General features: G+C 48.8%; 5 protein-coding genes and 1 long non-coding RNA gene across 7 annotated transcripts; 1 reads left to right on the top strand and 5 right to left on the bottom strand.

The window, feature by feature from the left end:
- Positions 1 to 19,239: 19,239 nt before the first annotated feature.
- On the top strand, positions 19,240 to 24,340 carry LOC143173385 (uncharacterized). Of its 2 annotated transcripts, XM_076363609.1 has the most exons (6): positions 19,240 to 19,353; positions 21,767 to 21,844; positions 22,013 to 22,309; positions 22,869 to 23,168; positions 23,514 to 23,615; positions 23,998 to 24,340. In XM_076363609.1, the coding sequence occupies exons 1-6, from the start codon at positions 19,323 to 19,325 to the stop codon at positions 24,009 to 24,011; spliced, it is 822 nt and encodes a 273-aa protein (XP_076219724.1). In that variant the 5' UTR covers positions 19,240 to 19,322; the 3' UTR covers positions 24,012 to 24,340. The 2 variants fall into 2 exon arrangements, with proteins under 2 accessions (XP_076219724.1, XP_076219725.1); XM_076363610.1 differs by lacking the exon at positions 21,767 to 21,844.
- Positions 24,341 to 30,275: 5,935 nt separating this feature from the next.
- Positions 30,276 to 34,251, bottom strand: LOC143173384 (uncharacterized). Its single transcript, XM_076363608.1, has 8 exons — positions 34,230 to 34,251; positions 33,948 to 34,054; positions 33,340 to 33,493; positions 32,859 to 33,115; positions 32,565 to 32,650; positions 32,041 to 32,165; positions 31,406 to 31,514; positions 30,276 to 30,869 (listed from the first exon to the last, which is right to left on the bottom strand). The coding sequence occupies exons 1-8, from the start codon at positions 34,249 to 34,251 to the stop codon at positions 30,512 to 30,514; spliced, it is 1,218 nt and encodes a 405-aa protein (XP_076219723.1). The 3' UTR covers positions 30,276 to 30,511.
- On the bottom strand, positions 34,249 to 35,466 carry LOC143173399 (uncharacterized). The gene is made up of 4 exons (XR_012997547.1): positions 35,335 to 35,466; positions 35,113 to 35,254; positions 34,854 to 35,024; positions 34,249 to 34,732 (listed from the first exon to the last, which is right to left on the bottom strand). It is a non-coding gene; the product is annotated as an uncharacterized LOC143173399 (long non-coding RNA).
- Positions 35,467 to 35,482: 16 nt separating this feature from the next.
- On the bottom strand, positions 35,483 to 44,405 carry LOC143173398 (sucrase-isomaltase, intestinal-like). Its single transcript, XM_076363620.1, has 8 exons — positions 44,250 to 44,405; positions 40,973 to 41,121; positions 39,887 to 39,971; positions 39,686 to 39,742; positions 38,947 to 39,071; positions 38,437 to 38,525; positions 37,684 to 37,733; positions 35,483 to 35,533 (listed from the first exon to the last, which is right to left on the bottom strand). Exons 2-8 carry the CDS (start codon positions 41,023 to 41,025, stop codon positions 35,483 to 35,485), a joined length of 510 nt encoding a protein of 169 aa, XP_076219735.1. The 5' UTR covers positions 41,026 to 41,121; positions 44,250 to 44,405.
- A 2,178-nt stretch (positions 44,406 to 46,583) lies between these two features.
- LOC143173383 (uncharacterized) lies at positions 46,584 to 49,680 on the bottom strand. The gene is made up of 6 exons (XM_076363607.1): positions 49,575 to 49,680; positions 49,293 to 49,354; positions 48,678 to 48,838; positions 48,351 to 48,475; positions 47,716 to 47,824; positions 46,584 to 47,169 (listed from the first exon to the last, which is right to left on the bottom strand). Exons 1-6 carry the CDS (start codon positions 49,678 to 49,680, stop codon positions 46,818 to 46,820), a joined length of 915 nt encoding a protein of 304 aa, XP_076219722.1. The 3' UTR covers positions 46,584 to 46,817.
- Positions 49,681 to 50,896: 1,216 nt separating this feature from the next.
- LOC143173391 (sucrase-isomaltase, intestinal-like) lies at positions 50,897 to 61,229 on the bottom strand. Its single transcript, XM_076363615.1, has 8 exons — positions 61,043 to 61,229; positions 56,493 to 56,641; positions 55,228 to 55,312; positions 55,028 to 55,084; positions 54,288 to 54,412; positions 53,778 to 53,866; positions 53,026 to 53,075; positions 50,897 to 51,271 (listed from the first exon to the last, which is right to left on the bottom strand). The coding sequence occupies exons 2-8, from the start codon at positions 56,543 to 56,545 to the stop codon at positions 51,251 to 51,253; spliced, it is 480 nt and encodes a 159-aa protein (XP_076219730.1). The 5' UTR covers positions 56,546 to 56,641; positions 61,043 to 61,229; the 3' UTR covers positions 50,897 to 51,250.
- Positions 61,230 to 62,666: the final 1,437 nt, after the last annotated feature.

Raw genomic sequence — 62,666 nt, 5'->3', positions numbered from 1 at the left:
CTGAATCAAAAGGAAGCAAAGGAGAATGGAAGACACGCCAGGGCTGCCAAGCAAAGAAACTGAGGAAGTTTCTCAGCACACAGAAGCACAGCTGGAGACATAATTCCTGCTGACAGGCAGTCAGGAGGACCGAACTTCATTCATTTGGGTCCCTTGGAGAATACAAAGCACCCCCATTGTTCTGGGGGATGCATTTTACACAGGGGACCCTCTGAAAGAATTGGACGTGTGCAGTTCTACTCCCTGGGAAAGTGGTCTGACACTTACCTGCTTCTCAGATAGCGTAGGACAATTAAAGTACAGTAACTCATTACTAAGTACGGGCTAATTTCTGGCCCATCGTGATTCTAACAACCACCAACAAATCCCTCAACTAGCCTTGTTCAGACCATATTTATGACAGTTATTTTGCTCGACATCTGGGGGGGAAGCAGATTACACAGCTTGCCTCTTTGATGCGGAGGGCCGGGATTCAAAAGAATACTGCAAGCCCAAAAGAGCACAGCATAGTACAGCTTATACATAAAGTAAATATTACATCACAAGCCACACTGCATGATTCCATCAGAGAAAATGGGGTTTATGTAGGCACATGGGAAGTGGGTCTTTTGCTCAAAAAAAAGAAAATGCTGATTAAAAAAAGTTCATATCCTAAAACAATCACATGACATCCTCTTTGATTTGTCTCTAAATCCACACGTAGATGTCATTCCGTCACTGCCATCTGAAATGGTACTACTTGAGGTGCTTTTCATGTAAAACCAAGAAAGCTCAGCTCAGAAGGCAAAGACCCTTCTTAATGGAACTGAGCATCTGTGACTACAATACACCCTCCCTCTCATTTAAACATAACAGCATAGCAAAAACAGTTTTTAAATTCCAAGCTGAGAGAGTCAAAATTTGAAAACTAGAGGACATTCTCGTTTTAGCACAAAATCATCAATTTCTTTTCACTTCTCTGCCAACCTTATCCGAGTGTTTCTTACTTTTCACGCTGCAGCACAGAGAGCCAGTACCCACATCTGCACAAAAACTTCCACTGCTCAAACCAGTGTGCAAAGCGTCGAGGAGTCTTGGCTCAGTCTTGGCAGTACAGGAGCAATCCATCTCAAATGCAGTACACATTTTGCATTTGGGGGTATCACGTATAGATAGCTAATGATTGCTTTTTCTCCCAATAACAACAAAAAAAGAAAAAAGAAACCCTCCTCATTTCCATGGCTCTTCTTTCCAGGCTACAGATTTATGGCAGTGACTACCTCTTTTACCCAACATACAAACCATCTTTTGAAGAATTTTCAAAGCTGGCCCAAAAAATAGATCGTAAATAATAATTAGTCTAAAGAAAGGCCAGAGGTCTCTACACTACTGGAGATATGCAGGAGCATTTTTATTTACTAGACTCCTTCGTAAAAACAAAATGTTTGTGATGGCAACTGAACTACAAACTTCTTTTTTAGACATAAAGACTTAGTGACTAGGAATATCCTGCAATACTTGGATTGCTTGTTAGCACCTGCATGGTTTCAGAATGCATATATAATGACACTGACTGTCTGGAAATTATCAGGTATTTATTCTGCTATCAGTGCCAAGGCCACCGTTGTGTGAGGCATTACACAAGCATACGAAATCCTTGCCCAAAAGAGTTTGCAAACCACCTGTTTGTTAACACAGTCACTGCATTTCAACCCTTCCACCTGTGACAATAGCCCCCCTCAGGGGGCAGACTTGCCTGGTCTGATCAAATATTCAGTCAGCAGAGTTAATATTGAACTGATAGAGAAACTGGGCCCAACCTCTACGTTCACGGTTGGGATACAAGACTCGTACCACAGGGCTCACGCGGCAGTCCCACCTGTCATTAAATGTCTTAATGTCATTTCCCACTGGTCAAATATTCCTCTTCAGCGCTCTCTTTAAACTGAGGGCTTGTGGTAAGGGAGAGAAGAGCGTTCCTTACCTCTTGAGCAGTCAGGGCATGTTCCCCTGCTAGAAGCAGCACACTCAGGCCTCCCATTTGTGTAGGATCTGTTAAAAGAGTAACACCACGGCTTAAGTTTATTCATTTGCTTGTTTAAAGAACCTACCATTTGCAGCATTAAACCCCCAAGAGACTACTTGCCACAGACACTCTAAGCAAGCTGCCAGAAAAGGCAGTTCAAGAGAATCACAAATAGCCGTTTCTGTACCCACTGGGAGAGGCTTTCAAAGTGGTTTGAAGGATTTAATTGGATTTGTGGGCTTAACACCCCACTGCGTGGATTTACAATTTTACTGCCAAAGGTTGTATGTGCTACAGAGATGGATATCTTTAAAACAGCAACGGCAATGATCTCATGCATAAATATAGACAAAGATGCTCTAATATCACACATGTTTGTAACTCAATGGATGCTCCTACCAAGGGAGTGGTTCCCTTCCGTAGCTACTGAACAAATAAAAGGATGGAACAAAACGACATGATGAAGCTCTGAAGTAAAGTTTCTATTTTCATTTACCTTCAATTCAGAACTGCATTTAGTGGTGAAAAGTGCCAGTCTGACAGCTCTGAAGCATGAAGCGCTTGATCCTCTGTGCCAGAACAGCGCAGGCACTGGCCAGGCAAGCCGCCTGCCTATTTGTTGCCCTGCCAATACAATACATAATTGAGGAAAGTAAAATGGAGATATAAATGTTCTTTCTCCAAGTATTTGATGCTGAGAGCTTCTCGCCTCCAGCCTTCCTGCACCTCAGGAGCTCAGAAAACGACAAGAAGCGAAAGCAATGAACGCTGGCACTGCATTGCTCGTGGAGTGACTTTTCCACTCAGAACAGTGGTTGCTCTTCATCATCATGAAGACTAATTGCCTGGTTTTGGGGGAGTGCCTTGGAAGCAATGCAGGGGCCCAATTTAACAGAGTGTCATCTAGAGAGAGGGAGACAGCCTGTGGCCCAAATGTCTCGCACAACAGCCACAGTGGGAGAGAAAGGGAAGCATTATCCTTGCTGTATTGCTGAGACACCAGCTTCAGGAATGATGAGACACCGACGAGAAGTAACTTTCCCCAGGTCTCACTAAGCGTGCACTCAACGTTTTCCAATTTCCTTTCACTAAACTATACAAAACCTCTCCCGATAACAATAAATTACACGTGCCCATTCCCTGCAACAATTACCCTTTCCATTTGGCTGCAATTTGTTGTGCAAAATTTGGATGCAGAATAACTGCATCCAAAATGCCCACTGGGAAATCCCCCGGGGCCATTCCCACTCGTGAGCGGTGACAAGGAGTTTGTTGAGCTTTTCAGCTGACACGGGCCAAACCTGTACCTGTAAACCTCCAAACGATTTAGCGCTACAGATGATCAAGGTCCAGTTCACAGGAACACTCACTGGTGCTGTTTAATTCAATACCACAGATGCTGCCAAAAGTTCTCCCTCAGACAGCACCTCACGCTAACATACACAGCGTAGGGTTTTTCAATGCTCCCTTAGAACAGCAGTAAAGAGAAGCAGAGGAAAGCAATGTGAATAAGCCAAGCTCATCCACTATCTCAAGGACAGAAGAGTGACTCATTATCTTAACAAGACAGCCTAAAGAGCATCTGCCTTCAAACCCAGTGTTCAACTGGAATTAATTTTTTCCGTTACTGTGATGAACAGGTAGAAGGGGTGTGTGTGGTTTGTTTGTTTTTAAAATTCTTACTTTGCAATGAAAAAGGGAACAAAAGGTATTAAGTGCCTACAAAGAGACAAGGCACTATCAGAAGTGCAGGATCTAGTAACAAGAAGTGACTGAAGAAGTGGAGACAGAAAATGGGAGGGGTCAGCAGGTACCTAAGCACAATTCACAAGCAAAGCGATCCTGTCAGCATAGCACTATTTGCCATCAAAATACTTGGTCAGCAACAGTTCAGTCCTTCACACAAGAGGACATCAGAGCAATTCAAAAGTGAAAAGGGAACACCTATCTTGAAAGACAATGCCTGACGAGGCAGTTCATTTGGAGGAAGGAGAGATGGGAAGAGATCTCCAGGCCCATCATAAACTTAATGAACTCCATATGAAGCAAGAAGGGGTTGGCTGGTTGCTTTCTACTTTCTTTATTTCCATTGGAAGGCTGTGGCAGAACCCAAATCTTCTCAGCATTAAGAGTTTGCTTCCAGTTTTCAGCTTAAATTTACTCAGGGCCAGGTGCTACACAATTATTCTGGTGCCCACACCTTCAAGCTCAGTAACTGTTCTCCCTAAAAGCTATTTCCCTCTTCCGCATTTACAGGACTCTCTCCACTCTTCTTCCACTTGCTTTTCTAGCCTAAACAAATCAAGAACTCCTGATGTCGTCACGCATGTCCATCTCCCATGTCCCCGCAATCCCTGCAGCTCTCCTCTCCAGTTATTGCAGGGGGAGTTCCTCTTTCTTGTACGTGAATGACCAGCAGGACAACCACATCAGATGAGCTGTGCCCTGTTAAGCACCTGTAATTTGGTGCTTAAACAACCTGAACACTTATGCTGCAGCTGTAGCAGAGGGCTGGCGCAATGCAATGCAAAGCAATGCTTACAAGCTTCTTAAAATGGGTTAATTCCAGTGTCAGTTATGATACTTCTGTGGCAATAATTCAACATCCATCTTCCAGTATTTCTAAGATGCTTTTGCATACTTCAGCTGTGAGTTATACTGTCAGTTGAGCAATGTAATACTTTGTATAGTTCCCCTTGGTAACGGTCTGTTTCTTGAATTTCATTGCCACATCCTTTAAAAAGTAAGACAAATACCAGCTCCCTGAATGGTTTCCATTCATTTTACAGTGCCCAAGAGGAAAGTGCCAGAGCCATGTGGTAGTAGGCAAGAGCCATGTGTTGTGTGCTGCAAGATACACTCTTGCTAAGGGCTTGTGACCGCTGGCTTTTCCCTACCCATCGAAGAAGAACTTCCGTGGGTGCCAGGAAACAAGCTCTTGTGCACCGCTGAAACATGCTGTTTAGAAGCAGCTCACTGATGATCAGTAATTAGAAATGCACATTAGCTAGTCTTATTTTTCAAGGGTGTTAAACAGCCTGTAGTGAGGCTGCACCTAAACAGTGCGTGGCAGATCTGTGTGTCAATGGCAAAATAATTGGTACCGTACCTAGGTCTAACATTAATCAGAGGTGTCATTTGCAACAAAAATAACTGACACAAGTTAAGGAGTACAAAATGCAGTTCCTTTGGTGTCTGGGGTGGATCCAGTATCTCTTCTTAAAGTACCTGCACATGTTGTGTCCCTGTCCACACTTCTCTTCCATGCTAAGGAGCAATTTGTGCTCTGTCAGCACCACTGTTCTGCAGTCTCAGGTCTTTCACTGAACTGTGAAATCCAATATAGTGTTAAGTTTTGTTGCTAACCCTCTTTTGACATACCAGTGGGCAAATAAAAGCCCTTCAAAAAAGTCTTAGCCTGTTCTGTTGATCCTAGGAAAGACATTCCTTGTGAAAAATTATTCACGATCACTATTTCACAGATCACCCATTTACATGTCTCCTGGGAAGGCAGCTACTGTTCATTGTACAGGCGTGCTGGGACTCATCTGCATGTTCTTAGGTACCAGGAGTCTTTCTGCATGATGGATCAGAAATTAGCATGCTGAAGTTAGGTATTGAAACTGAAGAGTTAGGTAATACAAATGTAATTGTTTTCCTGACAGATCTCTTCAAGTGCGTCACAGCCAGGAGTCCCAGGAGCTGTAAAACAAACCGAGGAGTCTGCATTGTTTCAGTTTGCTGAGGTATAATGGCTGAAATACGGTGGGGGAGGATGGGAGGAAGCAAGGAGCCAGTAAGAGTGGTCACTGGATGGCTAAGCACCCTGTCTTATAAGGGATTCCCATCAGTAGATGTTGACCTTCATGGCAGCATTGTGTTAAGAAAAATCGGGGAGGGAGGGGCAATAACCAGTAGTTGGACGAGATGTTGGCCAGTTCTACCAGCTGTAGCATACACACAAGATACGGGGCTTGTGAACATGACCTGGCCTTCCATACCAAAGGACCACTGCAGACTTTTTTTCCAAATGGCCTGTTAATTTACATCTAGGAAAACAACAAATAAAAGACATTCCGAAATGACACTATGCACTGCCTGTGGAAGAGGCTGCAGCAGTGCAAAATGGCAACTGCCCTAGAGGCAGGAATCCTTTGAAAAAGAAACTTGCGGGTCAAAGGAAGCTTATCACAACAGCTATGAGGATATGTAGCAGCATCATTAGGTGGTGACTTACAAAGCCTGTAAATTACCCTTAAGTATGTAAGTTCTCCTGCTTTCTCCATGTCTTCAAAATCTGGAGTTCTTAAAGATTGTTTTTAAGAATTTCTTCTCCCATGTGTTTAATGTGCCTCTATGAATTGATTTTCCACACCTATACTATTCTTGCCCATTTGGAGGAGTCTGGTACTGCTTACAGAATCCATTCTGCTAAATGTATATTCAAGGTGTGTCTGAGAAGACGGGGATTGGAGCTGGTGCTATCGTGGAGGAGCATAACGAGATGGGAAGATACGCAGTTCGTCATTCCATGTACTTACAGAGGTTTGACTACATACAACACGCTTCCTTCTGTTAAATGTTAAGCTGATTGTGTACTGTGTGTTTTTAGCTTGGCCAGGATGGGCCTTGATGTATTTCTTAGGAGGTTCAATTAAGAACAAAACAATTTACTGATTCAGGTGCCATAGAACACCTGAATACAAACATCCCTATAAAAAAGGCAATAGAGTTAGTATCTCTAATCCTGAAGATGTTTGTATATGTGCCAACTTTTTTTAAAGTTACAAGTTAAATTGGAAGGTTCTTCTGAGAAAATCAGTGGAATTGAGCAGGATGAAGCCGTGTGCTGAATGTCGCGGATGGAGTGAGACTGCACTTCACTCGTAAGAGAGAAGCAACAATATTTTATTGATAGAAAGCAGTGAGTTAAAGCGTGAATTAACAAAGTTCAATGGTAAATGCGACAGTGAACAAGATCCGATGGCAAGGTACACTTGATTATTTACTGCATAGAGGACAGGGTCAGACAAAACTGTCAGGGAGACCCTCCCGTTGAGTCATGAGGTTCAGAAAGGACCCCCTTGCTTTCTAAACTCCTTCTCAGAGAGGAGTTTAGGTACGGCTGGATCCAAACCTAGTCCCAGACTTGGTCAACGGTTTATGTCTAAAGGATTATATATGCACAGTCAATCCTTTATATCACTTAGCTAAGATTTCAAAGTTTAGCATGCTATTAGTCACTTACCGAGGATGTGTCGCAGCAAGGAATCTCTCAACCTCAAGGAGTAACCTTGAGAAAGGGGAGATCCCACCGTGCAGCCCGCTGCCGTGCAGGAGAGCTCAAAGGGCTCTTGGACTGCTCACTATTTATAGGGGTAAGATGATTGACTCATAGTCATAGTTGCATACTGATAACTGTGGTTAGGTGGGCGTATTTCTCACAATAACCAAGGGCTATTGTGTTGTTATCTGGCTCCCGAATCCACTTCGTTAATGGATGAAGTATCACCATCAGCATCCATTAACGACTGCCTGTGGTAGTTCTCACTTAGGTAGGGTTACAGGAGATAAAGGTCAGGTTGGGCGGGGGAGCACACCGTCACACTGAAGCAGTTACTTTTAAACCCAGTAAAAGACATAAGCTGGAGAACATTCCCTGTGAATTTTATTGCAAAGTCTTGCACGCGTCAATCTGCTAACTTAGCTTCAAAGATCTTGGCCATCTTACATTTTAATTAAAATGCAATTGTGGATATTTGCAGAGTTGAACAGGTTACAAATTGCTTTTACTACAGCATGTTCAAATTGTCTTTTAAAACCTGGCTTAGCCATAGTTTCAAAATTTCACAGAACCTAAAATCAATTCCTCTCCAAGAAAACGACAAACCTGAAAATTGTCATACGGCTGTGGCAGTGCATTGCGTTGCATACCACTACGCTGAGCCAGCTCATCTGGCACACTGGAGTGCATGTATGAATTCTCAAATGTTAGGTAGAAGAGGTGCTTAGGAAGTTAATTAGAAACTGGAGAGGACAGTTTTAAAGCCAGGGTTAATGCGATTTCTTCTTGTAAAAAATATTAACAGGTGTGTGCAGTCTGGAGAGGGTTGCATTTTTTGGTTGTTTTTTTCAGTGTCTGGAAATGAGGGACAGAAATCAGGAAGACTGCACCTTGATTTCATTTAGGTTGTTCCAGGGAAAAGTACTGAGAATGCTACAGAGCCTCTTTAAGCTTTCTCCCCCCTGCCCCTGCTCTTAAAGCTGCTTGTGCTCTTTCAAATATAAGGGCTTTCATTTGCACAGGGTGTCTTTGTCGAGTTTGGCAAAAAACCCGTTCCTCACTGTGCCTCTTCTTACTGGGTCCTGTCTCTATGAATGCATTACTGCATTTAGTAAGCTAAATTATGGTAAGCAATTTGCAGTAGGCTGCTGTCAGCCATGGACAGGGCTACAAAAGAAAAGAGGGAGGAAGGCAAAGTAGTTATTTAGCCAGTAGCCAAGTAGACCTGTGAAGAAATGTGGGGTGTGCTGTGGTCTGATGTGCCTGGAGACTTTTGGCAGCCGTCCCAGCTCAGTTTTGGGTGTTCTTCATACGCTCCCTTTCTCTTCGCCGCCTTTGCGGCAGGGTGAGTAAGAGTGCCTCTTTGTGAAGACAGCGATCCCATTGAGTAGATTTGTCATAGTTAAATCACAACAATGACAGCAGGCAGCTAATCACCACACAGCTGTTCGCTCACCCCCCCCAGTGGGATGGGGGAGAGATTCAGGAAAAAAAGTAAAATTTGTGTGGTTGAGATAAAGTTTAATAGGACAGAAAAGGAAGGGAAAGTAATGATGATAGAATAATATACAAAGCAAATGATGCACAATGCAATTACTCACCACCCACCAACCAATGCCCAGCCAGTCCCCGAGCAGCTGTCACCTCTGCCCCCCGTTAAGCCCCCCCACAGTTTATATACTGAGCATGACGTCACATGGTATGGAATATCCCTTTGGCCGGTTTGGGTCAGCTGTCCTGGCTGTGCCCCCTCCCAGCTTCTTGTGCACCTCCAGCCTTCTCAGTCGGTAGAGCATGGGAAGCTGAAAAGTCCTTGACTAGTGTAAGCACTGCTCAGCAACAACTAAAACATTGGTGTGTTATCAACATTATTCTCATCCTAAATGCAAAACATAGCACTGTAGCAGCTACTAAAAAGAAAATTAACTCTATCCCATCCAAAACCAGTACAGTTATTTAAATGGACACCTTTACCCCAGGAGTACAAGTCCCCTGTCACTCAGAAAGAGCTCGTTATGTGTAGACGTAGCATGGGATTCTTGCTTCCTTACAGCCTCGGTTAGCCTTTCATCTGTTTGTCTGTCCCAAGTGCTATAGTCGTCAATTAAAGCTGTTGAGGATATGGCTAATGAGGCCTGCCCAGTGGCCTGCCACAACAGATGATGAAAACTGCAGGAGTAAGACTTTGTTGGGTCCTGCCTGCCTGTACACAGGCAAGCGCACTGCTCTTCCAAGATGATGTGACATCCTCATAAGAGGTTGGTTTGTTTTTTTTTAATTTGGGAGTCTTGCCAAGTTACGCTCTTGGCTTTCTCATTCTGCTTGGATCTTGCAGGGACTTGGTCCTCCTTGTGTCCTTCTCATTTTTACCTTTATAGAAAACCATTATACAGGCCAGTGATTTCTGAGCAGTGGGCTGTGTTCCTTAGCGCGGTGGCTGTTTGCAAGCTGTCTGCTCACATGGGCTGGTTGCTGTCATCCTCCTTGCCATGTGAGGGAAACAGAGCAGATGGGACCCCTTGCTCTCTTGGGCTTATTGGATGTGTGTTTGGCAAATGCAAACAGATGGTGATGGCTGCTTCGTTAAGAAAAAACAAGAGCACCTCTTAGATTGACTTAGCTAACCTCTCATCCATTATTAAACAAAGAAAATGCTTCTGGAGAGTGGAAGCAATAGAATTGCCAGTTTAACTATCTTAAAAACAAAAGTAAGCCAGAAAACCCAAACTTTTCACTTTCATCTGCTTTTCTGAGGTTTTTCCTCTAAGTGATTTAATCAAAAAGTACTCAGATGCAGCATGCAATGAGGTAGAATTTTCCTTGCTAGTCCAGCAGGTTATTTGCATTTAAGAAAAATGCACGCTTGAGAATGGTTTTGCTGTGTTCTCACATACGCACTTGCAGCAGGCTTACGGGCAACCCTTTCTATTTATTTCTGTGCTGAATAGAAGGTTTGAATGCAAAACTTTTGGTCAGAATGCCTTGAAATTGGGAGTGTGAGAGCTAGTCAGTATCTTATCTTCTAGCCTTGCCTTCGGTAAAGCTGTCATCTTCCCAGGTAAAGCCTTTACATAAAATAGATAAATATATTTGATATTTGCCTACATACTGAAATTATTAAACATCTGTGTTGAAGTTAAATGCCTGTTCGGGGGGGGCGGGGGCGGGGGAATGGAAAAGTACCATGGCACATGCTTCTTATGCAAACTAGAATGTAATATAGCAGATAAAATGCTGACCTGCATCGTAAAAAAGGTAGTAACTTGAGCCTAATGATCTCCAACTTAAACTTCTAGATAAGAAGGGGCTATTTGTGGTTGTGGTACTGCAGGTTCTGGTTATTCTGATTAAAACTAGAAGACGGCGTTAAGACAGGGAATGAGATCTGTAATCTCACTGAGAGCTGATTGATGAGCCATCCTCTTACTTCGGACGTTTGGCCAGTAACATTGGCAGAATGAATTCTAAGTTGATATCTCTTGCTGTTTGGATTTTTTTTTTTAGTATGAATAGTTTTTTGCTGAAATGAAATGTTGGCTTCCTCTCTTTCTATTAGTAGTACATGGATATCTCTTGCATGTTATTAGGATCGCCCATTCTCTCGTCAAAACTAAATTATTTTCTCTGCTCTCATGCATATTTAGGCAAGATATGCCTTCTTGTTCTCAGGTTATGCTTCAATATGTGGGTGTTTTTCTCTCTCTTTTCTGCCATTCCGATTGCACTGAAGAAATGCTTAAGAGCTGAGAATGTATTATGGTAGAAAAATGTGAGGCCCTCTTTCTGCAAAGTGCCATGTGCAAGATCACTTAACTGCAGTGGGTCGTGAGTAAGTTCACTGAACTCTCTCAAAGCAAAACTAGGATTTTGAATTACTTTAGTTCAATATTAAAAATTATTATTAATGCATATTCAAGTATTATTCACCATATTTTAAAGAGCTTGCAGTAAAATGGATGTTCTGGATTTGGGGATTTTTTGTAATGAATATTCTTGAGTATTGAAAAGTAAGCTGTTCAAGTGATCTAGTTCAAAGGAAAAATACTAAATATAAGGAGAAAGGCTAAGCTGATAACTTTTGCATCTGAAAGATCAAGGTCGTAAGCGTGACTTTTGTGATGCAGCAGATGCCACGGAAACACTGGTGGTCTTGTCCCTAATCGCAGGGCTTGTCAAGGCTTCCAGGTCAAAAAATGTCATGTAATGCCTTGCCAAAATATATCAAATATGGGAAATAATGATTAATTCTTGTGTTGATGAACTCCTAATGCTGCACTTGGAAGCAGGTCAAAAAAATTTGGCTGCCAAAGCAATTCCCTGAAGTACAGTGGTAGTAATTTACTCAGGGCTGGTGCTGGCACAACAGCATCTATTTAGTAGGCTAGATTTGATCTCCAGACATAAGGTCTTATTTCTTTTTTCTACCTAAAGAAAGGGAAAAAAAGCAGTGGCTGTGAAGGGAAATGGTAGTCTTCTATAGCTAACCAAATGGGAAATATTGCCAGGCTTTCTGGGAGAACTTTTTTAACATTGACCACGAGAGTTCCTGTTTTTAAGCAACAGGTATGTGTTCACTTTGTCACAGTAAACACACGCAAGCCAGACGGCATCATAGAATATTAGCTGTGGACAATAGAAATGTAGAAGAGAATCCATGAGCGTAATCTCAGGAAGAAATTCTATATTTGCTTGTATCCTGCTGACTTCTAAATGCCAGTGTTTTTTGGATGGGATTGCTTATCTGAAGTACGGCCTTCTGCCAGAAAGATCTAAAAGTAATTTATTTATCGAATTCATTTTTTCATTCTTTTCCTCCCTTCCTTTCTGCCTTTCCTGTGTGCTGTTTTCTGCTCTGTTCATATTTAAATGAACAGATCTCATCGGATCTCAAACCTAGATCTCATCAGATAGTTGCCAGTCGTCAAGTAAAGCACTGTGGGAAGTTGGCACTCTTCCAGTTGGCAGAGGTAAAGTTATACCCATTAGCATCACAATGGGAAGATGCGTTTAGCTTTTCCCCCAAAGACGATGAATTGTGTAAGATCTGCTCTAGTATCAAATTTACTATTTCCAGCAGCATAAAATAGTAAATAATGGAACAGTAGGACAATTAGGTAGTGGCAATGGCCCCAGGGACATAGCTTTTCTTTATACACTTGTTCATGTGCATAGTTTCCGGAAGACCACAGAGAAAAAGTTAAGCTTCTTTTTAGAAAATTTAACCTTATAACTCTAATTAAAAAAATACTCAGGACAGTAGCAAAAACAAGAGACAACGGCAGACAAACCACAGAACAGCTTCTGGAGAGTCACTTGTGTCTCTCTTTTCTGTGCCCTTCTTGAAGCGTGGGCAGATGAAGGAAAGACCCACGATTCTCAATAAGAATTCGAGGTAGCTTAAGCAGTTTCTCTGTATTCACTGAAGTGCAGAAAAGAAGTATTTTTACGTGCCCAACACAGGAAGGCATGTAATGCACCCCAAGCCCTAATGAAAGGCTTGGGGAGGCTCACTGCTGTAAGACCTCTTGGAGGTGACACAGCTGTTAGGCCAACTTAGTCCTGCTTTCTCAAGAGAAATCCAGGAGCACACAAGGAGCTTGTGAGAAGCCAGAGCAACTTCATCTGTCCATTGGCAACCAAAGGATAGGGTCATCGGACAAGATCATGCTTTAAAGGGAGGTGTGCGCTGTCCGGGCTGATCGTTCTCAAGCCATATAAACGAGACCAACTTACCCTGTACCTTAACTGAAAGAGGGAGGCTCCTACTGGAAGGCCTTTCTTGTCTAGAGTCCTCCTCAAAGTACATGCACGTGTATTCCCCAGCAGATGCTTTTGTAGCTGTGAGCTGGAACCTGGCAATCAGGAGGGAGTAAGAGAAGAGAGCAATGAAAACACATGAGAGACTATAGCTCCAATAAGGAATAAATAATGCCGCAGATGCCCAGTTTATTAATAGATCAGCTCTGAGGCTATACAGACATCTTGTGCTGCTGGTGATGCATCGTTCAATAACATATCTTTGCAAGACACATGTTCCAAACTAAAAGTCTTCATATGCAGCCAGGTATAAACCTAGCTCCTCTTACAAGATTTTCCCCCCCCATTGAGAACTGACAGCTAATGACAAATGTTTCTCTTGTATCCAAAATCACGCCAATGACCGCATGTTATTAGAAATTTTGATCATATTTTTAACTGGTTTTAGCATGAAATGATGTTTTTAAACAAAAATTAACTTCAAGCGGCATTTTTATGAAGTTAGCTAACTCTTCTGTTTGTCTACAGATAATTCTATGCATTTAACTCTTTCTAGGGAGCTGTTTCTTATGCTGGGATAAGTCCTATGCATAATGGGTCAAGAACATATTTGTATTACGTTGACATGCAAATGGTTTGAATTGGTACGAGCACCCTGAGACTAATTCATCATGCAAGAAGCAATAGGAATTGTAGTCCCAAAGTCTGAGAATCTTCTTGCTGAGCAGATCAACGAGGACATGGCTGTCCTGCCTGGTAGACATGGTCTTCCCTTTTTTAGTAAAAGATACATCTGCAACATGGTTTCTCTGGCCACAAGTCTTCAGATGAGATGAGCAACATCCCAGGAGCAATTCAGGCACATAAATACAAACATCTAGTAACATCCAAGGAGTGTGGAGCATCAGAGACATTTTCAACAGGTGAGCAAATGGGACGCATAAACTTTGAATATATATTTCTATGTGGTCAGATGACTTGTGCCCTAAAGCCCACAGATGACGTTTCTACTGATAGCAGTGGGAGCTGAGTTAACTAGGATGCAGCAACCCTTGTTTCTGAGGGAAAACTAAAGAAGGCCGTGATGTCTCTGTTGTACTTACAGAAAATTCAGATGTACTGAACACTCTGCATGCAGGTTCTCCTTCTTGAATATGGAGAGAAATCAACACTTCCTAAAGGTTGTTCGTCACATCTGTCTCAGTCCCTGATTTTAGCCATGGATAATAGTTCTCCAGACAGTCTGACTTGTGTCCACATTGTACATTGAGATGACTACCTAAAAAGCAGACAACTAATTTCTAGAAGAATAGTACCAGAAAAGATGAATCACTATTGAAGATAGAATAAAGCCAGGGTAGATCTGCGTGAAGCCTTGACTGTGAAGGGGAAGTTTCAGTGAATGAATGAAGTTCCTCAGGTTTAGGACTGCGAAGTAAAAATCTATTTAATCCAGCTGTGTCAGAAAACTCAGCAGTCAGCAGACAGCACTAAGGGGAAGCGGTTATTTTTAGTGTTCACCGATGCACTGAATTCACTTGTGCATTTGGACATGTAAACATCCACAGAACATTTGAAAGTGCATAGATGGACCAAGCTGAACAAAATGGGAAGGCAGTTTTGTTCACCCAAAGTGGGACTGTCGCCAGCACTGACTGAGATTAGTACAAGTTGCAAAGATAGGGAGGACAAATTGCAAAGGTATATCTTTCTCTTCTTTGACTGCAAAAAGCTCGTGGGGAATTTAGTGATGTGAGCCCTCCTTTGGGAAGTAAATGGGTTTGCCAGGGTCTTTCCTGTGTATAGCAGAGACAGATAAATATGAAGGTTATGAAAAGAGCTTGTATTTCTTTCTTCCCGCCCCCCCCGCCATGGATCAGTGAGGCTATGCAATAGTTCCAGCTGGGAACTGGGCAAGCACAGTAATTTCAGTGCACCCACTCCCCGCCAGGAGAACCAAAGCAGTGTCCATGGTATTCTTTTCATGAATCACTTCCCATTGTCCTGCACAAAATTTAAGAGCTAAAGCAATATGTTTTCTCATTTTAACTGGCCCAGGAAGATGAAAGTGGTGAAGTGTGCTATCTCAGTGGCCAAAGGCAACATCAGTGAAATTGCTGGAATGTTGAAGCTGACCATGAGTGTGAAGAAGATAGTATAATTATTTTTTTCCTTTTTTCTTTTGCTGTTTCCTAGCAGCAAGGTGGCAGGATGAAATGTCTTTTCCCAAGCAATAATGAGGAGGGCACACTTTTCTCTTCTCTTCTCTTCTCTTCTCTTCTCTTCTCTTCTCTTCTCTTCTCTTCTCTTCTCTTCTCTTCTCTTCTCTTCTCTTCTCTTCTCTTCTCTTCTCTTCTCTTCTCTTCTCTTCTCTTCTCTTCTCTTCTCTTCTCTTCTCTTCTCTTCTCTTCTCTTCTCTTCTCTTTTCTCTCTTCTCTTCTCTTCCCTCTCCTCTCCTCTCCTCTCCTCTCCTCTCCTCTCCTCTCCTCTCCTCTCCTCTCCTCTCCTCTCCTCTCCTCTCCTCTCCTCTCCTCTCCTCTCCTCTCCTGCCCTCGCCTCGCCTCTCAACTGACAGCCCTCTCAACAGTTTCTGCAGCACTGCCTATATCCACCACAGATCTCTCACTTTTCTCTTTTCTGTCTTTCATCTTCTGTACAGGTATTTTTCACATGTGGGTTGTCTGCAGGTAACAATCCTGGGTGTAGGGAGAGTGTGCGGGGTGGCTCATTTCCTTCTTGTCTTGGGAGACGTGAACATCTGGGCTCATGAGAACCTATCTCACATCTGTTGCCCCAAGGACTCAAGCATCTCAGGTGCTCCACCTGGGGACATACCAGCCTGATTCACCTAACAATCATTGCAGGTGGGTTGCATGAGTTAACACAATGGTGGGCAAGAGCCCTGTTGCTGTACAAACAGAACTGCCTGAACTTCAGCGAGAAGCTGAGCTATCTGTAAATGCCTTCCATACACCAGAAGACGGTGTGTAGATATGGACTTTTAGGAGAGCTGGTTGGTATTTTCTCAGTACAATTGTTTCGTTGGTGAGCATGTATTTGCTCTTTTCCATAGGCATTGAATTTTTCTTATCTATAAATTGAAGGTCTAGCTTCATTGGTATTCCCATTGAGAATAAACAAGAAATAAACTCTGGGTTCAAGGAGGAAGTGGGTGGGTGCTGCTTATGCAGAACAAGTTTCTGGCTTTTACTGTAAAGAGGAAGTTTTTTTTCTCAGGGTCTACAGCAAGGTCTAGGAGCATAGGTGGACACAGTTACAGACTCATGAAATTCAGGTCTGGTTTTGGAGGTAAATTCCCATAATGTGCTTCCCATCATCCCTCTAGGGCAAAACCGAGGTTCATTTTCTTTGCTTGCAATGGATGGAAGCTTTACTTCTATAAAGATGGTGCAGAGCAATTCTCAGAGACTTGCACAAGGAACTGATCTCTCGGGCATGCTGGCAGCCAAACACACCACAATGGGCTAAATCATGTGCAGGTACAAGGACAGTGTCAGTGGCAAGTGGTTCCTGTCACTCCTGAGCCAGGCTATGGTGGTCACCATGCAAAATGAGCCCCTGCAGCCACCCAAGCCTTTTCCGGTCAAGACCATTCCCAGGAAAACTAGACGGACCTTTGTGTTGCATTTGAGACGGATTCACATCCTCACATGTCTACACTGCTTTATATATGATCTCTTTCACCTCTAGACCACCATAGTCCTGAAACATAAAGACTAGAGCAACAAGTCAACTAGGCCAGAGAATGGCTTCTGCTCGTATGGCCAGGGTGGTCATACCTGATACCGCTGTGGAATGGTCCCTGGCTTATCTGAGCAATTGGCCAAAACCCCCAAAGCACCAGGGACTGTGTTACTTGCCCCATGGCACGGACAGCAAGAGTAATTGAACAACTAACCCCCCCCCCACCTGGGCTGTGTCTGGGATTGCAGCATGGTTGCAGGAGAGAATGTTAGCTGGAGAATCCTTCTGATGGCATGGTTGAGCCCCAGGACTGCAGAAGTAATGGAGTTTTCAGGACGGGATGAGGTGGGGCAGGGTGTCGAGAAACATAGACAAACTGGCTTCATCGTCACTCTGTAGATAACAGGGAGCAAAGATGAAGGAAAATAAACTCATTCCCCAACATTGCATTTCCTCTCACAGGAAACCAGGACAGAAAGAAGAAACACTTGGCTTAGTAGACGTATGGCTTGAGGTTCTCTTACTGATGGGTTGCTTTTGCTCATTTTCCTTCAAGACTCTAACTAAAAAAAGCCCGTCTCCATTCATCCCATTGGCACCTGCATGTACATCTGCGGCTGCTGTGCCCATCCTGTTGCTGCTGACAGCCTGTATCTGTCAGAGGAGGAGAGGTAAGCCACGAGGACAAAGGAGGATCAGATCAGAGCATACATATCGAGGCTGGAAAGGCAACATGACATTAGTGAGCAGAACTAGGGAGGCGTGCTTCTGCTCCAAAGATACCCTTCCACTGGGGAGTCCTTCAATGCCTGGATGTCCTGGTTTCAGCTGGGATAGAGTTAATTTTCTTCCTAGTAGCTGGCATAGTGCTGTGTCTTGGATTTAGCATGAGAATAATGTGATAACACGTGTTTTAGTTGTTGCTAAGGAGTGGTCTTACTAAGTCAAGGACTTTTCATCTTCCCATGCTCTGCCAGCGAGAAGGTGCGCAAGAAGCTGGGAGGGGGCACAGCCAGGACAGCTGACCCAAACTGCCCAAAGGGATATTCCATACAATATGCCGTCATGCTCAGCATATAAACTTGGGGAAAGCTAGCAGGAGGGCAGCGATCGCTGCTCAGGGACTATCTGGGCGTTGGTCGGCAGATGGCGAGTGGTTGCATCAATTTTTTTTCTTGCCCTAGGTTTTTTGGTTTCTCTCTTTGTTTTACTTTCCATTACAATTTTTTTTAAGTTATTGTTCTACTATTTCAAGAATTAAACTGTTCTTATCTCAACATATGAGTTTTCCCGCTTTTGCTCTTCCGATTCTCTCCCCTGTTCAGAGGCGGGTGGTGGTGAGCGAGCGGCTGTGTGGTGCTTAGTTGCCAACTGGGGTTAAACCATGACAGTGGACCACACCCAAGTCCCCAAAATATTGAGCAATGCGGAGCAGCCTCCTCCAAAACCATGCCATGCAGGTGCGATGGTGGCAGCTCAGATCAGCAATATCTCCTCATCCCAACCTCCGATCCTCTGAGTGCAAGATGGGCACTAACACCGCATTGACTGCCAAGATCTAGGACATTTTGAGGGCCTCCTACAAGCCTTTTCAGCTAGCAACAGCACGCTTGTTGCAAGTCAGGTGGCTTACCAATAAACGCCACAACAAAGTTGACACGAGGGCTTATGCTATGGCCCTGATTAGTTAAAGTGGTATTTGATCTCGGGATTACCTGGATCGTGTCTTTGCTGAAAAGGTGCCTCACTTGCGGCCCCTTCTCTGTCTCAGTGGAGGAGGAAAGAAAGAAGGAGGAAAGGACTTTTTTTTTCTCTAGTCTACTTTGCTTTGAACAGCCAAACCAGCGTTTTAAATGGATGTTGACGTATCTTAAGACGGGTCCCTGAGTCCTCTACAGCTTCCAAATCATCCAAAAGTGTCCCCTGTACACCTGCTGATGCTATGCCAGTTCTGGTGCAATACAAGAGAAAGTTGTGGAAAGCATCTTCGTGGGACCTGTTTGCAGATGTCACTTCCCAGCCATTTGTCTGCAGGTTGCTGGACTACAGACACCTCTAGTCTTGGGACTCTTGGGTTAGACACAGGCATGATGGGAGCGAAGGAAAAAATAGAAGGGGAAGGTTGGATTCTGTGGTCTGGGAAATGGAAACAAGAATAAAAGACCTTGCTACAACTGAGCCTCTTTGTCACTCGTAGTGAGGAAGATGCTTAAGGCAAGACAGAATAGATAATGGCCACCTTCTGTCCACCAGTTCAGGGGAGGTATGAGGCGGACAATGGTTCATGGGGCAAAGAGACAGCCCAAAGCTGATCTAGAGCTGTGGGAGGAAAAGATCTCTGAAAACACAGTATCAAGCCCAAAACATGCAACATCCAGGGTGTAGCTTCCCCCAAGCTCCCAGCTATGGTTGGCGGCTTAACTTCATTATGCATCACTTCCTCTCCCTGCCCCTCTGACAACTTAACTTGAGTCAGACAGATCAAGAAGGCAAGATAGAGCAATCAGGCAGCACAATCCTCTCCTGGACAGGCTGGCACAGAGCCCTGAGCACCCCCTGGGTCACGGTGCCATGATCGTCTACTGCCTCGTGATATTCCTCAGTGAGTCACTCATCCCCACATTGCTCTCTCCTCTCCTCTCCTCTCCTCTCCTCTCCTCTCCTCTCCTCTCCTCTCCTCTCCTCTCCTCTCCTCTCCTCTCCTCTCCTCTCCTCTCCTCTCCTCTCCTCTCCTCTCCTCTCCCTCCCCTCCCCCTCCCCTCCTCTCCTCTTGTCTTCTCCATGCCTATGCTTTTTCTCCTTTTTCCTCTTCTCTCGTTTCTTCCCCTCTCCCTTCTCCAGTCTTTTCCTTTCTTTTATCTCTAGGCCGCCTTCTGCCTTATAGCTCTCTCGAGTCCTTTCTTTTGCAGCCATCATCTCTTCTTTCTCTCTCTCCATTCTGGCTTTCAATCCAATCTTCCCTCCTGTCTTTCATCCTCCTCTCTATAACCCTGTTCCTCTTTCTCCTCTCCTCCCCTCTTTCCACTCCCCTTCCCTTAGACCCTCAATAATCAAACACTGGAACCAGATTTCCTGGAGAGGTGGTCGATGCCCCGAAACCTGTCAGTGTTTAAGAAGCATTTGGACAATGGGCTTAATAACATGCTTTAACTTTTGGTCAGCCCTGAAATGGTCACGCATTTGGAGTAGATTATGGCTGTAGTTCCCGTCTAACTGAAAAATATTCTGTTCTAGTCTAGTCTAGTCTATTCTGGCCTAGCCTATCCTAATAATATATTTCTCTGGTGGGTTGATGCAGTTAGTGCTGTCCTGTCACCTGGCTATCCGTATTCTCAGGAGATGAAGAACATTTGGCTGAAAACTCGGTACTGTGGTGCTGGAGAGGATCCCAACAAGTGATCTTCTTTGTGGTAAAGGGGTCTGGCTGTTAAATATCGCTTCCACCATTGTGTGCCTTTCTGGTGTAGATGCTTGTGAAATCCTATCTGATCAGTTGTTCTGCTTTCTTTTTTCGGTCTGGTTCCTCGCTTGAGAACCAGACTAGGACTACTTCATTCCAGACAAGGGGTGAAACAAAGATATGATCTGTCTAAGAACAATCTCTCAGGTCAAAACTGTGCTCCAGGACTTTAAATGCTCAAGGCTGCCTCTCTCCCACCTCTGTTCAGCACTAATTTTTCAGCATCATCAGTGGGGGGTTGAAAAGAAGGGACGTGCACCTGCACACATCCTCTTCCTGTGTGCACCTCACCCCATTACAAAGGACACTACGTTCAGTTGCTCTGTGTGGGGGAGACACTTTTCAGCATAAAGCATCTGATTAGATCTGCTGCCACACACTTGGAACAGCAAAACCCAACTACACCCACCATCGCTAGTCCAGTGAGATGGATCCAGGGTCCTCTCCCCGCTGCTGCCCGTTCCCAGCCTCCCCACTCCGTGGACTCCCAAAATTATTTCCAGACAGTCCTAAGGTTCTGGGAGAACTTGAGGTTAGCTGAGACCTTATCCTGGGTTGCCACATTGGCAACACTTGCACGGCACTTAATGTCTTGACTGAATCAGCCAAACATAGGCAAGATGAGTCTCTATGGCATCACCAACAGAAGTCAAGACAAAAATACAGGTGCTTGGATTACTCTCAAGTTGCCCAAGTCTAAACTGTTTTTTCAAGGAAGCAGAAAGGAAGAGGCCAACAGGTTTGGGATGTGCTGCCCTCTCTCCATGGGGAGAAAAAATTTTGATGGATGGAGATAGTTTTTCTCCTTTCTTCCTCTTTCCATTACTTATTTAACTTTTTTTGTCTCAACCCGCTGAGTTCTCTTGTTTTTGTTCTTCCTAGTCTCTTCTCCCATCCTGCTGCATGCAGGGAGAAAGGTGTCTGTGTGGGGCTGCTCTGCCAGCCAGGGCCAGCCCACCACAGCTCACAGGCCCTCCTCATCTGTAATCCAAGCAACAACTCCCACCTCATAGCTGGCAAGAGACCCTCAAAGATTCCTTTCTGCAACCTGGTATTTGATGCAACTAGACCTTGAGCTCATCCTGTCCTGCACCCCGGCTCAATGCCTCTTTCTCCCTTGGTAGAACCCATGAGATCGCCCATCCTTCCTAACGCCGTAAGGACTCCAGCAGCCCCATTTCTTTAAGTTTCAGGATATCATTTCCCAGTGCTGATTCAATCAATTGCTCGGCAATCACCAAATTGCTTCTAACAGGAGACATAATCTCATCCAACATGTGTTCCATGTAGCTAAAAGATAAGTTCAGGGGCATGTTGAGGTTTGTAGATTTTTTTTTTCCCCCCCATGGGTGGCGTCATTGGCACATGAAATTGTTTTCACAGGTTTTCTCCATGGTCTAGGCTTTCCATGCCACGGTGGCACAAAAAGGAACCATGACCTGTGTGAATCCATATGATGTTGTGGAGGGGCTGCCCTCTTGATTGGTAGCCAAAAGGGGCAGGACTTCATAGGGCAGTTGCTGCCTAAGTCACTTCTTTTCTCTCCTTTTTGCAGCCTCCTCTCTCTTGTCATCTCAATGCCCCTCTCTCGCGGCTTTCCTCCAGCTGCTACCGTTGGCTGTGTCTTCTGCAGGTAAGCACTGCTGGAGCTCTCACAAGATGCTCTCCAGGTGAACTGAGCCTTTGACAACAAGGTGGGGTTGAGCTGTGCTTTGTAAAATGGAGGGAAAAGGGGTGTCTCTCTTTCCTTTCCTCTCTGAAAGTTCCCTCCCATCCTCCAAAGCCTTTCTTTCTTCCCCAGACCCTCTGCCAGCCCCTACGCTCTCCGCAGACCCCAGATATGATGTCTATTATGAAGGAGAAGTTGTCACTTTGAAGTGCTTGGCTGCGAAAAACAGGAAAATTGGTGGATTTCGGTTTTTCAACCAAAGTGGGGAGCAAATACACCTGCAAGCACCTTACTCCCTCCTGATTGCCAGGTTCCAGCTCACAGCTACAAAAGCATCTGCTGGGGAATACACGTGCATGTACTTTGAGGAGGACTCTGGACAAGAAAGGCCTTCCAGTAGGAGCCTCCCTCTTTCAGTTAAGGTACAGGGTAAGTTGGTCTCGTTTATATGCCTTGAGAACGATCAGCCCGGACAGCGCACACCTCCCTTTAAAGCATGATCTTGTCCGATGACCCTATCCTTTGGTTGCCAATGGACAGATGAAGTTGCTCTGGCTTCTCACAAGCTCCTTGTGTGCTCCTGGATTTCTCTTGAGAAAGCAGGACTAAGTTGGCCTAACAGCTGTGTCACCTCCAAGAGGTCTTACAGCAGTGAGCCTCCCCAAGCCTTTCATTAGGGCTTGGGGTGCATTACATGCCTTCCTGCGTTGGGCACGTAAAAATACTTCTTTTCTGCACTTCAGTGAATACAGAGAAACTGCTTAAGCTACCTCGAATTCTTATTGAGAATCGTGGGTCTTTCCTTCATCTGCCCACGCTTCAAGAAGGGCACAGAAAAGAGAGACACAAGTGACTCCCCAGAAGCTGTTCTGTGGTTCATTTTGTCGAGGCTGAGTCGTGACATTGGGAAAAATCATGGGGTTTACGCACAGGTCCTGATGTCAATAGATGGCGGATTGCTTGGGGTTTTGTTGTTTTTTTCCTCCAGCTGCTCCCATGGCCCCAACTTTGTCCCTGGATCCTCAGCAGCAGGTCTATAGACCTGGGAACTGTGTCAAGCTAGTCTGCTCCTTCCACTCATCTCCAGCCTATGTTAGAGAAGTCCAGTACTATGCAGACTTTGGACTTCAGATCTCCATCCTAGTATCGAATGTGAACAACTACAGCTACAATCTCAGGATCAAGGGAGAGAATGACTCTGGGTCTTACAGTTGTGCCTATTATGTAATTAAGTCTGGACGTCCCGTTCTCTCAGAAACGAGCTGTGGTGTCAATGTCAATGTGAAAAGTGAGTTTTCAAACCCCTCCTCACTAGAGCATCTAGTAGCTACTGACCCATCATTAGCTAATTCATTCCCTGTGTGCTTGCCTATGGATTCATCCATGAGTTTCATCTCCACCCCTCCCTGTCCTATGACCATCCATCTCTTTGCCTCAGTCTCTCTTTCCATCACTAAATGAGGTCATTGCCATACCTGCCCATGTTTTTAAGGGGAGATACTGGAGAAAAAGATCTCAATGAAAAGTCTGTAACATCACTTTATCTGGTTTTAGCATGTGTGTGGGGTTTTTTTGGGGGTGGGGGGGCAAGGAATGTCGTGTCATGCTAAAATCACCATTGAATCTTTCCCAGGCCATAAAATCAGCTGGATTCCAGACATCATTGTTGGGGGTTCATTCTTTACCATCAATGGCCTCATCTTTTTCTTCTCCCACTGCCTGATGAAGAGAAGAGGTAAATATTTTACTTTCATTAGGCCACACTAATTCTTAGACTCCTGGGAATTCATTTTCTTTGCCAAATAATTACCTGGTTTGACTGTTATTCCACCTTTTTTCCCAAAGAAAAAATGGAACCTAACAAACATTTTGTTCAAAGGTGTTTTGGGAGGATGTTCTGGACAGAGAATTTGAAAAGTATTGCTCCTCAGTCGTAGTTGACTCACTATCCCTGGAGTTATTTAAAAGACTTGTAGATGTGGCACTTAGGGACATGGTTTAATGGTAGTGTTAAGTTTACGGTTGGACTCAATGATCATAAAGGTATTTTCCAACTTAAATTATTCTATGATTCTCACCCTCCTCCCTCCTTTGATCCCCTCATCTGTCTCCCTTAGAGGTCCAAGACTGAAGAGAAGCCATTTCCGATGCTGCTGCTTCCTTCATTTGCAGATGTGGAAGAGGGATTCCGGATGGAATAAGAATTCCCTAAAGGTTTTGCTCCATTTAGCTAAGGCAATCTGTTCCCTCGGGTCCTGCCTCGTTCCTCGTTGTCTGCCTCAGACTTCCCAAGAGGCAAAAGTGCTGCATGTTTGACTGACATTGATTTGGCTGCTCCTTTCTTCTGTGCAGACCCCCGTGCCTTCCAACCTGCCTCGGCTCTCTCCGAATAAAGCTGGATGTGTGTTTGGGTCTTGTGGGTTTCACTGAAAGATGCACATGTCCATGTGCCTTCCCAAAGCGTGTGCTTGTATTTGTGTATATGTGCATGCCTCTGCTCCATCTCACCCATAATCCCACAATGTTCCCATTATCCCTGGTTCTTATTTGCATCTGAAAGAGGTTGGCGAAGCAATGGAGGCAGACAGAGGAAGGCTGAGAAGAAAGAAGTTGTAGAGAGAGTCCCCAAAGCAGAACAGGTCCTTTGGTAACTCATCAACCCAGCAGCCACTGCTGTCATTCTGTCTCCTCGCCCGGGGTTGTCCCTGTCCCTGATGTTAGGGCAAAGGCATCCAAGGGGGGGAGGGGGGGGGGGTGCAGTGGGTGCTGGGAGAGCCACCACAGAGGGGGCAGGTGACTGGGCGGGGGGGGGAGCTCTGGGACAGCAGTGAAGGGGCACTGAGAAAATGGTGCAATCTGGGGGAAAGTGGGGATTTGCCAGGCACTGCAGGAGTATGGGGTATATCAAGGACTGTAGGAGGAGCATATGGGGCTTTGTAGCGATATAGTGTTGGTGGGGGTGGCTGATGGGGGCATTGTGATATTAAGGGATATGTGAAGAAGGGATATTGCATTTTTGAGGGCTGTATGTATGATATATGGGAGCTGTGGGTCTAGAATACGAGGGGAGATTTAGGTTGGACATAAGGAAGACTTTTTTTTATGATGAGGGTGGTAAGACACTGGAACAGGTTGCCCAGAGTTGTGGATTCCTCATCATTGGATTTGTTCAAGGTCAAGTTGGACGGGCCTTTGAACCACCTGATCTAGTAAAAGACGTCCCTGCTGATGGCGGGGGGGTTGTCCCTTCCAACCCAAGCCATTCTGTGATACTTTGGTTCTATGATTCTATGACCATGGAAAAATGAGGGGCTGTGGGGGAGCTGGAGTTGCAGGGATGAAATATTGAGGCAGTAGAAGTATAGGGGGTACTGTGGGCATATGGCATCTGTGGGGACGAGATCAGGGTCGGCTTTGGGTTTGCCAAACCATTTTGGCTGTAGAGATGGGCTATAGGGACAGTGAGGAGGGAATATGAGGTTTGTAGGGGTAGATGGATGGATGAATGGATGTTTGCAGTTTGTGTTGCTCTATGAGATTGTCCTTGTGTGACTTGCGGGATGGGAGAAGGGAAACAGGGTGGGAGAAAGGAACCAGACTTCATGTTGGATTACCAGGTTGGAATGGGATGTGGGGGTGTAGGGTGGCTGTCAGGCTATAGTGTGGGAGTGGGGATGGAGTGGACGATGGATTATAAGATAGCAGTAGAGGAGTACAGCAAGTATTCTTTGGGCTATGGGGTGAGAATGCGGCTTTGAGGTAGGCGGTGGGAGGGAAGCTATAGGGTGATTACTTGCCCATGGTGTAGAATTGGGCTACATGGTGCGAGTGGGTCTATGCAGCAAGATTCGTGTTACGGAGCAGGCATTACGCTCTGGGATAGAAGTGAGGCTACAGGACTGGAGTGGTGCTATAGGTAAGGTTTTATGCTATGGAGAAAGAGTGGACCAAGAAACAGGAAGCCAGATGGTGGAAACAGCACTTGGGCGTAGGATTTTGTTTATGCGGAGACAGTGCAGATGTGGGGTGAGAGGGGGCTATGGGGTGTGAGGGGGCTGTGGTTTACTAGGGAGTGAGTTGGTGGTGTTGTGGCAGTGGGAGTGGGCCTGTGTGGTCAATGTTGGTCTTTGGGGGGGGGGGGGAGGGTTGGTATATGGAGTGGGAGTGGCATGATGGGATGGCACAATGGGATGGGTGTTTGGGCAGGAGGTGGGAGTGGGGCTGTGGGATCGAGGGGGCACAGGCACAGGTTATGGGGTGGGAGCGCAGGATGGAGTAGGAGTGGGGCTATGGCTTAGGCACTGGGCTATGGGCTTGCAATGCATGTCATGCTGCATAACAGGACCCCATACGGATTGGTGCCATGAGGTAGCCCGCATGCTGCCACAAGAACTTCTGGTAGCAGGTCTCTGGGCTGCCCATAGGGCAGGAGCAGCATTGCGATCAACCACAGAGCCTTCATGGCCCTGGTTACCTGGGAAGGGAATTGTAAGGGCAACCCCCATTGTACGGGCAACCACTGTGGTATCCGGGTGCCCCTGCTGCACCCAACTGCTCCCCAGGAGAGACCCAGATGTCCCGGCTCCCTCTGCCCCCCCGCAACCCCTTAGGGGACCCAGGCATGCTGTCTCCCCCATTCAACCCCACAAGCAGCCCTGCCCTCCATGGGTCCTGGGCAACTGGATGCGCCAACCTACCTCATTGTCCCTTGTCGTCGTGTCCCCCCCCCCGCCCCATTCCTACCCACCCAGGACCCAGATGTCCATGCTCCACCCCACACACCCAAGTACACCCAGATCCCTCCTGGCCCCCAGCCACAGGCTCTCCCCTAATTACCCAGTGCTATCCACAATTAATTAGGAGGGAGCAGCCTTCCCCTTAACCCCATAGCATGTCAGGGCACTGTTAGGGTGTTGTTCGCAGAATGCGGGCCCTTCCCCCATCCCCTACTTTCTTCCACCCCTTCCCAGTGTCCTCCAAACCCTCCCAGTTGCCCTGTACACCCTTCCATTGCACCACAGCTCTTCTTCTCACCTCATAAAGACCCTATTTTTTTCCCAGGTCCCCAGCACTCCCAGGACTTGTGTCTTCTCTCCTGGGGGACCTGCACCAATCTCCTCTGTAGGTTGTCCCCCGGTCCCTCTCCCTCTGCAATTGCTCAAACCACAGGGGTGTGACTTCCCTTCAGCACAAATCAACAGGAAACACTTAACACAGGAGGAGACAGCAAAACCACAGCACGGAGAGGAACCAGGCAAGGGTTGAAGGACCTGAGACAGCACTTGGGGATGTAAGGAGTACATGGACTGGGGTAACTTGGGCCCTGCTACTCTAAAATGAGCCATTATCCCCTAGTAGGTGTCCCCATCCCTACCTGGGCAATTGTCCCTGGAGAAACCAGTCTCTTCCCTGTGTTGGTAGCTTGGAAACATGCCCAACATCTTCCAGCCATCCTGGGGCTCCAGGTGCTCTTCGTCTGAGCAACCTTCCATCTACCTCCTTGCTTGCTCCACCACTGTTAAGGTGCCCCTGCAACCTGCCATGTCCATGCAAAAGGAAACTTTCGTTTTTTCCCCTTTTTCTGCCACAGAGAGATTATGAAATTTCTTCTTTTTGTTTGGAGGGGGGTTTTTTCAGCATTTTCCGGTTATTTGTGCATCAGACATTGAGAATTTCCCCACTGACTCAAGGCTGCAAATGGGCAAGTCCTTCCCGTATGAAAACTAGCAGGAAACGCTGTGGTCTGAAACAGAAACACAAACTGATGAGCTCATCATCCTACATCAGATTAAACAAAAAGACCTGCATGAAGATGCAGGTTTTCACACTGCAGGTGCCCAGGAGCTGGCAGAAAAAGTGCACGGGCCTGGGACCCCCGTGGCATGCTAAGAAATGTAGTCCCCGTCATGGCGGCCACGCCGGAGCCCACAGCACCAGTGGGCATGCACAAGGTGCTGCAGCACGCTGGGAGATGTCGTACCGGGGCAAAGAAAGGCAGTGCATCCGCACCGGCTTCGTCTCTCCTCCCTGTCAGGCACTGGCGGGACCGTCCCCTCTGCCGTGCCCAAATGGCCTCCAAGGCCCGGAAAGGCCTGAGGGAAGGGCCGGACCTGCCTTAGTTTAGTAAAACGAAACCAGTAAACTAAAACTGAGGCTTTCGACCCTACAAATGAGGATTAAAACACTACAAATGAGGCTTTGGATTCTAAAAATGAAGATTTGGATCTGAAACTGATTCTTAAAAAGGAGGCTTTCAGCCCTGAAAAAGATGTTTGGATGCTAAAAAAGAGGCTTTGAGGCCTCAAATGAGGTTTTGTTCCCTAAAGTGAGGGCTTGGACCATAATAAAATGAGTCTTCATGCCCTAGAATTGGTGCTTTGGACTCTAAGACTCTGGAAACTAAAAATGACGTTTTGGGCCTGAAAATGAGACTTCAGACTCTATAAATGTAGCTTTGGACCTTAAAAAAAAAAAAGTGGCTTTTGATCCTAAAAATGAGGAAGCACAGAAGGGCAAATCCTGCCAAAGGGCCCAGGGAAACCACCCCTCTGTCAGCCATCTGGTTTGAGCCCGGTCTCTGTGCCTGGGCAGCCTTTGGGCACTCCCAAGCCTGGCATTCCCTGTCTTCCGCACAAGCAAAAGCCAGAGGAGGAAAAGGCGGAGATGGGGCCAGGGGGGCAAGAGAAACGTCCGTCCCGAGAGACGGAAGCCCACAGGAAGGTCCTGAAGCAAAGAGACACCCCCCACCCCCAAGCTCCACGGGCACCAAATCCCATTACTGACATGCTGAAGGAGGCTGACAGGATTTCCCTGTACCTAAACTGAGCCCGTTTCAGGTGTCCTCAGCACTGGGACAATGTTTCACCTGTTGGAAAAGAGGTGCCAGCGACTACCAGCCATGCTGCTGCATTGCCCGTCTGCTGCCCAGGAATTAAACCATGTTTCCTTCTTGGTGGGAAACTTTGGGGATCAGTATGAAAGGAAGCACCCACACAGGTTCCACAGGCACAAGGTGGGACACGCACAACTCCAATCACATGTCAGAACAAACATGTTTTACCCAAAGGGTGGGTAGATCTGGTGGAATCGCTAACCTCAGGGGTGTCAAGCTTCCACTAAGAACAACAAATGAGACTTGGGACACTCAAAAGGAGGGTTTGGGCCTTAAAAATGGGGCTTTGGAAATGAAGATGAGGTTTTGAACCCTGAAATTAGGTTTTGGCCCTAAAATGAGGCAGTGGGAATCTAACCGCGGGAGTGACAAGCTTCCACTATGAACAACCCGGACCAGCCGGGTGAGGCCTGCTCCGGGCATGGGGTTGGGCTGGAGACCTCTTGATGTCCCTCTGACCTGATTGAGTACGTTGGCTTAATGATTTCCCTCTGTAGAAAGGCCTAGCTTGTAAAGCTCAGCTCAATGGGGTGACACTACAGACGCCCCAGTGAGACACATCTCACCCCCACACTGAGCTCCTGGTTCTGGGTAGGTCTCTCCATTTTGGTCCTTCAACAAGGTCTTCCAATTCCCAGCCTGGCACCCTCGGATCGCTTGCAAACCGGTGCAGAAAGATCTGCCCCTGCAAAGTGAAATTCAGCTTTGCAGACCCTCATCACTCGCTCGCGCCAGTGTCCTCAGGAACAACCTTTGCTCAAGGTCAGGGACTGCATCTTTAGGGCGGCATCAGGGTGGCCCCTTCCCCCCGGGATGCTGGAGGGGGTCCTAAGCAGAAGCTTCCCGTAAGGACGGTTTGGTTCCTGGGTTGCATAGGATGGATTTGGGCAAGGAGGAAAATGCCAGGAAACAGCAGGGGACGCGAGTGCCACCGTGCTGGGACTGGAGGTGGACCTTCTGTCAGCGTGGGTGGCCCACGGGATGGCCAAACAGGGCACCTACCTGGAGGATTTCATAAGTAGAGGTAGAAACTGGATATAAATTGGGTCATCTGGGAGATAAATAGGATAGTAGAGAGCCCTGGCTCTACCCCAGGTGGAAATAGAAAGTCCAGGCCAGCGGAGCTGGGCTCAGCCTTGCTCTCTTTCCTTCCCCGGTCCCTTATGGCCCTGGGCGTAAGCTTAGGTGGCCTCCGCTGCCCCTGCACGTACGCGCCCTCCATGCCTCCCCAGCTGCACTTGCATCCTCTCCTTTCCCCTCCAGGGATCTTCAGTTCTTCACAACATTGCTCCAAGTGCCTGGTTGCCCTCTCTTGCCCCCAAAACCACCTTCCTTTCCATAGCGGCCATGGAAAAGGTCCTTTGGATGGAAGAGGTCCCGAGGGAAGGTCCCTCAGATGGCCCCGCTTCCAGGGCCCCGCTCGGCTGATCTCGGAGCCAACCGTAAAAAACCCTTCTCCCCCGTTCCGGTTGCGAACAATTCAAAAAAAGTCAACGCCCTTTTGCAACTTCTCTGTGTTTTTATTCATCTCTTTTTCCCCGATCCCTCCAGGTGGGGCCTCTCCAGCCGAGGGAGCGCTGAGCTCGTCTTCAGCGCAAGGCATCGCCTCGAGCCACTTGCACCAAAACAGAGGTGTTCGTCGAGGGGTGCCTCGAACGTGCGGGCCTCAGCGCTCCGCATCCAGAATACAGACTTCTGAGGTTATTCCAGTACTGGCCAGAAGCTCTCAGGACTGAAGTTCACAGTTTTCTCCATCTTGGTCTCGGCAGCGGCTGCCTGAGAACCTCGTAGGCGGGCTCCTCGCGCAGGCTGGCCTCAGAGCTCGTTACCGATAAGACGGCGATTACGGGTGTTACGAAGGTCGCCACTTCCTGAGCGTGGGAGGGCTTGGCTTTCGCCGTCTGCGTCGTGGCAATTTCAGCGAGGATTTTCTCCACTAGTCCTCCTCCTCCTCCTCCTCCTCCGTAGCTCTGAAGTTCTGCTGCCTGCGCTCGGCTCTGCCTTGGTGCTTGGCCGGTGGGCGCGGGTTTGCCCTTGGGTTGGCCGGTCGCAGGCTGCTTTTTTCCAGAGGAACCGCCTGGGATGACCCGCCGCTGCCTGGAAGGACACAATGGGAGAGGTCTAACCTGAGGAGGTCGATGGGTTTGTCGCCACATCCCGCCCTCGCGAGCCACGCGCCTCTTTGTGCAGCCGCCGGCGGCTCGGCTGAGGAAACCCCCTGAGCCAGGACCCTCGGCTGCCGCACGGCTGTCCCCGTGCACAGCTCAGGAGGCCACGCTGGGGCTCTCCTGAAGGGTCCGAGAGGAAGCAGCTCTGTAAAACGGGGGGCTCCCGGCAGCCCCATCCCGCCCCTCCGGGCGCTGCCGTCACCACTGTTGGGCGGCGAGTGTTTGGGGCTGGGCAACGGGCTCTTGCCGGGTCAGGAAATCACAGAATCACAGAAGGCTTTGGGTTGGAAGGGGCTTCTGAAGGTCGTCTAGTCCAAGCCTCCCTGCGAGGAGCAGGGCCGTCTTCGACTAGATCAGGTCGCTCAGAGGCCCCCTCCAACCTGACCTTGAACGTTTCCCGGGATGGGGCAGTGACCGCCTCTCTGGGCAAAAGGAGCCCGTGCAGACGCCAGCCCTGAGCCTCACCTGACCCGAGAGCTTCTCCTCCTCCTCTTCCCCCTGATTTCCCAGAACGGTGGTATCTCATCATTTCTCGAGCTTGGACTAGCTGGAAAGGGAAAACCAGGGAATCCCACTGGAAACAGGAAGGAGAGACCTCGTCAGAAGAGCGTCGCCGGGACGCTGCCGGCCCCGGTGACAGGCAGCGCTGCTCAGGCCTCTTTCCAAAGCATCCGAGAGGGCCGTTCTGCTCCCCCTCCCATCCGCTGTCTCCAGAGGCCCGGCACCCTCCCCAGCACCGGCGCTTGCCCCGGTTCCCCACTTCCAACGTGCTTTTGCAATCGCCTCATCAGCGCCCGGGTTGGGACTGAGGGGGCTGGGTGATGCCGGGGAGGTGACAGGGACACTTTTGGTGGGGTCACTTCTGAGGGGGGAGGAGAGGGCCTTGGATCACCATCCTCCCACCGTACCCTTGGGCACGTCCCACCCCAGGGCTCCGTTTCGGTGAAGCCGACGAGTCGTCGGGAGAAAAGGCTGGGCCGAGCTGGCATGAAGCTTTGGCCCAAGTCGGAGCCTTTTGACCCGCAACGCCGGTGCTTTTCCCCACCCGACGACAGAACTTGGTTGCCCGTGCCGTGGAAAGGAGCCGGGAGCTGCTTTACCTTTTGTGCCTTGCCCGAGGTGTGGCAAACCCTCCCTTCTCATCTGCTTGTCCCCGCCGGGGACTCGCCTCGAGGTCTTGAGAAGAGGCCTGGGCAGCGGCTCGGCCACAAGCTCCGTTTCAAACCTGGCAACAAGGAGAAGACGCCGACGTGACCCAGAGCACCACCAGCACTCGCTCGCCGCAATCACCTGCTGACGGGCAGACTTTGGAAGGGCCGTAAAGGCCGTTCTTTTCCCCAAGTCTACCGTGTTTTTCCAACGTCTACCGTGCCCCACCCGCAAGGACAGCCCTGGGAAATGGAGTCCCCTGGCAAAGAAGCCCTGGCCGCCACGGGAAGAAAATGTTGCCTAAATTCCTCTGTCTTTCCCATCAGATCTGCCTCGTGGGACCGACTACAGCCTGGGGACGCCAACAAGAGCCGCTGCCTGGTTGTCCCCATGGGAGGACATCCGTGGTCACAAGGAGCAAATGCTACCTTGAGCGTCTGCACCAACCAGCGGCTGCAGCCGCCAACGTACTCACTCGGGAAAGAGGATGACGCGGCCGGAAACACTCAGCGAGGCCACGGGTGCCACCCGGGACACCAGCATGTCCAGCAGCCAGGGGACCTGCAAGGGAGGACCACAAAGATGGCAGGATGCCCTCTGCACGGCCGAGGCGCTCCGAATCGGAGGAGCCCGAGGCAGGGGGAGTTGTTAGGACCGTAGCTCTCGCCTCGCTCAAGTGGGATGACCGCATCCCAGCCGGGCCACGCGTGGGCAGCGCCACGACACCGCCGTGGGAGTGCCCGCGCCACAGCAAAACTGAAACGCTCACCTTGAAAACAGCTTTTGCCAGGTTCTTCTTCCCGGACAAGGTCTCCAGGAAGTCGTAGTAGAATTTCATTTCCACTCTCCTGCCTTCGATGAGGAGCACCCCAACGTTCCTCAGGACGAGGGCAACATTCGCCCCCTTCCCCAGGCAGTGAGAGAGGAGGGACGTGACGCCTAGGATGCAGCCCTCCACTTTTCGCCGGGACACAGAGGCGTCCGTGGCCACCTTGGCGTATTTCAGAGGCTCCAGCTCCTTATCGCCTGGAAAAGCACAAGAAGGGGATGGAGGCGCTCGCCCACTGGCCTTTCCACAGGCGTTTCCCAAGGGCTGCTTACTGCAGTCATCGCATCGCCCCCCCCAGGAAAAAAAAAAAACATTTTTGGGCCTGCTCTGCAGAGAGGGAGTTGCTTTAGCAGAGCATCTCAGACCCAGGGCAGGGATGAAACGACCCTGCAGCCAGCCAGGGTTTAATCCGACGTCTTACCGGGCAGGTAGTCCTTGTCGTCCATCAGGTTGTGGACAACCGCCAGGTTCCTGGCCAGGCGAAAGACAGGCCTCTGGATAATCACCGCCTCGTTCCCAGCCTGGATCCACTGGGGGACAGCGTCGAAGGAGCCGAGGGTTGGAATTCGGACTCCCTGGAGCAGGAGAGAAGGCAAGGGCTGCAGAGTGAGGGACTGGCTGGAGGGAAGAGCTGGGAGTGGCCCTGTCCAGGGACGGTGCTTTGGACCAGACCCTGCCCGCTCCTGCTGTTCAGAGACGCGAGCCAGGGCAGTGGGGAGAGCTTTAAGGAGGAGCTGCCGAGCCCTCTCCTTCCCTTTCCCCTGCCCCAAAAAAGCAGTGCTGGAGTCAGGGCAGAAGCAGCCCGAGGGCATCCAGGGGTCTCCAGCGACCGGGATCAGCCCTGCGGTACAATACCACCTGCCGGAGGTGATACCACCCTTGCACGAGCCCTGCTTGTCCCCCAGCGGGGACTTTTGGGGTGAGTTTCCTGCTTTCTGAGGAGGGAAAAGTAACTGCAGGCCATGCCCCAGGCCCGTGGGGACTCCCCACTCCCCTGGGTGGACTAAGAGGATGCGGGTGTCGCCCCACCTTGTGCAGCAGGAGCTGTTCTTGAACGTAGCCAGCCACTGCGTCCCAGACGGCGGTTCGCTCTGGAAAGCAAAGGAAAACCAGGTTGCGCTCTGCGTCTGCCAGCTCTCAACCCTCCAACACCCCCTGAGCTCTGGCACATTGCCAGATGTAAAGTGACATTGATGTCCCCGGCCCCAGATGGAAACACCCCTGCGATGGCTGCACTGCCGAGTCTCACCCACACAGCGCTACAACCGTTGGTCCTGTAAGCACTCCCGCGGTGGCTGTGGATGCCTGTACCTTTGGTGGTGATGCTGGGCATCATGAAGGCGTGCTCCATCCCGTCCCAGAAGTCCATCTTGATCCGCCTCACGCTCAAGGGTTGCTCCTCAGCAGCGACAGCCCTGTGGGAGCTCATCCCTGCCTTCGTCCTACGGACGCTCCTCCAGGGTGCGGGACCCACCGTCCCGGCGGCCCCTTTTGTAGCCCTGCGCGGCCGTGTCACAGAACCAGTGTGACACCACGGTGACGTGGCCGCCGCTGGCTCTGCCGCCCACTGTGACACGCCAGTGACCTGCCGCTCGCTGTGACCAGGGCTGCCGTCGGCTCCTTCCTCCGTGCACACCGTCCAGCCGACGTACGGCCGCGCTGGCCCAGCCCCGTAATCCTGCGCATTCTCCTCGAACCGGCAGAGAGCGCAGATGGAAACTGCGTGCTCTTGTCGATCAGCCCCGGCGGGATACGCTTGGCCGTCCCACGCTGGGCAAAAATCCTTATTTTACCCCAGCTGCCACAAACAGACCCTTCACAGAACCAAAGAATCGTAGATACAAGTTATATTACAGCCAAGAGGTGAACCCCCAAGCGGTTAAGAGCACGGAACTAACGGCAACGACAGGATTTGCCCGTAAACCGTCGACTTACCCGGTTTTGGCCCTCGTGGGACGCAGCGCGAGGGGATCGGATCGCTTCACCATTCTGCGATACTGACACCGCCCGGACGGTTGAGGTCACCCCCAAAATTTTAATTCAGGTAAACTTCACGTTATTCGGCTCAGCCTAACCACGGCGCAAAACCTTTCTCTCTCAAATATTCTGAAGGAAGAGGAAAAAGAAAATTAGCGATTTATCCTTGGGCAGTTTCTTGTCCGAATACGCTTTTTTCAGCCCACTTGAGGCTTACCATTTTTCCCTCCTCTTCAATTTAAAAATAAATAAACGAATCTCTCTATCATTCTTCATTTTCCAAACGTTGGAGGCTTTGATCTTCCTCGTTCCTCCGCCTTCGCAGATCTCTTGCAGACTCCTCCGCTACCAATGAGGTGCTGAATATTAAAGAAATTTGTCCTGATGTGAATTCTGCAGCATAAGAAACGATTAAAACAATGGTTTTCATAATTCAGACCTTTTTTCCCTCGTTTTCCTGTAATCCCCTGAAGTTTCCCAAACTACTGAATTCAGTGGCAAGATCTCTGTGCGTCCCCTGGTTATCGCTCCGGTCCTGCAGGCGTTTTGCTCCTTTTGCTCCTTTTTTTTCTTTTTTAAATTGCCTTTTACAGCGGCAAAAATGCTTCCGATGGATTGCGAAACTCGTCGTTCCAGACCTAGCAAAATAGGAGTGTGAATCGGGGCACATTTCTTGGACCAGCTGACTTGAGTTTAGGCAGATAGCGGATTCACAACTTCTTTAGGTTGTGCCCAATTCCACCAGGTCTCCGGGCAGAGAATATCCTTTAAGTTGCCCAGAGATGGCACTTGCTGGGTCAGATCCCAGCGCCGCTCCCACGCAGCTCCGCTGTGATAGAATTATACAGATATAATGTAATTATACAGTTATTTTATTGCGTTCTTCATTATCGGTCGATTTAAGACCGCTCTAATTACGCTTTTCCTTACCAGCTTTCTGTAAGAGCAGGACAATGGGCGATTACTATGTAATCTTACAACTGCAAATAGCAGAAAAACCCTTTTCTCCCTTAGCAGTTTACGTCCAATTCCTTGAGAAAGTCAAAAGAAATGAGAAATCGGAGCACTGAGGACAAAACAACAACATTTTGGCCACCTGGAAAACTAATGAAACAACACACCTTTTTTTTTATTGCCATATAAAAAGCATTTCTTTTAAACCCATAGTCCGTATAATCACCGTCTAATTTAATTCCAGCTATTCAACGGCTTAAAACAAAAAGTTTAAAGCTGACACGCTGGAAATGCCAATCATTATAACAAGCACCACTAATCGCTGACTTTCTTACACAGCAACTGCTCCACGGTCGAGCTTCTGTGTTGAAGAATAATGATAAAAATTAAGAACAACGATAAAAAAGAGTCACAAACGGAGTCAATAACTCCACACCAGCCTCTGTTCAAAGGTTCTGCTGCAACCTTTAAACAATTAACAGCTCTTAACGAAAACTAAACCATTTTTGCCCAACTAGATTTTCTCTGCTTTTCCCTCGGGCTCCTAACGTGGAGATTTGATAATGGCAGCGGAAAATACCATCCTCTAGTGCAGTGGAGCGCAAAACAAATCCACTGGGGTGTGGGAAGAAAATGGTTTATTACTATTAATAAATAAAAGTTAAAATATTTTTATCGTAGTATCTATTTCACCTTTACCCACCTTTTTAAATTTCTGTCTCTGTGTATGCTTTGTGATGCACATAACAGTAGGTAGCACAATTGTTTTCTATACCTAGATATGTATATAATTTATAAATAAAGATGCGTATGTTGGGGGGAGGCGCTCAAAAACTCTTACTGCTGGGGATGCGTAGTCAAAATCTTTGGCGATCGCTGCCCCTACCTTTCTAAACCATTTGAAAGCACTTTCCTGGCTCTAACTGTGACTGTATTCCAGATGGGGTAGATTTTGTGTACAGTCACTTCTTTCTAGTCTGTCCAAGTACATTTGTGTCCTACGTGGATATCTACGCTTAACTGCAAGGCTGTAAAATACGCACGGGCTGCTTGCCTGAAATGTATTCATTTACATGGGAATGATGAGCAAAAATGATGCGGAACACACCGCTGGCAAAATATTGGCCTTATTGCCTTTCTGCGTTGATACGCGCTTTCGTTTTCTACAAATCCTTTTTGAAAAAAACTGGCGTTTTTCAGAACGACGAGAAATTATAACGGCAGGAATATACAAGAAACGCAGCGATAAGCTAAACTAGATACCCTCTGAAGCCAGCTTAAATTCGTTCTCAATACAACTTAACTATATTCACGGCATTATAGCGCAGCCCGGACACAAAACACTCCTAAATTCCTTCATATATAGAAGGAGAAGTTGTGAACGGGTATGTCTGGGATTTTTTGCTTAACGTTAATTTTTGAAGTTAATGTTAAAACCTCCTCCTCACTTACTGAAAACCGACGTGCAGGGACCAAATCTGAACCAACGCCTGTCTTGAAGGTCTCAGGCTGGGCCAGCCACTGAATATAAATACACGTGCGGGGAGGTGCCCTGCTGAAGTAAATTTACTTGCCCCCATTTATTGCAAAATTCGTTTATCCATCTGGGGTGTGATGTTGCCTGTATTAATTAAAAAAAAAAAAAAAAAAAAGTAACACGGAGAGACCTGCAACGGTTTTCACAACGCTGGCTAAGAGCTGGTCCATCACAAAGGGTTAGTAGCGTGTGGGGATATCGAAACATTAAAAAAAAAATGCCAAATTAAAATACCTTAGTTAACATACAACAATAATCACCCCGGGTACTCAAAACCAGCGAGGTACCGTGACATACCCGATTAGCAGTAAATGAGGTCAGCAGATATACACGCTCTTCATACGCATCTGTTAAAAAGAAAGAATGAAGTAAAATGTATTTGCTGGTCACCTTTTCTTTTTTTAAGTTAAATAGAAGAATTGTGCTGCGTGTAGTATAGCTCGTGCGGACTTCCTGCAATGTGTTGGTATGTTAAAAAAAAAGATAAATCACAATTTTGTGCATTCCTTGCGATGATCTCAGGGGACAGCTTAGCGTTATTACAAGGATAATACACTGCAGGCGTAAAGGATAAGAGACTGCTAGATACGTCTTATCTGAAGACCATTTGAATTTATTAATATCGAGGAAATTAGTTAAAGCTTCCCACTTCACCTGTGGTTAGGTTCCCCACAGGTTTGAGAACAAATCCTTATTCTATACCTTGTCCTAGGCCCAGGGCACAGCTGAATTCATGCAAAATATATATTCTCTAAATAACAACATTAGGTTACTACTGTGCCAGCATTCTACATTTTAGCGGTGTTACTGTTTTACATTTTACTGTAATTTTAGTTTAATTAGTTAAGTGTAACCGGTTTACTGTAATTTTTTTTCTCTCTGGTTTGTGCTCCTGCTTCCTACGCCGTGTTGCACAATTACGGACTAATCCTGAAATACAACATTAACTGTTCGTGTCAGCGATGCGCTGAGCTAGAGAGAGGCGACGTTTATGCATTGTAGACTCTGAATTAGTTAATTTAGCGTGGAAACAAGAAACTTTGTACTTACCAATGCGCACCCCGTCATCCCAGTAAAGCTGACCTGCTGCAAGCTGACTGTCATTCAAAGCAACGGTGAGCGCCAACGGGTTTCTTCGGCTATGGAAGAAAAGAATATTTGTCTGGGGTAATTGCATTTTATCTTTCTCAACATAGGTAATACAATATCACTTCTATTACGGACATTGTACACAACTTAACTGAGCTCTGTTACCAGCCTTCCCCGATCCATAGCGTTACCATTAAAGGAGGAAACCAAAAAAGGAGAAAAACCTGCCATGAAGTTGACGTGCTGCCATACTTCCTGATTCTCTCAGGACTGCTCATGTTTATACCAAATGGGAAATGCTTCCGAGCACAGTGTACATTAAACCAGAAAATTGGGCTTTTCCCAGGTTGAAAATAAGGAGTCCAGACAAATGCAGGCGCCGTGTCACTAATAGGCGATTTATTTGCCAGGCCACTAATTAAATATCGCCCCCAAAAAGCAAAAAAATGTTACATTAAATTGTAGTCATACCTGTAAAATGTAGTATTAGCAGGGCTTTGCTGAGGGAGGATGTAGCCGCCTCGGATATGGAGGTTGATATGTTCCAAAGGAGATGGTAAATTTCGGAATTGTCCCCTAAAGCCAAGGTACTCACCCTATTCATGATTAAAAAAAAAACAAACCAAACCCAAATAAAACTTGGTCTCTTTGTTGAATTTTCCATTTTAAGCTTTTTTTTAGAATGAAAGTTTATAAATACATAAATACTAAGAAAGTTGTCAGTGCCAATCCTTCTTTAGTGCAGAACTATGTGTTTTCAAGATTACAATCTGAAATTCTGCATATATAAACCCATTACACAACACTTGATAAACGGAGTGACTTTTAAAGCCTGAGGCCGTAAAAATTGTTTAAAACTTTTGTCTTCCTCCACACCATCATTCCTAGAAAAGAAGTTCTATGCATCCTTGAAGGGGTTCAAAAAAAGCAAACATGGAAGCGCTTCAGTTACAGCTGTTATTCCACCTTTTTACTGGTCATGTTGAACAGGATTACATTACCACAAAGTGATTAGCAAACAAATTAGCCAAGATGTAATTTTTTACATCGCTAAAAACTCCTACTGGACACGTGTTGGTAAAACAGAGGTGGTGGAGTCACACTCCACCCCAGCACGCCGTACACCTGTGACGGTGGATACTATGGAAATTTTCCTAATCATTTCCATAGTAGGAAAAATAAATATACTAGAGTTTTTAAAATTACTCACTGTGTGGTAATCATACCAGCGGGCATTCGGCAGGTAAGCCTTCACCGCTACAGCACCCTGGAACGACACACTTTTGGTTTAGGTCTATTAAAGCCAGAAAGTACAGTTTAGTTCAAATCTCTTCCAATATTTTCATCCGTTTCTAGTATTTTCTCATTTCTTCCCCCAACTTTTCTGATACTTCTATTCCTGCTATTTCACCTGGTCCAGCGCGGGGCTGACGAGCAGTGCCGGTCCCCACAGAAATTGCCTGTGTATTTCCCATGTCGTTTTGTCTCTCACAAACCTGCAAAGTAACAAAAGAGCGGCCGAACCCTCGGGGTCAACCTTTCCCAAAGTGTTTCCTTGTTGAAGCCTTTTTTTCTCAGTAAAACTACCATTTCCTCAGCCGCGAGCATGCTACCACTAGTAACAGGCAACATTATTACCTATCTATTCATAATAGATAATAAGGGTCAAAAATTAATCCCTTTTTTTTACAAATGTATCACTTAGTCCTTGTCAAGAGTGTATTAAGATCCTAAAGTGAAAATCTTCAGGGCAATGCCACCTATTACTTAATTTTCACGTCTGCTGTTGCTTCACGTTTGCTGGCCTATACCTACGCACGCACTAGAATTTTTATTTAGGATATTTAGATCACAAAACTTAAAAAAAAAACAAAACAAAAAAACACTTTTGCTTGCTATCAGCAACAGCAAAATTAAGTAGTGGCCCAATTACTTTCTGATTTGCGCTGCTTATTTTTTGACAGGCGCTTTGTCAGGATCAAGTCTCAGATTACTCAAAATGAGGCCGGGATGACACGCTGACAAGTCAGTGGGGTTTAGTGGAAGACAAGCATTTTTAGATATTAGGCTTCACCTTTAACATTAAGGCATTGATCAGCCTTTGGCACGTATCGCCCCTTCTGACCAGGTACCAATGAAGGCTCACGTCTCTAAAAACGTCTTTTTTTAAAAACAAAAATATATCCAGCGTATATCCAGCGTATATCCAGCACCAGGCAGAAGGTATTTGCTGAATACCACTAGGGATGATGAGAATGAGCTTCAAAATTGATATATGAATTATGTTTCTAGATAAGACAAAAAAGTCGGCACCATGGGGAACGGAGCCCTTGAGGCATCACAGCGAGCCGATGCTCAATGTGCGTATTCTCCATCCCTCGCCGGTTTTAAGAGAAAAATTGCTGTAACAGGGAAAAACCTTTCTAGGAGGCCGACGGAAACCCCAGGGACTTCAGTAGGAATTCATTATGAACGGGGAAGGAAGGACCCCACTTACTCGTGGAGCAGAGGGCGGACGACGGTGCTGCCGTGAGCGTTGGCTTCGTGCATTAACGTGTACAAATAAGGTAAGAGGGTGTATCTTATATTTAGCACTTTCCTGGAAATGTCTTCAAATGTGGAATTCCAGGCAACAGGATCTTGCCTCTAAACAAGAGAGAAGAGTCTTTTGTTATTCAGATGGGATTGTTTTGTTTGGAAGAGACGGGGAATAAAACAGAATTTGCTCATATTTACAACGGACCTCACCTTCAGCATCTTTTCTTTCATCTTATTGCCCCTAAGACCGTGTAATGTAGTGGCAGTAACTGTCAAACATGCCTCAAAATCGACATAGCGAAGCATAGCTGAGGAGATCTGGGTGGAGCCTTGCAAGTTCCTTGCTCTCCTCTAATTTAGAGTACCTTTATTTAGTTCTCTGTTCTTTAAGGGAGGACAAATAGCTCTGCTCCGCTCGACCTAAAGCTCTCACGAGGAGAAACATGCTGTTTCCCTTATTGCCATTTTTCCAGTTCTCTCGTTTTACAGCTCCCTATAGTACAGTCTCCTGCATTTAGACAGTTCTTTTCATTTATTCTGAAAAGAAAGACAGTATTCTATGGAAGCGGGCAAAGTACAGGAATTTCAGACACTCGGGAATCTCATTCCACTGGTCCCTTTTCTGATTTGCTGGGAAATGCGTGTAAAAAAATACTAACTATTTTAGTCTTGTAGAGTTGGTATGTTTAAGTAGAATTGGACCACATGAAAAATAATGATTTTCTTCTTGCAGATGTGGTGCGTTTACGTAAAAATGGCATAGAGGGCGCACAGCAAGCTCACTACCCGGGACTTCAGCAGAGCAGACTTTGGCCTCTTCAGGGATCTGCTTGGTAGAGTGCCATGGGACAAAGCCCTGGAGGGAAGAGGGGCCCAAGAAAGCTGGGCGATATTCAAGGATCGCCTCCTTCAAGCTCAGGAGCAATGCATCCCAGCAAAGAGGAAGCCAGGCAAAAACGCCAGGAGGCCTGCGTGGATGAACAAGGAGCTCCTGGACAAACTCAAACACAAAAAGGAAGCCTGCAGAGGGTGGAAGCAAGGACAGGGAGCCTGGGAGGAATACGGCAAAATTGTCCAAGCAGCCAGGGACCAGGTTAGGAAAGCTAAAGCCCTGAGAGAATTAAATCTGGCCGGGGACGGCAAGGGCCACAAGAAAAGGTTCTATAGATATGTCAGGGACAGAAGGAAGACGAGGGAAAATGTGGGCCCTCTCCGGAAGGAAACGGGAGACCTGGTTACCCAGGATACGGAGAAGGCGGAGGTACTCAATGACTTTTTTGCCTCGGTCTCCACCGGCAAGTGCTCGAGCCTCACCGCCCAAGCCACAGAAGGCAAAGGCAGGGACTGGGAGAATGAAGAGCTGCCCACTGTGGGAGAACATCAGGTTCGAGACCATCTAAGGACCTGAAGGTGCACAAGTCCATGGGACCCGATGAGATCCATCTGCGGGTCCTGAAGGAACTGGCGGATGAAGTTGCTAAGCCACTATCCATCGTATTTGAGAAGTCGGGGCAGTCCGGGGAAGTTCCCGCTGACTGGATAACGGGAAACATCACCCCCATTTTTAAGAAGGGGAAAAAGGAAGGCCCGGGGAACTACAGGCCAGTCAGCCTCACCTCTGTGCCTGGGAAGATCATGGAACAGATCCTCCTGGAAGCTATGCTAAGGCACATGGAGGGCAGGGAGGTGATTCGAGACAGCCAGCATCGTTCAGCCTAGAGAAGAGAAGGCTTCGGGGAAACCTTATTGCAGCCTGTCAGTACTTCAAGGGGGCTTATGAAAAAGATGGCGGCAAACTTTTCAGCAGGGCCTGTTGCGACAGGACAAGGGGGAACGGCTTGAAACTAAAGGGGGGGAGATACAGACTAGAGAGAAGGAAGACATTTTTTACGCTGAGGGTGGTGAAACACCGGCACAGGTTGCCCAGAGAGGTGGTGGATGCCCCATCCCTGGAAACATTCCAGGTCAGGTTGGACGGGGCTCTGAGCGACCTGATCTAGTTGAAGATGTCCCTGCCCGCGGCAGGGGGGTTGGACTAGACGACCTTTAGAGGTCCCTTCCAACCCAAACCATTCGGTGATTCTATGGGCCTGACTGCAGCATACACAAAACTCCACCGGTAGCTACCTTGGAGGAATCTAGAACCCAAGAGTTCTACTCCCTCCTGAGGTGGCCAAAAAGACAATGCGAGTCCTGGCAGGAAGCCTGAGCCACTACTAACCATGGTCCTTCTTGCAACAGGAGAGAAACTTTTCAGGTAGGTACCTTCTAGGAGTCCCAGGCTGCTACCTGGGAACGCAGTTTCTGTGTAAATTTTAAAATAGCTCCAGCAACTGCCTGGCAAGTCAAGTGGGCTGTCACCTGGGATGAGATTTTCACTCCGGGGGGACAGCCGCACTGGGGATCTACCAGGGAGAAATCCTCAGCTGCTTCCCAGGAGCGAGGCGACTCGCACGCAGACGCAAATCTACTTGGGTCCCCCTTTGCGCAGAGTCCCTCTGAAACGGAGCTAACTATACGCCACCGAAAACCAACTTGGGCAGCGGGCCCTGCAGCCCCCCAGTCAGCGACCTGCCATCAGAGCTTCCACAATCACAGCCTGCCAGTGGAGGCAACGACAACTGGGCAGCGACTCTGCACCGGGGGTAGGTCTCTGCGCAGAGAAACCAGGCCGGGCACCACTAGAAATACTTTGCGGCCGCGGAGGCTGAGCGCTTCGCCCACGAGGACACAAAACCACCGGAGGAACCACCGCGGACGAGCTCCCTCCCGGTGCACAGGCGGGATGTCAGCTCCTTCCCGGATGAGGCAAACCGACCTGCGCTGCTGCTACCTCGCAGCGGTCCCAGACAGCCGCCTGGCCCGGGGGGGTCCTTCCACCAGATGCAAACCACCTTCGCTTTCCGCCCAGCCGGAGTCCCAGGTGGCTGCATGCAGTTGGAGCTTCCTCCTGGAGGAGGCACGCTACCTGGGGTCTCGACAGGGCAGGGCTCCCGGGCTGCCACCCCGGACACGTGCGCCTTTCAGATGAGGGCCGCCAAAGCCGCCCCGTACCTGGGGGGAGTCCCAGGCGGGTCCCAGAGCAGACACCTCCCGCCCCAAACGGGCGAACTAGCTCAGGCAGGTACCTGGCAGCTGCCTCGGGCGGCTCCCAGCAGCGGAAGAGCCCCTCGGCTCCCGTCGCGGCCTGAGGCTGAGCCGAGGGCGCCGAGCCCGGACGCGCTTTGCTTCCTCACCTCCCCCCGCCGCAGACATCGTGAGGGCACCGGGCGCCTCCCTCGCTGCTCCGCGTGGCGGGAGGTCCCGCGCTCCTTGGGGTGACACCGGCCGGGAAGCGCCAGGGCCTTCCTCCCCCCGGCTGCCCCGGGGACGCGGAGGGGCCCGGCAGAAGCCGCGGGGGCCGCACGGGCCGCAGCCGGGGGCGGGTCCCTCCCCTCAGGGCTTTCCCGCCTCTCTGCCGGCCTCCCGAGAGCGGCGCTGGGATTGGGCAGGGCACGCCCGGCTCCGATTGGCGGCGCTTCCCGCGGCGGCAGCCGATTGGCTGTCGCCGTGCCGGCCGGGGAAGGCTCTGGGCTGAAGTGGGGGAGCGTTCCAGGGGGAGGGGGCGGTTGTCATGGCGGCGGCCCGGCCCAGCCCCTGCCGCAGCCTGCGCTGTCAGGCGCTGAGGGCCCGCCCTCCGAGGCTGTCTTCAGTTTTGGGCCCCTCGCTACAAGAAGGACGTCGAGGTGCTGGAGCGCGTCCAGAGAAGGGCAGGAGAGCGCGTCAACGGTGTGACTGTCCATGTTAGTTCACAGCAGGGGCTGAGGTGCGATGAGGTACTGGAGCGTGGCCGCAGACTCTGGTAGTGTTTGTGCTGAAGTAAAACGAACGAAAGGGCAGCCCGGCCCTGGAAAGAAGGGCTGTGCTTTGTGGAAGCTTAGAGCTGTCCGAGAAGGATAAAGGGCAGCCCTGGATGATGCCACCAGTGACACTGAGACCCTTAAAATGAGGGGAGGGATCCTGAAAATGAGGCTTTGGGCGCTAAAAGTGAAAATTGTGGCTTCAAATGAAATATGAGGCTTTGGGCCCTAAAAATTGAGAATTGGACTCTAAAAGAAAAGAGGCGCAGAACCCTAAAAAGGAGGCCTTGGGCCCTAAAAATGAGACTTTGGACCCTCAGAATTTGGCGTCAGAAACAAAAAACAAGGATTTGGACAATCAAATGAGATTTTGGACTCTAAAAACAAAGACCTGGGTCTTACAAATGAGGCGCTGGAGCCTCCAACTAAAGCTTTGGTCCCTAAACCCGAGCCTTTGTTCCCCAGAAAGAGGGTTTAGACCCTACAAATCAGTATTTGGCCCCTCAAAATGAGGGTTTGGGCCTTCAAGATGGGGCTTTGGACCACATAAATGAGACTTTGGTAACTTAATATGAGAGTCTGGATCTAAAACCGAGGACTTGGGACTTTGAAAATAAGAGTTGGGATTGTATAAATGAGGCTTTGCACAGCCAGTTGTGGCTTTGTAGCCTAAAAATGAGGCTTTGGACCGGGAAATTAGGTTTTGTGTCCTGTAGTAAGGATTTGAACCCTACATGTAGGGTGTGTGTATATATATATATATATACACACACACCCTAGAGACACATCTCACCCCCACACTGAGCTCCTGGTTCTGGGTAGGTCTCTCCATTTTGGCCCTTCAACAAGGTCTTCCAATTCCCAGCCCGGCACCCTCGGATCGCTTGCAAACCGGTGCAGAAAGATCTGCCCCTGCAAAGTGAAATTCAGCTTTGCAGACCCTCATCACTCGCTCGCGCCAGTGTCCTCAGGAACAACCTTTGCTCAAGGTCAGGGACTGCATCTTTAGGGCGGCATCAGGGTGGCCCCTTCCCCCCCGATGCTGGAGGGGGTCCTAAGCAGAAGCTTCCCGTAAGGACGGTTTGGTTCCTGGGTTGCATAGGATGGATTTGGGCAAGGAGGAAAATGCCAGGAAACAGCAGGGGACGCGAGTGCCACCGTGCTGGGACTGGAGGTGGACCTTCTGTCAGCGTGGGTGGCCCACGGGATGGCCAAACAGGGCACCTACCTGGAGGATTTCATAAGTAGAGGTAGAAACTGGATATAAATTGGGTCATCTGGGAGATAAATAGGATAGTAGAGAGCCCTGGCTCTACCCCAGGTGGAAATAGAAAGTCCAGGCCAGCGGAGCTGGGCTCAGCCTTGCTCTCTTTCCTTCCCCGGTCCCTTATGGCCCTGGGCGTAAGCTTAGGTGGCCTCCGCTGCCCCTGCACGTACGTGCCCTCCATGCCTCCCCAGCTGCACTTGCATCCTCTCCTTTCCCCTCCAGGGATCTTCAGTTCTTCACAACATTGCTCCAAGTGCCTGGTTGCCCTCTCTTGCCCCCAAAACCACCTTCCTTTCCATAGCGGCCATGGAGAAGGTCCTTTGGATGGAAGAGGTCCCGAGGGAAGGTCCCTCAGATGGCCCCGCTTCCAGGGCCGTGCTCGGCTGATCTCAGAGCCAACCGTAAAAAACCCTTCTCCCCCGTTCCGGTTGCAAACAATTCAAAAAAAGTCAAGGCCCTTTTGCAACTTCTCTGTGTTTTTATTCATCTCTTTTTCCCCGATCCCTCCAGGTGGGGCCTCTCCAGCCGAGGGAGCGCTGAGCTCGTCTTCAGCGCAAGGCATCGCCTCGAGCCGCTTGCACCAAAACAGAGGTGTTCGTCGAGGGGTGCCTCGAGCGTGCGGGCCTCAGCGCTCCGCGTCCAGAATACAGACTTCTGAGGTTATTCCAGCACCGGCCAGAAGCTCTCAGGACTGAAGTTCACAGTTTTCTCCATCTTGGTCTTGGCAGCGGCTGCCTGAGAACCTCGTAGGCGGGCTCCTCGCGCAGGCTGGCCTCAGAGCTCGTTACCGATAAGACGGCGATTACGGGTGTTACGAAGGTCGCCGCTTCCCGAGCGTGGGAGGGCTTGGCTTTCGCCGTCTGCGTCGTGGCGATTTCAGCGAGGATTTTCTCCACTAGTCCTCCTCCTCCTCCTCCGTAGCTCTGAAGTTCTGCTGCCTGCGCTCGGCTCTGCCTTGGTGCTTGGCCGGTGGGCGCGGGTTTGCCCTTGGGTTGGCTGGTCGCAGGCTGCTTTTTTCCAGGGGAACCGCCTGGGATGACCCGCCGCTGCCTGGAAGGACACAATGGGAGAGGTCTAACCTGAGGAGGTCGATGGGTTTGTCGCCACATCCCGCCCTCGCGAGCCACGCGCCTCTTTGTGCAGCCGCCGGCGGCTCGGCTGAGGAAACCCCCTGAGCCAGGACCCTCGGCTGCCGCACGGCTGTCCCCGTGCACAGCTCAGGAGGCCACGCTGGGGCTCTCCTGAAGGGTCCGAGAGGAAGCAGCCCTGTGAAACAGGGGGCTCCCGGCAGCCCCATCCCGCCCCTCCGGGCGCTGCCGTCACCACTGTTGGGCAGCGATGGGCGGCGAGTGTTTGGGGCTGGGCAACGGGCTCTTGCCGGGTCAGGAAATCACAGAATCACAGAAGGCTTTGGGTTGGAAGGGGCTTCTGAAGGTCGTCTAGTCCAAGCCTCCCTGCGAGGAGCAGGGCCGTCTTCGACTAGATCAGGTCGCTCAGAGGCCCCCTCCAACCTGACCTTGAACGTTTCCCGGGATGGGGCAGTGACCGCCTCTCTGGGCAAAAGGAGCCCGTGCAGACGCCAGCCCTGAGCCTCACCTGACCCGAGAGCTTCTCCTCCTCCTCTTCCCCCTGATTTCCCAGAACGGTGGTATCTCATCATTTCTCGAGCTTGGACTAGCTGGAAAGGGAAAACCAGGGAATCCCACTGGAAACAGGAAGGAGAGACCTCGTCAGAAGAGCGTCGCCGGGACGCTGCCGGCCCCGGTGACAGGCAGCGCTGCTCAGGCCTCTTTCCAAAGCATCCGAGAGGGCCGTTCTGCTCCCCCTCCCATCCGCTGTCTCCAGAGGCCCGGCACCCTCCCCAGCACCGGCGCTTGCCCCGGTTCCCCACTTCCAACGTGCTTTTGCAATCGCCTCATCAGCGCCCGGGTTGGGACTGAGGGGGCTGGGTGATGCCGGGGAGGTGACAGGGACACTTTTGGTGGGGTCACTTCTGAGGGGGGAGGAGAGGGCCTTGGATCACCATCCTCCCACCGTACCCTTGGGCACGTCCCACCCCAGGGCTCCGTTTCGGTGAAGCCGACGAGTCGTCGGGAGAAAAGGCTGGGCCGAGCTGGCATGAAGCTTTGGCCCAAGTCGGAGCCTTTTGACCCGCAACGCCGGTGCTTTTCCCCACCCGACGACAGAACTTGGTTGCCCGTGCCGTGGAAAGGAGCCGGGAGCTGCTTTACCTTTCGTGCCTTGCCCGAGATGTGGCAAACCCTCCCTTCTCATCTGCTTGTCCCCGCCGGGGACTCGCCTCGAGGTCTTGAGAAGAGGCCTGGGCAGCGGCTCGGCCACAAGCTCCGTTTCAAACCTGGCAACAAGGAGAAGACGCCAACGTGACCCAGAGCACCACCAGCACTCGCTCGCCGCAATCACCTGCTGACGGGCAGACTTTGGAAGGGCAAAAAAACATTTTTGGGCCTGCTCTGCAGAGAGAGAGTTGCTTTAGCAGAGCATCTCAGACCCAGGGCAGGGATGAAACGACCCTGCAGCCAGCCAGGGTTTAATCCGACGTCTTACCGGGCAGGTAGTCCTTGTCATCCATCAGGCTGTGGACAACCGCCAGATTCCTGGCCAGGCGAAAGACAGGCCTCTGGATAATCACGGCCTCGTTCCCAGCCTGGATCCACTGGGGGACGGCGTCGAAGGAGCCGAGGGTTGGAATTCGGACTCCCTGGAGCAGGAGAGAAGGCAAGGGCTGCAGAGTGAGGGACTGGCTGGAGGGAAGAGCTGGGAGTGGCCCTGTCCAGGGACGGTGCTTTGGACCAGACCCTGCCCGCTCCTGCTGTTCAGAGACGCGAGCCAGGGCAGTGGGGAGAGCTTTAAGGAGGAGCTGCTGAGCCCTCTCCTTCCCTTTCCCCTGCCCCGAAAAAGCAGTGCTGGAGTCAGGGCAGAAGCAGCCCGAGGGCATCCAGGGGTCTCCAGCGACCGGGATCAGCCCCGCGGTACAATACCACCTGCCGGAGGTGATACCACCCTTGCACGAGCCCTGCTTGTCCCCCAGCGGGGACTTTTGGGGTGAGTTTCCTGCTTTCTGAGGAGGGAAAAGTAACTGCAGGCCATGCCCCAGGCCCGTGGGGACTCCCCACTCCCCTGGGTGGACTAAGAGGATGCGGGTGTCGCCCCACCTTGTGCAGCAGGAGCTGTTCTTGAACGTAGCCAGCCACTGCGTCCCAGACGGCGGTTCGCTCTAGAAGGCAAAGGAAAACCAGGTTGCGCTCTGCGTCTGCCAGCTCTCAACCCTCCAACACCCCCTGAGCTCTGGCACATTGCCAGATGTAAAGTGACATTGATGTCCCCGGCCCCAGATGGAAACACCCCTGAGATGGCTGCAGTGCCGAGTCTCACCCACACAGCGCTACAACCGTTGGTCCTGTAAGCACTCCCGCGGTGGCTGTGGATGCCTGTACCTTTGGTGGTGATGCTGGGCATCATGAAGGCGTGCTCCATCCCGTCCCAGAAGTCCATCTTGATCCGCCTCACGCTCAAGGGTTGCTCCTCAGCAGCGACAGCCATGTGGGAGCTCATCCCTGCCTTCGTCCTACGGACGCTCCTCCAGGGTGCGGGACCCACCGTCCCGGCGGCCCCTTTTGTAGCCCTGCGCGGCCGTGTCACAGAACCAGTGTGACACCACGGTGACGTGGCCGCCGCTGGCTCTGCCGCCCACTGTGACGCACCAGTGACCTGCCGCTCGCCGTGACCAGGGCTGCCGCCGGCTCCTTCCTCCGTGCACACCGTCCAGCCGACGTACGGCCGCGCTGGCCCAGCCCCGTAATCCTGCGCATTCTCCTCGAACCGGCAGAGAGCGCAGATGGAAACTGCGTGCTCTTGTCGATCAGCCCCGGCGGGATACGCTCGGCCGTCCCATGTTGGGCAAAAATCCTTATTTTACCCCAGCTGCCACAAACAGACCCTTCACAGAACCAAAGAATCGTAGATACAAGTTATATTACAGCCAAGAGGTGAACCCCCAAGCGGTTAAGAGCACGGAACTAACGGCAACGACAGGATTTGCCCATAAACCGTCGACTTACCCGGTTTTGGCCCTCGTGGGACGCAGCGCGAGGGGATCGGATCGCTTCACCATTCTGCGATACTGACACCGCCCGGACGGTTGAGGTCACCCCCAAAATTTTAATTCAGGTAAACTTCACGTTATTCGGCTCAGCCTAACCACGGCGCAAAACCTTTCTCTCTCAAATATTCTGAAGGAAGAGGAAAAAGAAAGTTAGCGATTTATCCTTGGGCGGTTTCTTGTCCGAATACGCTTTTTTCAGCCCACTTGAGGCTTACCATTTTTCCCTCCTCTTCAATTTAAAAATAAATAAACGAATCTCTCTATCGTTCTTCATTTTCCAAACGTTGGAGGCTTTGATCTTCCTCGTTCCTCCGCCTTCGCAGATCTCTTGCAGACTCCTCCGCTACCAATGAGGTGCTGAATATTAAAGAAATTTGTCCTGATGTGAATTCTGCAGCATAAGAAAGGATTAAAACAATGGTTTTCATAATTCAGACCTTTTTTCCCTCGTTTTCCTGTAATCCCCTGAAGTTTCCCAAACTACTGAATTCAGTGGCAAGATCTCTGTGCGTCCCCTGGTTATCGCTCCGGTCCTGCAGGCGTTTTGCTCCTTTTGCTCCTTTTTTTTCTTTTTTAAATCGCCTTTTACAGCGGCAAAAATGCTTCCGATGGATTGCGAAACTCGTCGTTCCAGACCTAGCAAAATAGGAGTGTGAATCGGGGCGCATTTCTTGGACCAGCTGACTTGAGTTTAGGCAGATAGCGGATTCACAACTTCTTTAGGTTGTGCCCAATTCCACCAGGTCTCCGGGCAGAGAATATCCTTTAAGTTGCCCAGAGATGGCACTTGCTGGGTCAGATCCCAGCGCCGCTCCCACGCAGCTCCGCTGTGATAGAATTATACAGATATAATGTAATTATACAGTTATTTTATTGCGTTCTTCATTATCGGTCGATTTAAGACCGCTCTAATTACGCTTTTCCTTACCAGCTTTCTGTAAGAGCAGGACAATGGGCGATTACTATGTAATCTTACAACTGCAAATAGCAGAAAAACCCTTTTCTCCCTTAGCAGTTTACGTCCAATTCCTTGAGAAAGTCAAAAGAAATGAGAAATCGGAGCACTGAGGATAAAACAACAACATTTTGGCCACCTGGAAAACTAATGAAACAACACACCTTTTTTTTTTTATTACCATATAAAAAGCATTTCTTTTAAACCCATAGTCCGTATAATCACCGTCTAATTTAATTCCAGCTATTCAACGGCTTAAAACAAAAAGTTTAAAGCTGACACGCTGGAAATGCCAATCATTATAACAAGCACCACTAATCGCTGACTTTCTTACACAGCAACTGCTCCACGGTCGAGCTTCTGTGTTGAAGAATAATGATAAAAATTAAGAACAACGATAAAAAAGAGTCACAAACGGAGTCAATAACTCCACACCAGCCTCTGTTCAAAGGTTCTGCTGCAACCTTTAAACAATTAACAGCTCTTAACGAAAACTAAACCATTTTTGCCCAACTAGATTTTCTCTGCTTTTCCCTCGGGCTCCTAACGTGGAGATTTGATAATGGCAGCGGAAAATACCATCCTCTAGTGCAGTGGAGCGCAAAACAAATCCACTGGGGTGTGGGAAGAAAATGGTTTATTACTATTAATAAATAAAAGTTAAAATATTTTTATCGTAGCATCTATTTCACCTTTACCCACCTTTTTAAATTTCTGTCTCTGTGTATGCTTTGTGATGCACATAACAGTAGGTAGCACAATTGTTTTCTATACCTAGATATGTATATAATTTATAAATAAAGATGCGTATGTTGGGGGGAGGCGCTCAAAAACTCTTACTGCTGGGGATGCGTAGTCAAAATCTTTGGCGATCGCTGCCCCTACCTTTCTAAACCATTTGAAAGCACTTTCCTGGCTCTAACTGTGACTGTATTCCAGATGGGGTAGATTTTGTGTACAGTCACTTCTTTCTAGTCTGTCCAAGTACATTTGTGTCCTACGTGGATATCTACGCTTAACTGCAAGGCTGTAAAATACGCACGGGCTGCTTGGCTGAAATGTATTCATTTACATGGGAACGATGAGCAAAAATGATGCGGAACACACCGCTGGCAAAATATTGGCCTTATTGCCTTTCTGCGTTGATACGCGCTTTCGTTTTCTACAAATCCTTTTTGAAAAAAACTGGCGTTTTTCAGAACGACGAGAAATTATAACGGCAGGAATATACAAGAAACGCAGCGATAAGCTAAACTAGATACCCTCTGAAGCCAGCTTAAATTCGTTCTCAATACAACTTAACTATATTCACGGCATTATAGCGCAGCCCGGACACAAAACACTCCTAAATTCCTTCATATATAGAAGGAGAAGTTGTGAACGGGTATGTCTGGGATTTTTTGCTTAACGTTAATTTTTGAAGTTAATGTTAAAACCTCCTCCTCACTTACTGAAAACCGACGTGCAGGGACCAAATCTGAACCAACGCCTGTCTTGAAGGTCTCAGGCTGGGCCAGCCACTGAATATAAATACACGTGCGGGGAGGTGCCCTGCTGAAGTAAATTTACTTGCCCCCATTTATTGCAAAATTCGTTTATCCATCTGGGGTGTGATGTTGCCTGTATTACTTTTTTTTTTTTTTAAATTAACAGGGAGAGACCTGCAACGGTTTTCACAACGCTGGCTAAGAGCTGGTCCATCACAAAGGGTTAGTAGCGTGTGGGGATATCGAAACATTAAAAAAAAAATGCCAAATTAAAATACCTTAGTTAACATACAACAATAATCACCCCGGGTACTCAAAACCAGCGAGGTACCGTGACGTACCCGATTAGCAGTAAATGAGGTCAGCAGATATACACGCTCTTCATACGCATCTGTTAAAAAGAAAGAATGAAGTAAAATGTATTTGCTGGTCACCTTTTCTTTTTTTAAGTTAAATAGAAGAATTGTGCTGCGTGTAGTATAGCTCGTGCGGACTTCCTGCAATGTGTTGGTATGTTAAAAAAAAGATAAATCACAATTTTGTGCATTCCTTGCGATGATCTCAGGGGACAGCTTAGCGTTATTACAAGGATAATACACTGCAGGCATAAAGGATAAGAGACTGCTAGATACGTCTTATCTGAAGACCATTTGAGTTTATTAATATCGAGGAAATTAGTTAAAGCTTCCCACTTCACCTGTGGTTAGGTTCCCCACAGGTTTGAGAACAAATCCTTATTCTATACCTTGTCCTAGGCCCAGGGCACAGCTGAATTCATGCAAAATATATATTCTCTAAATAACAACATTAGGTTACTACTGTGCCAGCATTCTACATTTTAGCGGTGTTACTGTTTTACATTTTACTGTAATTTTAGTTTAATTAGTTAAGTGTAACCGGTTTACTGTAATTTTTTTTCTCTCTGGTTTGTGCTCCTGCTTCCTACGCCGTGTTGCACAATTACGGACTAATCCTGAAATACAACATTAACTGTTCGTGTCAGCGATGCGCTGAGCTAGAGAGAGGCGACATTTATGCATTGTAGACTCTGAATTAGTTAATTTAGCGTGGAAACAAGAAACTTTGTACTTACCAATGCGCACCCCGTCATCCCAGTAAAGCTGACCTGCTGCAAGCTGACTGTCATTCAAAGCAACGGTGAGCGCCAACGGGTTTCTTCGGCTATGGAAGAAAAGAATATTTGTCTGGGGTAATTGCATTTTATCTTTCTCAACATAGGTAATACAATATCACTTCTATTACGGACATTGTACACAACTTAACTGAGCTCTGTTACCAGCCTTCCCCGATCCATAGCGTTACCGTTAAAGGAGGAAACCAAAAAAGGAGAAAAACCTGCCATGAAGTTGACGTGCTGCCATACTTCCTGATTCTCTCAGGACTGCTCATGTTTATACCAAATGGGAAATGCTTCCGAGCACAGTGTACATTAAACCAGAAAATTGGGCTTTTCCCAGGTTGAAAATAAGGAGTCCAGGCAAATGCAGGCGCCGTGTCACTAATAGGCGATTTATTTGCCAGGCCACTAATTAAATATCGCCCCCAAAAAGCAAAAAAATGTTACATTAAATTGTAGTCATACCTGTAAAATGTAGTATTAGCAGGGCTTTGCTGAGGGAGGATGTAGCCGCCTCGGATATGGAGGTTGATATGTTCCAAAGGAGATGGTAAATTTCTGAATTGTCCCCTAAAGCCAAGGTACTCACCCTATTCATGATTAAAAAAAAAACAAACCAAACCCAAATAAAACTTGGTCTCTTTGTTGAATTTTCCATTTTAAGCTTTTTTTTTAGAATGAAAGTTTATGAATACATAAATACTAAGAAAGTTGTCAGTGCCAATCCTTCTTTAGTGCAGAACTATGTGTTTTCAAGATTACAATCTGAAATTCTGCATATATAAACCCATTACACAACACTTGATAAACGGAGTGACTTTTAAAGCCTGAGGCCGTAAAAATTGTTTAAAACTTTTGTCTTCCTCCACACCATCATTCCTAGAAAAGAAGTTCTATGCATCCTTGAAGGGGTTCAAAAAAAGCAAACATGGAAGCGCTTCAGTTACAGCTGTTATTCCACCTTTTTACTGGTCATGTTGAACAGGATTACATTACCACAAAGTGATTAGCAAACAAATTAGCCAAGATGTAATTTTTTACATCGCTAAAAACTCCTACTGGACACGTGTTGGTAAAACAGAGGTGGTGGAGTCACACTCCACCCCAGCACGCCGTACACCTGTGACGGTGGATACTATGGAAATTTTCCTAATCATTTCCATAGTAGGAAAAATAAATATACTAGAGTTTTTAAAATTACTCACTGTGTGGTAATCATACCAGCGGGCATTCGGCAGGTAAGCCTTCACCGCTACAGCACCCTGGAACGACACACTTTTGGTTTAGGTCTATTAAAGCCAGAAAGTACAGTTTAGTTCAAATCTCTTCCAATATTTTCATCCGTTTCTAGTATTTTCTCATTTCTTCCCCAACTTTTCTGATACTTCTATTCCTGCTATTTCACCTGGTCCAGCGCGGGGCTGACGAGCAGTGCCGGTCCCCACAGAAATTGCCTGTGTATTTCCCATGTCGTTTTGTCTCTCACAAACCTGCAAAGTAACAAAAGAGCGGCCGAGCCCTCGGGGTCAACCTTTCCCAAAGTGTTTCCTTGTTGAAGCCTTTTTTTCTCAGTAAAACTACCATTTCCTCAGCCGCGAGCATGCTACCACTAGTAACAGGCAACATTATTACCTATCTATTCATAATAGATAATAAGGGTCAAAAATTAATCCCTTTTTTTTTACAAATGTATCACTTAGTCCTTGTCAAGAGTGTATTAAGATCCTAAAGTGAAAATCTTCAGGGCAATGCCACCTATTACTTAATTTTCACGTCTGCTGTTGCTTCACGTTTGCTGGCCTATACCTACGCACGCACTAGAATTTTTATTTAGGATATTTAGATCACAAAACTTAAAAAAAAAAAAACACTTTTGCTTGCTATCAGCAACAGCAAAATTAAGTAGTGGCCCAATTACTTTCTGATTTGCGCTGCTTATTTTTTGACAGGCGCTTTGTCAGGATCAAGTCTCAGATTACTCAAAATGAGGCCGGGATGACACGCTGACAAGTCAGTGGGGTTTAGTGGAAGACAAGCATTTTTAGATATCAGGCTTCACCTTTAACATTAAGGCATTGATCAGCCTTTGGCACGTATCGCCCCTTCTGACCAGGTACCAATGAAGGCTCACGTCTCTAAAAACATGTCTTTTTTTAAAAACAAAAAAAAACCAACCTGCTATAAACCCCCCCTCTTTTTTTTTTTTTTTTTTTTTTTTTTAAAACTGCCATATCTGTTTGGCCAAAATAAGTCACCGTGTCCTGCAAACGTCTCAAAACGGGCGTCAAACCCCCTATTTTCTCCCCCCTTTTCTGTTTCTCTGCTTAAAGGTTTTGCCCAGCTGTTTCTGCGGCACGTGCTCTCTGATTCTGCGTATATCCAGCACCAGGCAGAAGGTATTTGCTGAATACCACTAGGGATGATGAGAATGAGCTTCAAAATCGATATATGAATTATGTTTCTAGATAAGACAAAAAAGTCGGCACCGTGGGGAACGGAGCCCTTGAGGCGTCACAGCGAGCCGATGCTCAGTGTGCGTATTCTCCATCCCTCGCCGGTTTTAAGAGAAAAATTGCTGTAACAGGGAAAAACCTTTCTAGGAGGCCGACGGAAACCCCAGGGACTTCAGTAGGAATTCATTATGAACGGGGAAGGAAGGACCCCACTTACTCGTGGAGCAGAGGGCGGACGACGGTGCTGCCGTGAGCGTTGGCTTCGTGCATTAACGTGTACAAATAAGGTAAGAGGGTGTATCTTATATTTAGCACTTTCCTGGAAATGTCTTCAAATGTGGAATTCCAGGCAACAGGATCTTGCCTCTAAACAAGAGAGAAGAGTCTTTTGTTATTCAGATGGGATTGTTTTGTTTGGAAGAGACGGGGAATAAAACAGAATCTGCTCATATTTACAACGGACCTCACCTTCAGCATCTTTTCTTTCATCTTATTGCCCCTAAGACCGTGTAATGTAGTGGCAGTAACTGTCAAACATGCCTCAAAATCGACATAGCGAAGCATAGCTGAGGAGATCTGGGTGGAGCCTTGCAAGTTCCTTGCTCTCCTCTAATTTAGAGTACCTTTATTTAGTTCTCTGTTCTTTAAGGGAGGACAAATAGCTCTGCTCCGCTCGACCTAAAGCTCTCACGAGGAGAAACATGCTGTTTCCCTTATTGCCATTTTTCCAGTTCTCTCGTTTTACAGCTCCCTATAGTACAGTCTCCTGCATTTAGACAGTTCTTTTCATTTATTCTGAAAAGAAAGACAGTATTCTATGGAAGCGGGCAAAGTACAGGAATTTCAGACACTCGGGAATCTCATTCCACTGGTCCCTTTTCTGATTTGCTGGGAAATGAAGAATAATTAGGGATGACACCGGCAAGGTCCGTTTTGCCCCTTTAAATGGGCTTAGCCATAAAAGTAATTATGGTCGTCTCCAAAGTGTGGTATGTTTAAATGAAAATGGCCTGCGTGTAAAAAAATAACTATTTTAGTCTTGTAGAGTTGGTATGTTTAAGTAGAATTGGACCACATGAAAAATAATGATTTTCTTCTTGCAGATGTGGTGCGTTTACGTAAAAATGGCATAGATGGGGAATAAAAAAAATGTAGGAAATGGGGAAAAGGTGGGAAATAAAAAACCTCAGTCGAAACAAACACGAAAGGCGCCCACCTTGGCTCCCTTCCCGTTGTGATTCCTCAAGTACGGGTAAAAGGCACCCAGCTCCATCCATCGAGCACACAGCTCGTACTCCCAGTCCTCGAAGAAGCCGCAGATATCTGCTCCTGTCTGAAAATTTAAAAAAAAAAAACCCAACCCAAACAACCCACATCCGATGGCGATACTCTGCGTTTTTGTTAATAAAGATAATTGAAATAGACGGCGATAAGTCGGGAGCGGACAGAAGAGGGCTTTAAACTAGAGGTGCCAGGGGAGGGGAACCTCAATCCATCCCACTCCTACCAGTTGGATGCCAGGGCCAGCAAGGGACGCCCAGGGCCTGGAGAAGGGACACAGCTCAGCAGGGGAGCGCCTGAAGAGCAGCACAAAGGAACTGCAGCCAGTGAGACAGCGTCATCAGGGGCCCGGCTTCAATGCCTCTGTGCAAACGTAGCACGGGGAATAAACAAGGGCAGTTAGAGACGCGCGCACGCCGGCAGGGCTACGACCTTGTTGGCATCACGGAGACGTGCTGGGATGGATCCTGTGCCTGGAGTGTTGGCATGGAGGGATACAGGCTCTTTAGGAAGGACAGGCAGGGGAGATGAGGAGGGGGTGTCGCCCTCTATGTCAATGACCAGCTGGAGTGCATGGAGCTCTGCCTGGGGATGGATGAGGAGCCGACCGAGAGCTCGTGGGTCAGAATTAAAGGGAAGGCAGGGACAGGTGACATTACGGTGGGGGTCTGCTACAGGCCACCCGACCAGGAAGACCGAGTGGATGAGGCCCTCTACAGACAGATAGGAGCTGCCTTACGCTCACAAGCCCTGGTCCTCATGCGGGACTTCAACCACCCCGACATCTGTTGCAGGGACAACACGGCAGGACATAAGCAATCCGGGAGTTCCTGGAGCGCGTCCATGACAACTTCCTTCTCCAAGTGGTAGAGGAGCCAAGGAGGAGAGGTGCTCTGCTGGACCTTGTTCTCACCAACAAGGAGGGGCTGGTGGGGAACGTGAAGCTCGAGGGCAGCCTGGGCTGCAGTGACCATGAAATGGCGGAGTTCAAGAGCCTCAGGGCACCGAAGAGGGCGCACAGCAAGCTCACTACCCGGGACTTCAGCAGAGCAGACTTTGGCCTCTTCAGGGATCTGCTTGGTAGAGTGCCATGGGACAAAGCCCTGGAGGGAAGAGGGGCCCAAGAAAGCTGGGCGATATTCAAGGATCGCCTCCTTCAAGCTCAGGAGCGATGCATCCCAGCAAAGAGGAAGCCAGGCAAAAACGCCAGGAGGCCTGCGTGGATGAACAAGGAGCTCCTGGACAAACTCAAACACAAAAAGGAAGCCTGCAGAGGGTGGAAGCAAGGACAGGGAGCCTGGGAGGAATAGAGAGAAATTGTCCGAGCAGCCAGGGACCAGGTTAGGAAAGCTAAAGCCCTGAGAGAATTAAATCTGGCCGGGGACGGCAAGGGCAACAAGAAAAGGTTCTATAGATATGTCAGGGACAGAAGGAAGACGAGGGAAAATGTGGGCCCTCTCCGGAAGGAAACGGGAGACCTGGTTACCCAGGATACGGAGAAGGCGGAGGTACTCAATGACTTTTTTGCCTCGGTCTCCACCGGCAAGTGCTCGAGCCTCACCGCCCAAGCCACAGAAGGCAAAGGCAGGGACTGGGAGAATGAAGAGCTGCCCACTGTGGGAGAACATCAGGTTTGAGACCATCTAAGGACCTGAAGGTGCACAAGTCCATGGGACCCGATGAGATCCATCTGCGGGTCCTGAAGGAACTGGCGGATGAAGTTGCTAAGCCACTATCCATCGTATTTGAGAAGTCGGGGCAGTCCGGGGAAGTTCCCGCTGACTGGATAACGGGAAACATCACCCCCATTTTTAAAAAGGGGAAAAAGGAAGGCCCGGGGAACTACAGGCCAGTCAGCCTCACCTCTGTGCCTGGGAAGATCATGGAACAGATCCTCCTGGAAGCTATGCTAAGGCACATGGAGGGCAGGGAGGTGATTCGAGACAGCCAGCATTGTTCAGCCTAGAGAAGAGAAGGCTTCAGGGAAACCTTATTGCAGCCTGTCAGTACTTCAAGGGGGCTTATGAAAAAGATGGCGGCAAACTTTTCAGCAGGGCCTGTTGCGACAGGACAAGGGGGAACGGCTTGAAACTAAAGGGGGGGAGATACAGACTAGAGAGAAGGAAGACATTCCACCACCCTCCGGGTCGTGAAACACCGGCACAGGTTGCCCAGAGAGGTGGTGGATGCCCCATCCCTGGAAACATTCCAGGTCAGGTTGGGCGGGGCTCTGAGCGACCTGATCTAGTTGAAGATGTCCCTGCCCGCGGCAAGGGGGTTGGACTAGACGACCTTTAGAGGTCCCTTCCAACCCAAACCATTCGGTGATTCTATGGGCCTGACTGCAGCATACACAAAACTCCACCGGTAGCTACCTTGGAGGAATCTAGAACCCAAGAGTTCTACTCCCTCCTGAGGTGGCCAAAAAGACAGGCCAGGAAGCCTGGCAGGAAGCCTGAGCCACTACTAACCATGGTCCTTCTTGCAACAGGAGAGAAACTTTTCAGGTAGGTACCTTCTAGGAGTCCCAGGCTGCTACCTGGGGATGCAGTTTCTGTGTAAATTTTAAAATAGCTCCAGCAACTGCCTGGCAAGTCAAGTGGGCTGTCACCTGGGATGAGATTTTCACTCCGGGGGGACAGCCGCACTGGGGATCTACCAGGGAGAAATCCTCAGCTGCTTCCCAGGAGCGAGGCGACTCGCACGCAGACGCAAATCTACTTGGGTCCCCCTTTGCGCAGAGTCCCTCTGAAACGGAGCTAACTATACGCCACCGAAAACCAACTTGGGCAGCGGGCCCTGCAGCCCCCCAGTCAGCGACCTGCCATCAGAGCTCCCACAATCACAGCCTGCCAGTGGAGGCAACGACAACTGGGCAGCGACTCTGCACCGGGGGTAGGTCTCTGCGCAGAGAAACCAGGCCGGGCACCACTAGAAATACTTTGCGGCCGCGGAGGCTGAGCGCTTCGCCCACGAGGACACAAAACCACCGGAGGAACCACCACGGACGAGCTCCCTCCCGGTGCACAGGCGGGATGTCAGCTCCTTCCCGGATGAGGCAAACCGACCTGCGCTGCTGCTACCTCGCAGCGGTCCCAGACAGCCGCCTGGCCTGGGGGGGTCCTTCCACCAGATGCAAACCACCTTCGCTTTCCGCCCAGCCGGAGTCCCAGGTGGCTGCATGCAGTTGGAGCTTCCTCCTGGAGGAGGCACGCTACCTGGGGTCTCGACAGGGCAGGGCTCCCGGGCTGCCACCCCGGACACGTGCGCCTTTCAGATGAGGGCCGCCAAAGCCGCCCCGTACCTGGGGGGAGTCCCAGGCGGGTCCCAGAGCAGACACCTCCCGCCCCAAACGGGCGAACTAGCTCAGGCAGGTACCTGGCAGCTGCCTCGGGCGGCTCCCAGCAGCGGAAGAGCCCCTCGGCTCCCGTCGCGGCCTGAGGCTGAGCCGAGGGCGCCGAGCCCGGACGCGCTTTGCTTCCTCACCTCCCCCCGCCGCAGACATCGTGAGGGCACCGGGCGCCTCCCTCGCTGCTCCGCGTGGCGGGAGGTCCCGCGCTCCTTGGGGTGACACCGGCCGGGAAGCGCCAGGGCCTTCCTCCCCCCGGCTGCCCCGGGGACGCGGAGGGGCCCGGCAGAAGCCGCGGGGGCCGCACGGGCCCGGGCCGGACGGGCCGCAGCCGGGGGCGGGTCCCTCCCCTCAGGGCTTTCCCGCCTCTCTGCCGGCCTCCCGAGAGCGGCGCTGGGATTGGGCAGGGCACGCCCGGCTCCGATTGGCGGCGCTTCCCGCGGCGGCAGCCGATTGGCTGTCGCCGTGCCGGCCGGGGAAGGCTCTGGGCTGAAGTGGGGGAGCGTTCCAGGGGGAGGGGGCGGTTGTCATGGCGGCGGCCCGGCCCAGCCCCTGCCGCAGCCTGCGCTGTCAGGCGCTGAGGGCCCGCCCTCCGAGGCTGTCTTCAGTTTTGGGCCCCTCGCTACAAGAAGGACGTCGAGGTGCTGGAGCGCGTCCAGAGAAGGGCAGGAGAGCGCGTCAACGGTGTGACTGTCCATGTTAGTTCACAGCAGGGGCTGAGGTGCGATGAGGTACTGGAGCGTGGCCGCAGGCTCTGGTAGTGTTTGTGCTGAAGTAAAACGAACGAAAGGGCAGCCCGGCCCTGGAAAGAAGGGCTGTGCTTTGTGGAAGCTTAGAGCTGTCCGAGAAGGATAAAGGGCAGCCCTGGATGATGCCACCAGTGACACTGAGACCCTTAAAATGAGGGGAGGGATCCTGAAAATGAGGCTTTGGGCGCTAAAAGTGAGACTTGTAAGCAGAAATTGTGGCTTCAAATGAAATATGAGGCTTTGGGCCCTAAAAATTGAGAATTGGACTCTAAAAGAAAAGAGGCGCAGAACCCTAAAAAGGAGGCCTTGGGCCCTAAAAATGAGACTTTGGACCCTCAGAATTTGGCGTCAGAAACAAAAAACAAGGATTTGGACAATCAAATGAGATTTTGGACTCTAAAAACAAAGACCTGGGTCTTACAAATGAGGCGTTGGAGCCTCCAACTAAAGCTTTGGACCCTAAACCCGAGCCTTTGTTCCCCAGAAAGAAGGTTTAGACCCTACAAATCAGTATTTGGCCCCTCAAAATGAGGGTTTGGGCCTTCAAGATGGGGCTTTGGACCACATAAATGAGACTTTGGTAACTTAATATGAGAGTCTGGATCTAAAACCGAGGACTTGGACTTTGAAAATAAGAGTTGGGATTGTATAAATGAGGCTTTGCACAGCCAGTTGTGGCTTCGTAGCCTAAAAATGAGGCTTTGGACCGGGAAATTAGGTTTTGTGTCCTGTAGTAAGGATTTGAACCCTACATGTAGGGTGTATATATATATATATATATATATATATAAAAACACATCCTAGAGACACATCTCACCCCCACACTGAGCTCCTGGTTCTGGGTAGGTCTCTCCATTTTGGCACTTCAACAAGGTCTTCCAATTCCCAGCCTGGCACCCTCGGATCGCTTGCAAACCGGTGCAGAAAGATCTGCCCCTGCAAAGTGAAATTCAGCTTTGCAGACCCTCATCACTCGCTCGCGCCAGTGTCCTCAGGAACAACCTTTGCTCAA

The sequence above is a fragment of the Aptenodytes patagonicus genome, unplaced genomic scaffold (assembly GCF_965638725.1).
Source record: "Aptenodytes patagonicus unplaced genomic scaffold, bAptPat1.pri.cur scaffold_71, whole genome shotgun sequence".
In the NCBI taxonomy this organism is placed as follows: domain Eukaryota; kingdom Metazoa; phylum Chordata; class Aves; order Sphenisciformes; family Spheniscidae; genus Aptenodytes; species Aptenodytes patagonicus.
Note: the sequence above shows the minus strand (reverse complement) of the source record. Positions and strands in the feature narration are given on the sequence as shown.

Coding starts and splice junctions, on each gene's coding strand:
- LOC143173385 (XM_076363609.1), top strand. CDS start 19,323: ATGATCGTCTACTGCCTCGTGATATTCCTCA. Junction 21,845..22,012: donor GTTGGCTGTGTCTTCTGCAG/GTAAGCACTGCT, acceptor TTTCTTCCCCAG/ACCCTCTGCCAGCCCCTACG. Junction 23,169..23,513: donor TGTCAATGTCAATGTGAAAA/GTGAGTTTTCAA, acceptor AATCTTTCCCAG/GCCATAAAATCAGCTGGATT.
- LOC143173384 (XM_076363608.1), bottom strand. CDS start 34,251: ATGCCCAGCATCACCACCAAAG. Junction 32,166..32,564: donor CGCGTCATCCTCTTTCCCGA/GTGAGTACGTTG, acceptor CCTTGTTGCCAG/GTTTGAAACGGAGCTTGTGG. Junction 31,515..32,040: donor CCTCGGGCAAGGCACAAAAG/GTAAAGCAGCTC, acceptor TCCTGTTTCCAG/TGGGATTCCCTGGTTTTCCC.
- LOC143173398 (XM_076363620.1), bottom strand. CDS start 41,025: ATGCACGAAGCCAACGCTCACGGCAGCACCGTCGTCCGCCCTCTGCTC. Junction 37,734..38,436: donor GGATGACGGGGTGCGCATTG/GTAAGTACAAAG, acceptor TCTTTTTAACAG/ATGCGTATGAAGAGCGTGTA. Junction 35,534..37,683: donor CCTCATTTACTGCTAATCGG/GTATGTCACGGT, acceptor CTATTTTGCTAG/GTCTGGAACGACGAGTTTCG.
- LOC143173383 (XM_076363607.1), bottom strand. CDS start 49,680: ATGGCTGTCGCTGCTGAGGAGCAACCCTTGAGCGTGAGGCGGATCAAG. Junction 49,355..49,574: donor GCCCAGCATCACCACCAAAG/GTACAGGCATCC, acceptor TTTGCCTTCTAG/AGCGAACCGCCGTCTGGGAC. Junction 47,170..47,715: donor AGGAGAAGCTCTCGGGTCAG/GTGAGGCTCAGG, acceptor GTGTCCTTCCAG/GCAGCGGCGGGTCATCCCAG.
- LOC143173391 (XM_076363615.1), bottom strand. CDS start 56,545: ATGCACGAAGCCAACGCTCACGGCAGCACCGTCGTCCGCCCTCTGCTC. Junction 55,313..56,492: donor GTCCGCCCTCTGCTCCACGA/GTAAGTGGGGTC, acceptor GTTACTTTGCAG/GTTTGTGAGAGACAAAACGA. Junction 55,085..55,227: donor TCAGCCCCGCGCTGGACCAG/GTGAAATAGCAG, acceptor GTGTCGTTCCAG/GGTGCTGTAGCGGTGAAGGC.